This window comes from Meriones unguiculatus, chromosome 5 (genome assembly GCF_030254825.1).
Source record: "Meriones unguiculatus strain TT.TT164.6M chromosome 5, Bangor_MerUng_6.1, whole genome shotgun sequence".
Classification (NCBI taxonomy): Eukaryota; Metazoa; Chordata; class Mammalia; order Rodentia; family Muridae; genus Meriones; species Meriones unguiculatus.
This window is the reverse complement of record NC_083353.1, coordinates 115,847,388-115,907,684: the sequence shown is the minus strand read 5'-3', so window position 1 is coordinate 115,907,684 and position 60,297 is coordinate 115,847,388. Positions and strand designations below refer to the sequence as shown.

Below are 60,297 nucleotides of genomic sequence, written 5' to 3'. Positions count from 1 at the left end.
TGCATGATGTGGGTGCTGGGAACCGAACAAGCAGGCACTCTTCACCACTGAGCCATCTGTTGCCTCATGTCTGTCTTTTCCATGGTCCTGAGTCATGAGCTCAGGTCCTCATGCTTATGTGGCAGACATTTTAGCAGCTGAGCTATGTCCTTGGCCTGGGGTTCTTGTTTGAAAATGATGGTTGATGTCATTCCAGTTATTGGTAGAGCTGGAAAGCCATGCCTCTTGCTGCCCCCCCTCCACTTCTCCCCTTCTGCAGCTAGGGGAGAAGTTCTGATGGCCGGCTCAGGCTGGAAGTGAAGGGATTACGCATATCATTTTAAAAGTGCGCTCTTGGGGTTGGGGAGAGAGCGCAGTTGGTAAAGTGCTTGCTGCATAAGCAGGAGCGTGGTCCCTAGCACCCAAGTGAAAAGATGGGTGCAACAATGTTTGCATTGGCTAGAACTCAGCCAGCTCTGGCCTGAGGTAGGCTACTTTTTACTCCAGTTCACAAGATGCAGCTGATAAACACATGTAAAAAAAAAAAAAATCTGGGCTAGCAAGATGGCTGGGTTGGGTAAAAACAATTGCTGGCAAACCTAATGAGTGGTCTGAGAAACGGCCACACCTGGGCTGTGGTAGACATTTCTTACTCACAGATAGATTGAAACTGGATGTGAGGTGGAGGATCACCTTGAACTACTGATCCTGTCTTCCCTGCCCAAGTGTGAGCTCTGCAGGCCTGAACTGCCACACAGCGATTTTTTTCTTTTTCATTCTTCCTTCCTTTCCTTCTCTCTTTTTCTTTCTTTCCTTCCCTCCCTCCCCCTTCCTTCCTTGCCACTGGGATGAAACTCGAATCTCACTGTCTACACCTGCCACACCCACAGCCCCTGAGACTGCTTCAACTCTCCCTTGAACTATGGGTATACTTGGAGGTGGGCAGTGGTTCCTAGGCTCCACCACAATGTGAGTGACTTTGGACTGGCTGTCAGAAACTGTTTTCTGGTTGTCGTAGTTCTAAAGGATGAAAACGAAATAAAGTAAGCCCAGCTGTGGCTTATTTTAAGGGACATTTAATCAGCTCACAGCTGGGGACAGCAGGAAATCAAGTGGGTGATTGGCCTCCCTTCTCTGCCATTCTGTCCCTGCCCCCTTCCATCTGACGGCTTTCTCAGAGAGGCTGTGGTGTTACCTTTAGAACAAAGTAAGCCAAACTCATGTAGCCCTTTAACTGTAATCTTTTAATTTTCGTCCTTGCTCGCATGGACAAGAAAATCTGCAAAATCCAGTGACTAGCGTTAGATGGTGCTTCTGGTGTGGGTGGTGTGAAGGGAATTTTAGGGCTCTGTGAGGCGGGGAGGGGAGCTGAGGGAATAGGGACACGGCCCACCGCTGGAACAGTGGTTGGGCCCCCATTCACAGGTTTGCCATCAGCCAGTCCAGCAGCTGCAGCCGCGTGACGTTTCCCACCGCCTCATCCAGCTGTCGCTCCTTCTCATACCTCAGCACCGACTGCAGAACCTCCCCGACGCTGCGGCCTTTCTCCACAGCGGCGGCTGAGAGCTGAAGCAGCTGTGGAGAGCAGAGAGAAAAGTGATGGAGGAGCAGAGCAGAGCATCCCAAAACAGAGCAGAAGGAACTTGCGTGGTTGGAACCAAGGAACCACCCAGACTTGGGGAAACTGAAATAGGGGAGACTCCAGTTGAGGACAGATTTTCATGCAGCTAAGGCTGGCCTCAAACTGTTGGTTCTCCCTCCCTGCTTTCACTTCCCAAGTGCTAAGATTATAGGCAAGGGCCACTTTGCTCCAAATTTGTATGGTACATGGACTCTAGCTAGGACCTTGTGCATCATTAGCACTTGGCCTCACACCAAGAAACTTTAACTACAATTGCTGCTGATAAAAGGAAGCCCACGGTACAAGCAAGTGTTACTATTCCCCTGTTCATGATACTGAACGTGAACTCTCATAGTCAAATCTTCCCATTGTTCCCTTGAAGATAACAAAATGAGCATTTGTCAACACTGCTCTTGCTCCCCCGGTAGTTCTAAGGTTCTGTGCTCACCCTATTATAAAAGCCTCCATGTGTGATGCTCTCTGTTGACTGCCAACTAGACAGGATGTAGAACCATGTTGAAATCAAAGCTCTGGGTGTGGTGAGGGTGTTTCAGGACGACGGGTGAGTGAGGTGTGAAGATCCTGGATGTGGGATGCTAGCCCACAGGCTGTCATCTCACAAAGAGGAAAGCTAGCTGCCCCTGAGCACACATCCCTCTGCTTCGTCACTGCGGAGGCAATGTGACTGCCCTCACCACACCGCTGCCACGCCTCCCTCACCATAGAGGACTGCACTCCAGAACTGGAGGCCAAAACAAGCCCCCTCCCCTTCCTAAGTTGCTTTGCCAGGTGTTTTGTCACAGCAAGAGGACAACTAAGTAGCACGCTCTGTTGCCCTAAGAGCAACATGGGCAACAGCAGATGGGTCTGTGCCCCATGCACTTCAGAACCCTAGAACGTTAGAGCTGGAGGTGCACCAGAGATCCATCCTGCCTCAGGAGATGTTGCCCCGAAATTCAACAGAGCAAGACTCACACCCGGGTCTCAGAATCACAAGGTTCGTCTTCCCAAGCACACAGTGTGGAAAATGGGTCGAAGCAGCCATTCAACCGTGCGCACAGCACTTTCATTTATCTCACATCCAAGGGCACCGAACTGTCTCCCGGTATTATACGTAAGCCTTTTATTTGTACATCCTGCTCTTACTCTAGGAAAGTGTAGAAAGCACAGTTCATGGACCCAACCCATGAACTTTTTCAGAAGAAAAATTCTCACAACAGAAATTGAAGCAAGTATTTTTGAAATGCGTAAGACAAAGTTTTGATGGATTGACAGTGCTTGCATGGAATTCCAGGACTCGGGAGGATGAGGTCAGGGAATTTAAAGTTTGAGTCAGCATGTTCTATAAAACGTGTTCCAGGTTAGTCAGGGCAACACACTTTCAAACAAAGAAGAAAACAGTCCAGCCTGGTGGCACTGGCCTGTCATCTAAGTTATTAGGAAGACAAAGGCAGAACGTTTGCAAATTCAAAGCCAGCTTGGGCTATGGAGGGAGTACAAAGCCAGCATGAACTCAGTGAGCTTTTTTCTCAAGTAAAGTATTGTTGGGGTGGAACAGGTCTGTGTCCCTGTGTTCTATTCCCAGCTCAGTCCCAGGGCAAAGTTCGCAAAGAAATAAGAGGTAGAAAGGAAAGACAAGGGGAAAGTTTAGGGCTAAAAATTACAGTAAGAGGGGATCAGATGGAGGAAACTGCACAAGGAAGATAAGTAAAGAGTTTGTCCAAGACTAAAGACATGATAAGCAGAAGTCAGGGCCAGTGAACACGACTCAGAGGTTTAACATTCCCATCCTTAGGACCCCAGAGGAGAGAGGAGAGGAGGAGAGGAGAGGAGAAGAGAGGAGAGGAGAAAAGAGAAAAATGAAGGGGAGAGAGGTGGAGAGGAGAGGAAGGGAGGGGAGAGGAGAGGAGAGGAAGGCAGGGAAAAGGAGAGAAGAGGAGAGGAAGAGAGGAGAAGGAAGTGGAGAAGAGAGGAGAGGAGTGGAGAGGAAGGGAGGTGTGGAAGATCATCTGAAGATATATGGCCGAAGGCTTCCTTAACTTATCCCAACCCCAAATCCAGATGCTCAGTGTACCTAAAACAAAACAAAAGAATGTCTACCCCCCCCCCCCCCACCTATTACAGAGTTCTCAAAATTCGCTTTGATTTTATAAGACAAGGTTTTATCTGTAGCCCAGGCTGGCTTCAAACTCATGGCAGTCCTCTCAAGAGCTGGGATTATGAGCAGCACCACACTCAGCCTTTAAAAAGCAAGTTTGAGGCCTGTAAACATTCTGTTCTTCTAGAGGAAGAACTGTGCTCAGTTCCCGGCCTCTAGGTCAGGCAGTTCACAACTGCCTGTAACTCTAGTTCCAGGGCATCTGATGACCTATTCTAGGCTCCACAGGCATGTGCACACATACATACACATGCATTTACGATAGATTTTTTTTAAAATCACCTTTAAAAGGACATTTGAAAATATACTTTTGAACTGGTGACTGGATGGGGTCCTGGCACTAGGCAAACACCACTATCTATGAGTGATATTCCTCGGTATTCCTCAGTCAGAAAACAGCCTGAAAGCAGCCAGAGGGAACTAGAGCATCACTTAAAGGGACCCACTGCTCAAATGGCATTGCATTGTTTTTAATCAGAGACTATAGCGGTTCAAGGGAGGGAGGGACATAGATAGGAAAGGCTGAAGGGGGTGGCGCTAATGAGACCGCTCAGAGATTAAAGCATTAAATTAAAGCATTAAAGCAGAGTTTGGGTCCCTAGAAACCACATAAATGCTCAATGTGTGTGATGGGCTGCCTGCAGGTCCAGACTCAGGAGGCAGGAGTAAGCTGCTTTACCACAGGCTCAGACCAGTTAGCTCCAACAGTGTCTCATGCAAGCTCCGAGCTTGATTCAGAGGCTCTACCTCCAGGAGCAAAGTGGAAGAGCAACCAAGAAAGAATCCCAAAATGCACACACACGCTCCACACATGCACACACATGTATATACCCATACACATGTGCACCTCCACATAGTAACTCACATACATACATGTGGGGGGAAAAAAAGAAGAAAGACCATGCTCACAGAATCAAAAAGGCCAAACCAGAATTCGTCATCCAGCAGAAATACACCCCAGGGACGAAGGTCAAATAAGAACACTTTCATACAGTGCTTGCCTAGTGTGTGCCACATCCTGGGTCTGATCCCTAGCACAAACACAACATGACATTCTTAGAATAAAGAGACTAAGAGAACTCATCACACCAATTGCGTTCTCGGAGAATCATTGGAGAACCACATTAGCCAAAGGCAACTGGAAGCCAAGTAAGAGAAGCCGTGGCTCTCAGCACAAATGGGTGGCTGTCTTTGCTGAGAGGGGTTAACACAGATGCCGGGCCACCCAGTAACACAGCTTAAAGACAACGAGCCAGTCGAGACAGCCTCTAAGATTCCACCGTAGAGAAACTAGGTTGGAACATTAGAAAATGTCCAAATAAACCCAAAGGAGGCAGAAAAAGAAAACTAATGAGGACAACCATGATTAGAACAAGCTTGACTCTGGCACCACGATCAGCTGGCCTTAGTGAAGGGGCAGGAAAATTCACAGAGGGTGGATACCCAGGGGCCTTTCAAAAGTAACTTAGAAATACCCACATGTCCTTGCGTGAAAGAACAAATTTAGGTCCCTTCCTGACAGGTATGCAAAAGCTAACTATAGACTATTCATAGGTGGAGCTGTGGCTCTGTGATAGGGTACCTGCCTAGTATTCAGAGGCCTGTGGGTTTAGTCCCCAGCACTGAGAAAATAACACAAAGAGCAAAGAGCCAACATCAACACACAAAGTGCACACAGACACAAGAACATGGGAGCCAACATGAGCACACATAAGAACACAGACACAAGAGCGTGAGTGCCAACATTGACACACACAAGAAGTCCATGTGACCTTGGTATTGGTCAGGTCTGTCACTGTGCTCCCTTCACAGGCTCAGTTCTCTGCTGTGCAGCTGCCTGTGCGGGGTGTTACTATGTAATATTCATACTCAGGGTGTTAAGTATGTCCTTCGTCTTCTGCCCTGCCAGCAACTGTCTCCTCTATTGTGACAGTCAAATGTCTCCGGGCTTTGGCAGTTGTCCTCTGGGGACAAAGCTGCATGCGGTCAAGAACCACTGGAAAAGGATGGGGTCGAATACCTTGCCTAGCAGGTGAGGACCTAGGCCCAATTCAAGCACGGCAAAGACAAAGAAAAGAAACACTAGCTGGGCGTAAACTATTCGTGTTATTAGATATGACACAAAAAGCACACAGCTCTAGGACTGTGAGGTGGAGGCAGGAGGATCAGAAATCCAAAGTCATCCTTAGCTACGTATGTAATGAAGCTAACATGAAGACAAGGAGTACACAGGAAAGGGGAAAAAAAATCAGATAATCCACCAGAAAAAAATGTTTGCTCTTCAAAAGATGCTTCACGCAGAGCCAACACTTGAGAGTCATGCCCGACAAAGGACTTGTTTCTCGGATGTAGAACCTTTAGGTTGAGGATGTGCCCCTTTGGTTGGTATAGTGTTTGCCCACCCTGCACAAAGCCCTGGGCTCGGTCCCTAGTACCATAAAAACTGGGCATGGTGCCACATCTGTAATCTAAATGCTGGAACCTAACACATGCTAAGCAGGAGGATTAGAGGTTTAAGGTCATCCTCAGCTACAGAGAGAAGGGGAAGCCTGAGCTACATGAGACTGTCTTTATAACCAGGCAAACAACTCCAAACAAGAAGGGAAAGAAAATCCGAATGTGAACAGGGGATCTGCAGACATGCACACAACTGATTGCACCAAGGAATCTACGCAAATGGATGGAGGAGGACATAGAATTATGTTCAGCATCTTTAGTCATTTAAATTTATGTTTATCAAATCAATCCATAAAGATCTATGACTATGACTCCTACAGTAAATGAAAGACATGTTGAGGAAAATGGGATGAGTGGAAACCCACCTAAATGGCTAGTGAGAATATAATATGAGACAATGCTACTTCAGGAAGCCATTTCCCTTGTTGTTGTTGTTGGTAGTGGGAGTATTTAACTTCAGGGTCTCACAATATAGATCAGGACAGTATCCAGCCTACTATGTAGACATCCTCTGTCAGGTGAGACTAGTGCTGTGGTTTGGACGTGAAATGTATCCCTAGATAGGATCCTGCGTTGAGATACTTGGTCATTAGATAGTAGCACTGTTCTGGAGGGCTACTGCTGCTGAAGGATGTTCTGGAGGATGAGCACTGCTGAAGGAAGTGAGTCACAGGGCAAGGCACTTGAGTTTCTTAGCCTGGCTCCACTTCCTTTCTGTAGACACATGTGACCAACTGCCTCAGCTCCTGCCTCCCTGCCTTCTCCTGAAGGACTGTATCCTCTTAAACCATAAGCCACAATAAGCCCTTCCTCCTTCCAAATGCTTCTTGTTATGTATTTTGTCACAGCTGTGAGAAAAGTAACTAATATAACTATCTAAAGCATTGTTGCAGACAATTAAGGAGTCTTCAGTCTTAAGGGATATTTTAAATTCATAAGACTACAATAATCAGAGTCAGCTATTGGCCTGAGAATAGACAGATGGGCAATTCAATGGCACGGAAGAGACAGTTCCGAAAGAATCAGGCAGAAGCCAGTACTGGGGGAGGGGAAAATGACAACAAAAACCTGCCTCCCTACCTTCCACATTGCATACAAATGTATATGAAAAGATCAAAGTCTTAAATACTTTAAAATATCTTAAAGTACCAAAAGAAAACCCAGAAATAATACTAGGAAAAACAATCTTAGATTTAAATTCTATACAGTGAAATAAAATGAAAACCCCCAACACTTAAACTAATGGCACTGGGCATGGTGGGGCAAAAGCCTGAAGTCCTAGCATTCTCAGGGCTAGGCCTGCGCAGCAAGCAGGGTCTCCAGTTTGGGACCAGTCTGGGGTAAAGAGTGAGTCTAAGGCCAGCCTGGGATACATAGCAAGACCCTACATAGCAAACAGATTAGAAAGCAAAACAGAAATAAAATTATGAAAATGATGTTGCAGAACATGCATCTATATAAGTTATACATGTGTGCATGAATTTTCTACAGCATGTTTGAGTGCATGTATGTCACATGTGTGTATCTATATACCACATGTATGTGTTCCTCTCATATGTATGTGCGTATGTAAGTTATATAAGATGTATGCATGAAAATTGTACCACACCCATGTGTGCATGTAAATTATATCACGTGTTGCATGTATATTCTGTCACTTATATTTGCATGTAACCACTTGTGCTGAAAAAGACATAAGCATACATTAGCTCTGCATGTGCACACATACGTATTTCTGGAAGAACAGACCAGGAATAGATGAATGAGGCATTTCTGCAGGGAGGGCAAGAGAGAAGTGATTTGATGAGGAGACACCCTTTATTTTCAGGGTCTACAAGTCTATTTTCCTTTTTAGACGAATGCTTTACAGAATTCCAGCTCAAAATCCATGAGCAGAATGCACTGTGCCTGTTATATATGGTAGGTTTGAAAGATGCCTACAAAACAGAAGCTTCTTCACACAGTGCACCTGGAGGCCAGGCTTGCTTTTAGCTTTTTCACTTGTCCAAAATGTTTGCCAGAATATATATATAGTCTCCCTTCCTCCTGCTGACCACTCTGGACCAAAACAATTGTGCTGTATAGACTGAAAACACTGAAGGACTCAATTTGCCAGGGTCCCCAAGGGCACAGATCCAGTGCCAGAGCTAGAAGATGCTAGATGACCGACTGTCTCTGCATCTTCCTGGCTGTTAGACAAACCTTGTAACTCAGTCACCAAGGCTACCTGTACACATAGCAGCTGGGCATATTGCTAAAGATGAAGATGGTGTCCTAGCAGGATAGGAGGGAGGCTTATGATCCTGTACTTCTAATGGACTCTGAGAGGCCACCAGTGAGGATGTTCCATTGATGCCGATTGAGTAACAACTGTAGCCTTGCTAAGTCTGAAAGCAAAGTCAAGACTGAAGTCAAGCTCAAATTGTTCCGTGCTTAGGGCTGATGCAATCTAATCTGCACGCTATGTAATTCTGTGTCTTCCTAGTCATTAGATAAATCCTGTTCCAGGGGTTATCAATCTATTAATTTATTAAAAGAGAAAGCTCCATGTCTTCTGGTTTCTAATTGGTTATTTTTTTCTGTTTGGTCCTAAAGATTGAACCTCTCTGGCTTCCCTCTGTCTACCCTAGGCCTCAACAACAACAACAACAAAACTCAAGATGATTACCACATCTCCCTCACCCCCACCCCCGTCTTTTGATTTAACCCCCAACTGTCCTTGAAGACACCTCTGACAGTTGCCACCAAAGGCTTAGAAACTGGTTTGTGAGCCACATGCTCTTTGATATAAAAATGCCATCTGTCCCTTCCTGTGTCACCGATTCTCCACTTGAGAGCTCTAGTACTTGTCATTCTCCTAGGATCATCAATGGGAAGTTTGCCTTCTGTTTTCTTGGACTCCTTACAACATTGTTTCCTCAAGAGTTAGGATAAGTTTGATCACGAGAACTAAAGAAAAAGAGACTACTGTTTTACTGTACTATTATCTGGCCTCAATATAAGCTGAAACCCAGGGGCCAGAGGCTGTATACCTCCTCCTACTTCATGGAGTTCTATGCCATGCCTGCATTTTCCATCAGTCACCAGGAAGAAGGAAGGCAGCCCTATACAGCATAGTGAGAGTGAAGCCTTCTACCGACACCTTCTTGTATGCCTACACCACTCCCCTTAAAACAAGCGCCTCGCTCCACCAGGAGAATCCACGTTTACATCCTGTTTTCAGTCACAGACCTCCAACAATGCAAGGAACAGCTTGGGAAGGACCCTCACAGATTTAGCAGTAACTTTCAGACCTGAACTTTCATCCTGAATTTTGACTCCCTGTTGTGCCCCCTGTTGTTCTCCCCTGGGGAAAACAGAGGCTCTGGGAGAAATCTAAAAAGCAGGTTGACTTATTTAGTTAATGTCCTAATAATGTCCAAAAGCCCAGTATGCAGGCTGTTCCAGATCAGAACTCACTGATTATAGCAAACTAGCAGAAAGCCACAGGTATAGGATGATGATAAAAGCCCTATTAAATGTATAAAATGCATTTAAAAACTATTAGTTATGACAGTATATCAGAGAGGTCACAAAAAAAAAAAAAAAAAAAAAAACCAAGAACATACTGCCTTATTTCTCAATAGGCTAACTGAAGTTTTCAGGAAGTCCATCAAATAGTCTCTCATCTCCTAAAAGACAAACCATTTTGGTCAACATTGTATTAGCCTGACAGCTACTGGGATTTGTAGAAAGCTTCAGAAACTGCAGACTGGACCTCAAACCCTTTCACAGGGGTCGCAACATCAGACATCCTACATGTCAGATATTTATATTACAAATCATAATAGCAAAATTACAGTTATGAAGTAGCAACAAAATAATTTGATGGTTGGGGGTCACCATAACATGAGGAATGAGGAACTGTATTAAAGGGTCGCAGTATTAGGAAGGTTAAGAAACAATGCTTTCGGGGATGGCTGCATTTTGTCAAATCAGTATTCCCAAATTTGGATTGATGACAAAACATTTCACAAAGCTATTAAGGGCCCAGAATCTGAGTCCCTTAACTGGGACAGCCGAGTGGCACAATCCTTTAATCAGATAAAGCGGGCGCTCACAGAAGCTCCTGGCAATGGACATGCCCTATTCCTCACTGCTTTTCTTATGTTCTACGGTAAAACGGCAAGGCTTTGCTGTTCCAGAGTTGACTCGGTGCTTAAGGACAGCATGGGAGGTCTATGGCATTTCAAAGCAATCAGATGTAGCTTCAGGGTGCTTCCTGTCTTGGAGCTGAGACAGCTACAGTGCTTTTGGTGCAGGAGTCTCTAAGATATTTGAGGGGCAGCCATTAGAAGTCCTTAAACCCCATTAGGTAAAGAACATACTAATTAAAGGTAATGGATAGTTAACTGGAAGTAGACAAATGAAACATTAGGTAATCCCCTAGAGAGCCCAGAGGCAACTGTTAAAATAGGTGTTACTCCTTCCACATCAGTGGAAACCTTTTCTGATCTGGCATACTGTATACCAGGATTGTATTCTCCACCTGTCCAGCCGGACTGACTCCAGTGGCCAGACCTGGATCATCCAAAGGAGGTATGATATGCTGAAGGGAACAGCCAAGTTCTAAATGGAAAGTGTGAGACTTGGCCAGAGAGCAGTAACCAAGCTTTCATAATTTTTCCCTTCTACCCTGGCCCCAAAGGCCAAACTAATAGCCCCAACAAGGGGACTTATTTTAGAAAAAGGAAAACAGTTACTATGATTTGAAAAATGTCTTCATGGTCTATGTGGCCATGCAGTCTCATCTTATATACTACTTATATCCAATGACTTACCCATAATACCTAAGCAAGAGATTCTCGGACTATGAGAAGCTCTCAACTTTAAATGCCTCCCTGTACAACTTTGCTGCACTGTGTGTGTGTGTGTGTGTACATTAATACATACACTGGGAACTGGAAAGTGATAAAGACTCAATCTATAAATCCTATAACCTAACTTTTCCTGTGTCCTGGAGCAAAAGTGTCTATATATCGTCATAGTAACCATTCTGTATCTGCCTCATTAGTCACAGGTACTGAGAACAAGCCTTTTGCATTACTCTGTGAATGTAAAGGCCTTTTTGCTACCATACAGTCATATAATAGGCTTCCATGCCATTTTCTGCAAGTCAGTCTTAGCCTTGTTACCAGCATTGGCCTGCCAAGCTCCCCACAAAAGCAATTCCTCTCCTCCAGGATGCACAGAGGATAATTTCCTTGGAAACCATCGCTCTCCTGTTGGCTCTCAGGAAACTCAGGATCACTCTGTCTTACCATAAAACGTTAACATATCTACATCTTATAAATATATTTAGATCCAAGAGTCAATGACTGCTGTAAGATTACAGGGCACTGAGCACTTCTTATGTGGAACAAGAATATTTCTATCCTGCTCCAAGGTTGATATACTGTTGCATCCACCTTCCCAGACCTAATAAAGCATCTTCTCATATTTCTCAATTTCTGGGTATATTACCAAATTGAAGTATTTTCTCCAGACCTTTCTGTTACACCCTCCTTATAAAAATGGTAGAGAAATGGCTCCAGGGTTACACAAATATTCTTGAGTTTAGTGCCCTGAATGCTGATGATCCAGCATTAGACTGATCAGGAATGAGTAGGGTACACCAAGAGATTTATTCCCAGTTTCAAGAGTTTTAAATTTAGAAGTCAATCCAAAGCCACAAAAAAACATGGGAGGTTATTGAAGTTGCTACTGAGGACAACAAGAGAGCCTTGACTCTAATATATGGTCACACAGAAGAGAATTGAAGGTCTAGAAGTGATCTCTACTTGATCCGATTCAGGTCTCTGTTTCACGACAGAAGGGCAAGAACCTGGAATTTCCAGCTGTTGCCCTCCAGAAATAAATCCACACCCACCATGGTACTTTTCGTTGAATCCACCAACTCTCCAGTAACACTAGACAACAAGCTGAGAGAGACGAGAGACAGGTTCAGCAGCCCATAGGTCAGGCTTGTGGAATGGCTTAGTGGCAGAGGTGTGCTTGCTGCCAATCCCGATGACCTGAGTTTGATCCTCAGAACACACATAATGGATAGGAGACTCCCACAAATTGTCTTTTCTCCTCCACATCCGTCACAGGTCCATACAACTGCACTCACGACCCCTGCCGTACCACCACCCCCCCACACACACATGCACACACATAAAAGAGAACAAAAAGTCAGCCTAAAGTACATACTTTTGTCTGATTCCTATATCAAGTCTTCTGGAGAGTCTTCATTTGTGTTCCTGGCACCAATAATTGCAGAAAACAGAAAACCCCATTTCTCCTTTTCGCCTCTCTTGATGTGTTTCTGACTGTTCATGATCTAATCTCAGTTTATTCTGAACTCTACTGAGAAACATACTCTTCAAATTATTTCTGTCTGTTCTCCCCTTCCCATAGCTGTATCCCATTCAGAAAAACACAGACTGTAAAACCTCAGTTAACCCACAAGCTTCTTGGTCTTTCTTTCTTACCTTCTCCTGGATTCCTTCATCATCACCAGCAAAGTACAAAATAGGGACATTCAGCTCCGAGGCAGCCACCCACTGCAGAACAGCTTGCAGCTGTTTGTTCTGAACGGTGTCAGCCAGATTGTGGTTGCTGACGATCACCTTGGGGATTTCACACCCCTCAGGTGGCTGTCCTGACAAACCTCTCAGCTCATTGTGGATGGCTTGATAGGCATTCTGCAGGAGGGCTTCGGCTGTCCCCGTGCCCTTGACTGGTAAGCATTCATATAAGTTATCTGGGAAGGCAGAATTGGGCCTGCAGGCATCCCCACACTTTTCATCTCCCAGTTCTGACAAGGGAGAGTCACAGGACTTGGCAATAATGAGGCATAACTTCATCACGGAATCCATCAGGTGCTCCACCATCTGCCCATTTACACTGCAATCTAGCTGGTTGGCCACCATCTTGGTTATGCCAGATAAGGAATCACAAGCGGTCTCCTCATCCTCACAGCATTTTGGGACAGGAGGGGACACAGGACTTTCACACAGATTGGTCTCTTCTTCCTTAGTGTTCTGCTCATGCCCCTTGGGCTCACAGTTACGGCTACCCTTGAAGATGGTCTCACTGAGTAAGTTCCGGATAAAGTTGAAGATGACACTCATCAGGTCCTTCTTTTCGGACTGTTCTTGGTCGCATATCTTATGGGGAGTTTTAAGCTTGGACTCATCGTGAACTACAGGAGGCTTGGCGGCGGGAAAGTTGGTGCTGGCAGCAGCTTCCAGGAAGCTCTGAGCATCCATTCTTCCACCCTGGGCCAGGTGGTACTGAATCAGAAGCAGGGCAGATACAATCAGGTCCTTGGCCCAGGAGTCTGATTCACACATAAAGTATTCAAAACTCTCCGGCTGCTGTGGAGTAGGGTTTGATTCACAACGCTCTGAACACTCAAAGGAAATCTCTTGCTGAGTGCTCCCCTGTTTTGAACCTTGATCCAAGCTCGGAGATTTACACTCTTTATGCTGAGACTTGTGCCACATGGTCAGTCCCTCCTTAATGATATGCTCACCCAGCGTCTCGGCACACGTTTTCTCTTTCTCTGGCTTGCATGTAGAAAACAAATTTTCTCTCATTTTTGATTCCGATTTCATCGCAAAGTTCATGTTTGGGTGCCTAGGGTCGCCAGCCCGTGATTTCATGGAGACAAGGGAGTAAGTCTCAGACTTGTCCCTGGCCTTCCTGATGTTCTCGGGGAATTTCTTGGCAAACATCACATTGTATAGCTTGCCCAGCATGGCGTCCATGATATCTGTGGCTTTTTGGCTTCCGTGAGAAAAAAGACTTCGTTTCACGGCTGAGACAAAGTCTGTGTCAGTCATGAGGCTCCCTGTGACATTGTGGAGGTTCTTCATGAAGGAGTCGATGAGGTCAGAGACGACCTCCTTCGCGTGCTTGATCAACACCTTCTTTAGCAGAATGGTGGCGATGGTTGTGTCTTTCACCTGGATCCTCAGGGTCTTCATGATGGAGACCATCATGTCGGACACCACACTGTTGGCATAGGTCATGATCCCTTGACTGACAGAGTTTGTAAAGTCGTCAGGCCTGTCCTGAGGGCTCTTGAACAGCTTTCTGTCTCCAGGTAAGGACCTTCCGCCCTCCTTGGCGTCGCCTGCATTCCGAGATTCAAACACTTCCTTATAGAAGAAAGACTTCTTAGAGCAAGGCTTGTCATCTGGAGACTTGACTTCCTTGGTGCTCTCCTTGATCTTCAGAGTGCTTTTGTATCGTAGGCCAAGGTTCTGTGCTGACCCCAGGGCTCTGTCTCCAGAGCCAGGAGCTTTGTCACTGGTGCTGTTCTTGGAACATGCAGAGACTGTCTCATTCACCAGCTCGGAGGCTACTGAACTCAAGGTTTTGTGGGGTGTGGGCTCATCCCCCATATAGAATGACTGATGGACACATTTGTTTTCGGTGCCATGGATCTTCTCATTGATCTCCTTTCGGGCCATGGCTATCACTAGGTTTGTGAGGCGGTTGGCATAGAAGGAAACTTCATCTATGGAACTCGCATTACCACCTTGGGCGTTAGGGCCCTGGCAAGGGTTCTCCTTGTGAGTCACCTCAAAATGCAATCTCCCTGGACTGCCCTTGTTGGTGGTATTGTAATAGTCGACACAGAAAGCTTTGCGTGGGTCTCCTGGGATAGCCATTTCCTCCCCAAATGATGACTCTCCAGGCTTGAACCTTGAGTCCTGGAACCCTGCTGTACTTTTCTCCAGGTCTCTGCGGAGCCAGCTGAGCACTCGGACAGGATCTGTTGATTCATCCTGAAAAGCAGACATGGTTTCACCCAGTCGTACCACAGCAAAGATACAGGAATTCAGGATAACCACAAAGGCCAGCTTCTCAAACTGTCCACATTTATTGGGCACTTAACTATATACCAGGCACAGGATTTTAAGTCTCTCATCCCGTTTATATTATTTTCTTTTTTTAAATTCTTTATTAATTGCACTTTATTCACTTTGTATTCCCCCCTGTGGTTCCCTCCCTCCTCCCGTCCCAATCCCTCCCTTCCTCCACCGTCTGCATGCATGCCCCTCCCCAAGTCCACCGTTTATATTATTTTCATAGCAAACCTAAGTGTTTCACAAGGGAGTGTTTTTCATTTTATAAGGGAGAGAATAAAAAAACTAAAAGATTAAGTTAGTTAGTCATTTGAAATTATACATTAATTAGTGATGGAGCTGGAATTTCAACATTAATAATGACATTAATGGCCACCTAGTCTGGAGACCGAGTTCTCAGCTACTCTATGTCTTGTGGCTTCCACTGCTTCTGTCAGCAACATACCACTGGACCACTGGACCACTGGGGAGAGTTTGTCTCTGAAATGAGCTGGTACTGATGCTCATCACTGCTTTCTGAGATCTGTCTGTTGGGCTTTCTTTCTTTCTTTTTTTGTGGGTGGTTATTGTTTTTCTTTTTCTTTCTTCCTTTTTTTTTTTGTTTTTTTGTTTTTCAAGGCAGGGTTTCTCTGTGTAGTCCTGGCTGTTCTCAGACTCACAGAGATCTGCTTGTCTCTGCCTCCTGAGTGCTGGGGTTAAAGGCATTGCTAACCTCACCCAAGATAATGGTTTTTTTTTTAAATTTATTTCTCTTGTTATAATAAGCACAGTTTCAAAAAAATCAGAAAATTGTACCTAATCATTTAATACAGCAAAATCTTGACATACCTAAGTGTCTCCCCATGACTAATCGACATTAATGAATTGGTTTATAATTGAGGGTTAATAACTGTGGGCGATTTTTAGTTTTTTGCAGGTAAAGGTGTCTCTGATGGATATGAGGTGTGATAAGCACACACACACACACACACACCTACTTACTGTTATCTCTATGTGGCAAAAACCTTAAACCTGAATACAGTCCAATGTACATATATATGTATGTATGTATATATATGTGTGTATATATATATATATATGCTTTCTTTGCTATCAAATGTAAAGAATTCTGTCAATGTAGGAATGACTACAAATATGAACCATTTTTCAAAGAATAGTTTTTTATTATAAAATTACTAATATGCCCTCAAACTACCAGCTTATTATGAAAGTAAAAGTTACTAGTTACTGGTCAGGAAGGATGACTCAGTTGTGAAAAGGACTTGTTACTCTTCCAGAGGACCGGGTTTGATTCCCAGCACTTATGATGGTCACAACTGCCTGTAACTCTGTTTTCCTGGAGACATCTGCTTTTGGCCTCTGCAGGCATCAGGCATGTGCTAGGTACACAGAAAAAACACCCATATGCATAAAAGTTACTGGCTACTATTGGTTCCATAACAATAATTTAAAAAAGATTTTCGTGTGTGGGTGTGTGTGCACATGTGCATATGGGTATCTACAGAGGCCAGAAGCAGGGTCAGCTCTATCTGTGCTCAGGCCTGTTGCAAACAGTTTCTCAGACCTGACTGCTTCATCTCAGGGTGGCAAATGATACCAGCCTTTTCAAGGTCAATCTAAGCTTCCTCATGAGAACTCCTAGCCAAGCTAAAGTATGTAATGAGGCGGTCAGGCTGCCATGGATATGACCAGCTCATGCTACAATTGGCAGAATTCTTACACTGAGGTTATTATTATTATTATTATTATTATTATTATTATTTTATCTAAGCAGAATGGAATAGACTTGTAGAAAACATTCTTGTACTATACTATAAAACTACAAATTATCTATAATCTATGTCCAAATGCAAAACATTCTCTATAGCCTTTCATGCTACCTGATTCTGATTTTTTGGATTTTCTTTCACAACTCTGTAGGCTATACACATGGAAACACATAACAATTTGCGAGTGTCTCAGGGACTAAGTCCTCCCATTTCTCTTCTGCCAGAGACTGCTGCTCCCCTCTTCTTACACAATAGTACTGAGCTCTGTGACAGGAGTACTCCAAACTGCTCTTTCCCCTTTCAAAACCAAAACAGTTTGATGCCCATGAAGGAGAGCACCAGAAGATTAACCGGTTTAGTTTTCTCTGCTCGGAGATCTCATGCTTTAGCAGCTTAGTTTAGGTAACTGTGAAATTCCTGGTCCTATTTTTCTTCTCCATATCCAGCTCATTAAACATACATAATCCATTTTTTCCATCTCCACCTCCTGAGTGCTAGAGTCAAGAGATATATCAATATGCCCTGCTTGAAATGGCCCATTATTTAAACACATATATCTACTGTTGTTCTGAAAATCCACTTGGCAAATGATTCTGAACTGCTTTTGTATTAATGTCCAATGTTTAGTTACATAACTTCAAATGTCAGACTGATAACAAATTAAACTTACATCTTACATCATATTTAAGGCTTACACTGTAATTATGTTTTATCGTGGGTGGTAAGGTTCACCACAGCAGAATCCATTGTTGTTTCTGGATCTCCTAGGGTACACTTCTTGCTTAGTGAATGCTGGTGGAGTTTTGTTCGGTTGCTTTAACCAAATAGGATTTGTATTTTGTTTCTCTACATGAGAGGGCAGAGGTGGATAAAACGCCCACTGAAGGCAGCTTAAGGGTCTTTACTTCAGCAATTTGAGTTGAGTATCTGTATGTCTTGGAAAGATTTCTCAGGGCTATGGCTCTTATTGGTAAGAAAATCGATTTGGTACAACCACAAGATGGGTCACTTAACATTACATGTTAGTATTCTGAGTAAGGATACAGTATTTAGTATACTGGATTACATAATTTTGAGGTTTGTGTTACAGTGTACATGCGTGGTTGTGAGTGTGCACCTGTGTGCACACATGGAGGAGGACAACCTGTTGGGGTCAGTTCTCACCTTTTTCACTTTTTCACCAAGTGGGTCTGGGACATGGATTCAAGTCATCAGGTTTGGTGGCAAGCACCTGTACCCTCCAGATCTTCAAAAAGAGAGAATTCTATCCAATGTGTGTGAATGTTTCTGGTGCTATAGCCTACTGTCTGTGCAGGCCAGTTTATGGCCACTCACTCCAAACTCATCTTGCTTTGTAATTCTGGGCCTGACTCCTTTAAGTATCATTTCTCTCTTTGGGTGGTGGCCTTCATTAGTTGAGGGCACTGCATGGCTACAAGAGGGAAGAGAGCTGTGTCATGGCCCTTCTGTGTCCAAAACAGCCTTGATTGAGGGCTCTTGTGAGCTTCAGCTTAATAGCTACTTTCTAGGCTTACTTCTGGAATACTGAAAAATTCCCCTTGGATCTTTCAATAGTGTTGCTACCTTTCCCCAGGAAACAATTTAAAACTGTTAAACCACAGGTGTGGCTTCCATCTTCTTGCAACCTGATGGATACACAACCCCCACCCGGTAAGTGTTTAAAAATGCTTACTGGGTGCTCAAGGTGCAGTGGCATCCTTACTGAGAGTTTAGACCTCTTAGAATTTTAAGCCATCCTGAATGTCAGGAATTATTTCTGATGTACCTTGGAGATAGTTATATATATATTTTTTTACACGGATCGATTGGGAGCCAGGTTTACTGTACACCATTTCTGTGGAGATCAGGGGGCAATTTTTCCGAGTTGGTTCTCTCCTTCTACCACATGGGTTTCAGGGATCGAATCAAATCATCAGGCTTGATGGTAAGCGCTGTACCCACTGAGCCATCTCACCAGCCCAGAGACACTTACTTCTAATTTGCAGTTGTTTAAAACTTAAATTTTGTCATTGCAATACATATCTCTTATTAATCATAGCATACTTCTCCCAATAAGTACAAACTCAGGCTCGGCAGTTAGAAGTGTGTACTGCTGTTTCAGAGGACCAGAGTTTGGGTCTTAGCACTCACACGGTATCTCACGACTGCCCAGAGCTCCAGTTTCCAGGGAATCACACACCCTCTTTTGACCTCTCGGGTACCTGCACTCATATGCAAAAGCATTGCCCCAGGAACACACAATTAAAAACTAAAATATCAAACATCATAAACCGCAGAATTAATTTGTTGATGGTAAAATGGGAGATTTTTGTTCTACGGGAGCTCATTTTAGGCGCCTACAAAATGAAGGAAAGCATAATTTGGTGACAGTCCAAATGTCCTTAACTAGTACTGATGAAGGAGGAGACCTTACCAATTTCCAGTCCGGGGGTTGGTTGTCTCCAGGTGAATAGACATCAACTTTGCATACGCCATTTTGGCTTTGTAACCAGTCAACTCTATCTGCCATCTGGTAGTATTAAAAAAAAAAATGAGGAAAGTCATCAAAACGTTTCATGAATAGAAGGAGAAAGAACAAGAAAGGAAGAGACGCAGGAAACAGGAGCCAAGCTTTCCACAGAGACCTGCCCAAAAGGCTATTTAAGCCCACTCAAGCTCTCACTTACATGATTTCTCAAGCATATTTATATCTCTAGAGATGAGGCTGGTGCCCAGTAGGGGCTGTTCACAATGAATGAATGAACCTAGTCAGCCGTGTTCCCTACCAACCTTGTCCCCACCTCTGACCTAAGACTCAAAGTGGTCAAATGATTAGTTTACTTTTCCCTTGCTTGTTCTGTCCATGTGAGCTAACTTTTTAAAATGGAAACTTTGTTTTCCAGGTATTTCTAGAGCACTAACTTACGCAGGTAGATCTTCCTTAAAGATCAATCTCTTTCTAATAAGCCAAGGATGCTGGGGGATCTCGGCCTTCATGGGTCAGGATCCAGGATGCAGTGATGATTTGGCTAACGTGTTCTCTCATGGCCCTCCTAACAGTTTGCTCTGTTCTCTACTTTCAGTAGTGGCACCGCCAGCCACCTGGTCCCCTGGGCTAGAAAGATGAGACTCATTTTGGCTGGCTTCCTCTTCATAAGGCACCTGACCTCAACACCTGCTAATTTTTTCTTAGTAGTCAGCTACTTGCTTATACTTGCGCTTTTATTGTCCCCTCTCGGAATCCTTAATCCAAATCCTCTTTTGGCCTCTGTCTTTAGTATCACCCACTCTTGAGAACCTTGCATTCTACTTGGTAGTAGTCTTTGAAAATGTGGCTAAGTAGCATGGTGACTTACATATCATGCCATGAACCTAAAGTGGCAAGAAGGTACTCCTTGTCCTCAGTTTCTTTCCCTTTGCCAAACTTCCCCTTCTAGGCTCCAAACTCAAAAGTCCCCTGGCTCGTTACAAACTTTACTCCCATCTACACCTCTCAATGGGTAAGAAAGATGAAATAAGATGCACAATTTACCCCCACAATGTTCTGACATTCTCATGAAACAGATTCATTTGGATTCCAAATAAATACTGGTTTAAAGCTCAACATCCTGCTCAAAGCTGAAATCATGATCATAAGCTTCAATTGAAGGGTGTGGAAGTCATTAGGGGTGAGCATTTGATTAACTGGAAATACTCGTTTTATGGCACTTTGGCTGAGGTGGGAGCAGGCACCCTCCCTCAAAATGAAAGCCAACACAAATCAAAGGAGCATCAAATACATGCTTAGTATGAGCTGACAAAGAAAATGATGAAAAGAAAAGACTGTGGAGGGTGGCTCATTTGTGCAAAGGTGTCTCCTGCCAACTCTGATGACCTGAATTCGGTCCCTAGAACTCACATGCTACAAGGAAAACTGACTCCCATAAGTTGTCTTCTGATTGTCACACAAGCACCAGGGCATGTGTACACCTGCCTCATCTCTCTCTCTCTCTCTCTCTCTCTCTCTCACAAACACACACACACTAATTAAACATAATAATTGCTTGTACATACATATGGGCATATTATTTTGTTTTGGAGATTATGGATAACTGTTAAAAGAAAATTCAAAATATATCATTCAAGAGCTGTTTTCTGTTCTCACAAAAAAAGTTATTATTTTTATACTCCACTGTCTGATTACTGAGCCAGGAAAATCATCTCTGAGCTCCTCTCCATGACAGATATTAAGTAAACAATGGACTTTCCACAATGAAAAATTTGTACAATAACCCAAGAGTGGAAAGAAACTGAGTCTGGGGGTGAGGCTGTAGCTTAGCGTGGAGGGGGTTGGATATAGCTGTATGTACTATACATCTGTGATCCCAGCGCTGAGAGAGAGAGAGCACAAGTTCAAAGCAAATCTGAGCTACAAAGCAAGACCCTGTCTCAAACAAAAATGTTGAATAACATTTCTAAAAAAAGAAAAAATATTTCATATGGGTTTTGCACTGAGAAAATTTAGGCATTAAATTTCTCAAAAGGAGCAGCAATGTGTCTCAGCATATGTCACCAAGACAGATGAGTTTGATTTCCAGACCCCATGTAGTGAAAAGAGATAACTGACTTCTACAAATTGTCTTCTGAGCTCCACATGCACAGCATGGCATGTGGTACCCCTGCCTCAATTAAATGTAAATAAAGAAATCTTATGGAAATATTCTCACAAGCTTCTTGGGTGAGTCTAATGGACAAGTATTGAGAATTCCTGGGCCAGGAAAGATAATGTGATGGTTAATCTTGGTTGTTTGACACACCTGGGAAAATGAAACCCCAGCTGAGGAACTCCATTCATCAGATCGGCCTGTAGGCAAATCTGTGGGACATTTTCTACATTGGTAGCTGATACAGGATAGCCCAGCTTGCTGTGTGTGTGTGTGGGGGGGAGGTGTCATGCCCGGATAGATGGGCCTGAGATATAGAAGAAAGGTAGCCAAGCAAGCCTGCAAGCAGCACTTCCCCAGGTGATGGCTTCAAGCTCCCATCTTAGATGGACTCCAACCTGGAAGGTGAAATAAACCCTTTCCTTCCCAAGTTGGTTTTGGTCAGTGTTTTATCACAACAATAGCAAGCAAAGTAGGACAGATAATTTGGAAGTTTTCTAATCTTCTTTGATTTTGTATTTTAATGTTTTGTTCACTTTGCAAAGAAGTTCATACCAGTGAAGTTAAACCCTGTATTGTTCTCAGCAGCTCACGATTATATACATTTTCTTCTTTTTCTTTTTCCTTCCTCCCCATTTTCCTCTTGCTCCTCCTCTTCTCCTCCTCCTTGTTCTTCTTCTTCCTCCTCCTCCTCTTCTTCCATGGTGATGCTTGTGATGGAGTCCAGGGCTTCTTCATGCTAGGCAAGTGCTGTAGTCATGAATCACACCTCTATATAAATATTTTTTATTTTTCTTTTTAGTTTAAAAAAAAAAACATTTGTTTTATGAGTGCTCTATCTGCATGTACACCTGCATGCCAGAAGAGGACATCGGATCCTAGTATAGATGGTTGTGAGCCACCATGTGGCTGCTGAGAATTGAACTCAGGACCTCTGGAAGAACAGACAGTGCTCTTAACCATTGAGCCATCTCTCCAGCCCCCTAAATAAATATTTTTATGCTTGTATCGTGGGTATGAAGAAAACAAGTTAACAGCATTACTATTTGGCCAAGAAAGGCAAGATTTAGTAGCAGCTTGAGCTAGACTGTTGACAGAATAAGATCATCCTTTCATTGCTAGTTTTCATATTTTTTCCAGGTGAGTTGTAGAGAACAACCAAATCAACAGGATCCACTGCCTGATTCAGGATAACTACATACTACAAATAAAACAGATACAAATTAAGCATAAAGAAGTAAGGAAATGATCTGGTCACTTACTTTTATTGACGATGAGTTCTGAGATACAAGGAAGACTCTTCACAATCCCCAAGTCTGCCCACCCCTCCTGCCATGTAATATATAAAGACTCTGCAAAGACAGAACAGAAATGATAAAACTTACATATGGACACTGTTCTTATTACCGAATGGTAATTTTGACTTCTTATTTTCATGTATACATGCAAGTGAGGGGCACAAAGCAACACGGAGATTTCTGGAGACTTCTCAAGTAACAAATCATTCCACCTTTTCTTAAGTGACCACTGTTATTCTCTGCTGTGAATTGAGTGGCTTACTTAATGATGAAAACATTTAGCTAATCTCAAACATACTTCATGAGGAAGCTGGAAGAGAAGCAGGTGGAATGGGGAATAACCACCTTGAATTTTTGGATCTCAAAACTTTTTATAAGCCTTTGGGGGGACTCTTGATAGAAATGTGTATCCTCATAAAGAGAGTTCATAAGCCATGTCTCCAGTTGAACTACCTTCTTCCACCTGTCTCTTCTGCGACACTAACAGAGGACGTTAGTGCTGAAATGCATTAGCTGTGCACATGCCTCCGAGGTGTTCCTCTAAACGCCATCCTTCCTTGAGCCCAAGCCAGTATCCTAACCATGTCAAATTTGTCAAGCTCCCAGGTGAATGTCATTGCTCCTTCTTCAAAGTCTCCAACATAATTCCTTTCACTTTCTCCTCCTACCTAATACGTCAACTGTGCTCATGTATTCTTATTAGATGGCTTCATGAAGACAAAGTGATTTTCTTACTCCTCTTAAAGGTCCTCAGCTGGGACCTTTAAAGTTGGTTCTTAGTAATTTTCTGTTGCAAGAGTAAATAAAAAAGTCCTGCCCATTTGTAATTTGAGGCAGCTCATTTTTTCTTTCTTAAAATTGGAGAACCTGGGAACAAAAAAGAAATGGCTTGCTCAAGTGACTTATGATGGCAAGCCATATATTTTGAGCTTTTAAAACTCAATGTTTTTGCAAGACATTTACCACAGAAAGTTATTTTATGGTAATATCTTCCTTCCTATTCCACTAATGCAAAGAGATGAAACATCCCCAAATGTTCAGTATTCTTTTCACACACACACACACACAAAAAATGTTTTCACCAGTTTAGCACATTCAGCAATCTCTTAGCTTACATACATTCTAGTGTTTGTAGTCTATTTTGTCTGTATTTGTCTGCAAACATAAAGCTTGTTTTAGTCTGCTAAAACTCCCCAAGTTGTCTGGATGATAGCATACATAGATAGACACGTAAAAACTTTCTTGCATTTTGTTGTTGTTTAGAGAGGGACTCTTTATAAAGGTTGATCTTAACTCACAATATAACTCAGGATGGCCCTGAATTCCTGATCTTGCTGCCTCCCTTCCAAGTGCTGCTACAACAGGCATGATCCATGAAGCTTTTCAGGTTATGAAATTAATGTACACACTTCTCACAATAAAGAATGGGAGATCTAAAACGATTAAGGGAGTCAAGTTGTAAATATATTTATAAGTTGAAGATTGGAATGGGGTGTGATGGCCCATGCCTTTAAATCCAAGCACTTAGGAGGCTGAAGCGGGAAGACTGTCCTGATTCCAAGGTCAGCCAGACATACATTAGCTAGTCTAGACCAACCTGGGTGATAGAGTGAGACCCTGTCACAAACAAAATCAAAAAGTAATAATATCCTGGAGTCATAGCTCGGTGTTATCTTAAATTGACAGAGGAAAAAAGTCAATGTAATTGACTTTCAATTAATTCACACTCTCATCTTACAAGATGGAAAAAGGAAGGCCAGAAGAAGATCATTAGAACCAATGGGCTTCTTTAGATATTTTAGCTCTGCAGACTGAGAGATTTGGCATTTTCTGTAGTCACAAAGGACTGGCTTAAAATGTTCCTCAAAAATTCCAATGTGAGGCTGGGGAGACAGCCCAGTGAGTAAGAATACTTGCTGAGCAAGCATCAAGACTCGGGTTTGAATCTCCAGCACACAACTCAAAAAGCTAAATGTGGCGCTCATCACTTGTGCCTGTAATGCCGACACTGGGGATGGGTGGAGACAGGATCCTGGGGCTTGCTAGCTTGTTAGCCACCAGCCTAGGTGCAGGTTCAGTGAATGATTCTATCTCTGGAGAATATGAAAAGGAGTGATTAGGCAGCACACATTCCTCTGGCCTCTGAGCATGCAGGCCTGTGTGGATGTGCCTGCCCATATCTCCCATCCCCCCACACACAAAGAGATGCCATCTGTAACCATGTGTGTGGTGGTTCACATCTGTAACTCTACCATGGGGGAGGGGGTGTACCTAGCCAAAGTGGCAAGCACCACGGTCAGTGAGAGACTCTGACTCAAAAAATGAAGGGAAGAGCAAGTGGTGAAAATACTTGAGGTTGACCTCTGACCTCTCCATGCACATTCTCTCTCTCTCTCTCTCTCACACACACACGCACACACACATATATGTACATAAATATACACACCACAAAATGCCAATGAGACAGCTGAATGTCATGGGTCATGCTTATAATCTCAGTACTTTGGATCCTGTGGCAGAATGACGGCTGAAAATCCCCAAACCTGGACTACACAGTGAGTTCTAAAGAAGCCTGGGATACAGTTATGAAGGAAAATATATATTACATATAAGCAAAAACAAGACCAAAAGCTGCCATTGTGGAAAGATGGGAGAGGGATGTCAAAGCGATTATTACCTCAAACTGAAGGGGGTGCAAACCATGAATGCTGGCAGGGAGCTGAGTGAGGCAGGTCTGGGAGACCTGCTCTACTCCAGGCCACAACTCTATCTGAAGACATCTCTCACCCCATGTCCTAATTTCCCAAGATTCTTTAACTCATGAAAAAGCCACTTTGTTGGCAGCATAAATGAGGCTCTTATAGAGTTCCTTCACATATGATTATGTTTGGAAGCTCATTCAACCAAATTTTAGTATTCATTTTAATATAGATGAACAGGCTAGTTGTCTATATCCCATCCTCCTCCTCTGCTCCTTCTTTCTGAGTCTGGAACGTCACAGAAACCTAACATATCTTGTTGATAGTTGACAATTCAACTACACATGACTACAAATAACTTATTCATTCTTAGTGCTCTGCTGGCTAATCAAAGTTTCAGTTTAAAAAACACGAGGCTTCAAGTAGATATGAATCAGACTTGGCTATACCAACATGACTTTACTCGGGGTACAGAGAGAAAAGAGCACGTGGAATTAGCCAGACAATACAATTGGAAAAGCCAGTAGGAAGGCAACACTCTACTCTTAACAGCACACTGGGAAGGAGTAAGTCTCTCTTGAGCTCCCAATAGGATAGCCTGGAATATCAGGTCAATCCTGGAAGTAACTCAGAATTTAAGGGGGAAGGATGAAGGAGTCCACTTATTTCCACAGAATTCATACTTAAAACTAAAATCAGCTGGGCAGGATGAAGCTGAGTTGGAAATTTAAAACACTGTTCATCATTTCTCCTTTCTAACCACAGGGGATCAGAAAATGGGCTGTTTTACCAACTCAATGGGCTTTCCTACCTCTGTAGCTCCGGAATAGTGAACCACAGAAGACTCCAGAATATACTTTTAAAGTCAATGAAGATGCTGGGATGTTCTTGCTCAGCTGAAGATCTTGTTTCCTCCCCCAGCCTTCCATGCACCTCCTTCTTGTTGGGACTAGGGAGTGACATCAGAATTGCAACTAGTGACATCACTGTCTCTATAGCAACCATGGGAGGCTGCTTAGGACTGAGTACTCAAAAGGATAAGAGGAGGGATGGAAATACACTTTATGGCTCTGACTTTTAGTTAGAAGGACTGGACTTGTTCTTGGTTATTAATTCTGAGTATTTGAGTGAGATGAGAGAGTATGGGAGGCGAAGACTTTCCCAATGGATTTCATTTAAAACAGCAGAATATTACCAACAAATTCAGATTTGTTGGCAGCACAGGCAAGGATCCTGTTTCACACTGGCCCATCCTGAAATTCTTTGTGTGTGTGTGTGTGTGTGTGTGTGTGTGAAAGCTGGTGACATGAACTAACTTTGGGGCTGTGCCTCTATCACTGTTGCTGCTGACTTTATCAGAGGTACAAGCCACCATGCCTGGCAGAAAAACAATCTAATGAAGGAAAGAAGTTCCAACAAAGGTGACAAAACCACACACACACACACACACACACACACACCAACAAAAAACCTTAGCATTTAAAAGCAGTTGGTTATTGGCATCCTTCAATAAAGCTATTTGTCGACTATCATTTTCTTAATTGTTAATCTTTTTCATCTTAAAAAGTAAGCTTGTAGAATTCTGCAGAGCCTTTTCAACTCAAGCACTCTGCACTTGGGTACTTCCCTGGAGTGTGAATAGGCACACATGATGACAGCCCTTTGTAGGTGACAAAGGTCACTTGAGTCAGGGCAAGGAGAAGGTGTCCATCTCCAAGTTTGGTTATTGAACTGTGAAATGGATCAAATACTCTGGGTATCAGAATTAGTTAGCGCTCTTTCAACTATCTGATGACACCTTGAAACCAAAAGTGCTTGACTTAGAGATGCTAAGTGACACAATTACTACACGGGTTAGGAGACAGCTGCAAATTGGAGGTGGAGTCTATCACTTTGTCAGAACTTGGAAAGTATGTTAATATTTTTATCAGTCTCGAGGATTAGCAAGCTATGAGTTCTCAGTCAAGAAATGCAAGGTGATCCAACATTCCCGAGCTTCAGAGTGAGTTTCTTTTCCAAATCAATTTGGTAAACGGCCCTTTTTGGAAGCAGTAGGGTGAGCTGGGTCTGGTGGAGACCTGTCAACACCGTGTCTCAGCTACTCAGGATAATCAAAGTTTACGGTCAGCCTTGGCAATTTAGTGAGACTGCCTCAAAATAAGAAGGGGACTGCCTTGCCTCACACCTGTCACACACCCCTTATACCTTAAGTAAGGAGTAAACAAAGGTAGGGGTGCATTCAGGTCTAACGGTCCTAGTCAGATCTTGCTACTGAACAGCTGCCTGTCTCGGCAACACTTTCTTCCCAGAGATGAAAAATGAATACGTCCACCACTGAGCGCTGAAAGAATTATCAAGTCTAGAACGATTCCCCCAAACCAGGCCTTTTAATAAGCCCAAGGTATGTTTCTCAGGGTGTGGGGGTGGGAGGAAGAGGTAGTTTATTATGGAGTCAGTGTAAAGGAGCAAGTCCAGTTTACCCCGAATTCCATGGCCCAACAATGAAAGTTCTTGTAGCAACGGAACAAGGTAGGTTACAAATAAACACTTTTCAGATACATGTGTGGAAGCCTCAGGTGGTCCGGTAGTAAATCAAGAAACCCCGGATATGGGTGGACCTCAGATGCTGGGTTAGTGGCAGTGAATGGTCCCCTAATCCATCACAAAGATATCAGGTCATACACAAAGGTGGACAATAAATGGCTATTCTGTTGGGCTAAGGATAGTGTAGGATGATCTGGCTTTGGGTCTGCAGAATTCCATCCTCTCTACTATCATTAAAGTCCTAACCAATTAATTGGCCTTTCTAGAGTGTTCAGAACATACTGCTTCTTTCTGGGAACTTTAGTTTAAAAGTGCTTGTCTTTTACTCAGGTATCTCAAGAAGTTGACTGGAATGTTTTTTTAATTTTTTTTTTTTAATTTGAGACAAGGTCACCTAGGCTGGCCTGGAACTCCCTATCCTCCTGTCTCTTCCCCTCAAGGGCTGGGATTACAGGCATCCACTACCACGTCCTGAAAAAGATTTTAAAATGCAAATGCTTTAATTTTTTTTTTTTTTTTTTTCAGAATATCCTCAGGCTCCAGATGTCTCCTTCCAGAACGCTAGAGATTTTCAAAGAGGCCCAGTTTAAAAAATAAATAACTGCCCTGGGTAAAGCCACCAGCATTTTTTTTTTTCCACAGAGAAATGCTGAATGTCAAGCATGACATGCAATTTTATATTACGTTTCAGGAGATTCACGCTTCAAATAATTAGAATTAGCGCTATAACTAATAGCGCTATAAGGGGCCCCATCGCCATATTGGAAAAGGTGGTCATAAGTCCCTGGAGACATCACATAGGAGAAGAGCTGGTGCACACATTTAAGTAAGCATTCTATGAAAAGGGGCAGTGAGCACTAACGCCCCCAAAGAAAGGGTGTTCTTGACGGCGTCCACGTGCATTTTCTTGTGGGTGGGTGGGTGGGTGTTAGGGGAACCTCTGCGTTTCTGTTCTCCCCCCTACCCCCCACACACTTGTACACTGTGCGCAGACTCTTTTACAGTTTTCCCTCAATACAACTTCTGAAGAGTGCAGGGCCACGCCTCCTCCTCACCTCTGCAGAGCTGACACTTTCTGGTAACAGCCCATAGAGAGGGGGGACTTTGAAGGCTGGCCATTTTGCATGCCTTTGAGTGAGTCCCCGGCTGACTCTGAACTGCAAGCTCCTAACAATAGCAGAAGATCTTCACAGCCCACTCCAGGATTCTGTTTTGCCCTTTCTTCTCCTCTTCTCTCCTCCAGCGCGCTTTCACGCTCAGCCTCCGACCCCACCCCCACTTCCGTTCCCAGTTGGCGCCTGCGCAGAGAGGTCCGTGCGATAGCATTTGGCCCCGCGTTGTTGCCGTAGTTGGCGGAAGCACCGGCCGTGAGGCTTTGTGGGAGAAGATGGCGACCGCCGTCCGCTCCCGGGTTGTCAGATCACTGCCAATGTCACGTAAGTGTCAGCGGGCACTGTGGCTCTGGGGCCGATTCCGCAACGGGAATATACCTTTCTTCCTCATACTCGTAGCTCATGTGTAAAACTGTGCACTCGGGAGAGGGAAGGAGAGTTGGAGTAGCTGGGAGGGACGGGGAGAACCCGGACGCTTTGAAAGGTTCGAGATAGCTGGGAAGGTTGAGGTCAAGGAGAATACTTATTCAGAGAGAAGGGGCCCGGATTGCAGGACATGTCGATTTCATGGTAGTAATCGCAGTGGAAGCCATAATCCGCGCCACGGGTAAAGACTGTGTTAGATTGTGACGTTAGGGTCTGCAGCAGAGATGCTTCTGGAGAACGAGTTGGAAGCTGGGTGGAAAGAAAAGCGAAGAAGAATGAAAGATAGCTTGGAACTTGTCAGCATTGCTTACTTACTCTTCTACTGTGATCGGATCTGTTCGCAGTCCTCAAATCTAAAGCATGCATTTGCACTTGCAGAGTGAGGGATGCAAAGCTTTCGGGCGCTCCACCTCACCATCCTTTCACCCTCCACGCCGCAACCGTGCCCACCTCAGTTATATGTTTCTCATAGCGTATTCTACGTATTCCAGAATGTCGTTCACTTTCAATATTGCTTCATGTCAGAATGGCTTAGAATAGCTCTTTTGCTCAGGCTAGTCGGAGCAGCAAGGGAAAGTCTAACAGCTCCTTAGTAAGTTGGGTGTCCTTAGGCCACCGCCTCTGCCATCACCACTTCTTAGCCCACACTACTGAAAGCCTTTTATTAAACCTCCTGCTGCACTACTGAGGAAGACAGCCCGGCAGACTGTCTCCCGGGAGACTCACCAGGTGAGCCATGCCAGACAAGCAGAGGAGGGATGTTTGGAGCAATCACGGCCTGTCTCCTGGCCTCAGTGGGAATGGTTTGCAGGGCCATCTAGCATTAGGCTGTGATAGCATATAAGTCTGCTACAAACTGTTTCAAGTAGTCTGGCTTTCGGGAGTCAAGGCAGTTAGCTTTGTTAGCTTTGGGCACGTGCTTTCCTCAAGGCATCCATGGGATATGCAGAACCACTGGTGCTGCCATTAGGGTAGGCCAGCTGGCTCTTTGGTTGATAGTTGTCTTGCTCAGGAAACCAGAGCAGCAAGAGAAGTCCAACAGCAGCTATCCAGAGAGTCAGATGTCCCTGTTGCTCCAGTCTTGTTATTTACTATAAATGAACATGGAAGAAACACATAGAGTAGGGATATAAAACAAGGGCGTGGTAGCTCACAGCTGTAATTGTAGTACTTGAGAGGCTGAGGCAGGAGGATCATTGTTGGTTCAAAGGCAGCTATGGGAAATTCTAGGATAACTTGGGTTACAGAATGATACACTGTCTCAAAAAACTTAAGTGTTTAGCTCTGGCTAATACCAGCCCAATACCCTAGGGTGAGGTGGTGCCGCTGGTAGAGGCGTGCTTTTGTCTGAGTTGCACTAGTTACATTCTCACTAACCGTTCACCCAAAATTGCATTTCAGTGGTTTTTACATCTAAACTGTACCCCTTTTGTTTATCTTCCTGTTTTCTATATGTGTATTTATTTTGGGTAAGAGAGTGTATATACATATATATACATATTTGTGTGTGAGTACATATGAATATGTGTGTATATGAAGGACAGAGGTCAATATCTGGTGGTGTTCTTAATTGCCCTACCGTATGCATGTATGTATACATGTATGTATGTATGTATGTATGTATCATCGATTTATCTGTTATTTATCTGAGACAGAATTCCTCACTGAACTTGGAAGTCACTGACTTGGCTAGGTTGGTTTGACTGCGAGCTTAAGGGATCCATCTGTCTCTGCTAATTTGTCACCCATCATTGGGATTATAAATGAGTGCCACCATGCTTGGCTGTTCTTTTCTCTTTCTTTCTTTCGTTCTTTCTCCTTTCCTTTCTTCCTTCTTTCCTTTCTGTCTCCTTCCTTCCTTTCTTTCTTTCTTTCCTTCCTTCCTTCCCTTTCTTTCTTTCCCTTCTTTGTGTCAGGAATTCAAACTCAGTCTTTATGCTTTCATAGCAAGCACTTTACCAACTGAGCCACTTCCCCAGCTTTTTTTTTTTCTTTTGAGATGCCAGTAGTCTTCTGCCTCCAACCACATCATTATCTTAACTTTTCACATAACATCAAGTTTCAGTCAAGTCCAGATAGTCTTTTGCTATTTCTCCACTCCAGTCTTACTCATTCCTACCCCTGCTTGGTTGTGTATGTTATGTGTTTCTCATGGGATTCTTTTTTTTTTCCTTTTAATTTTACAATCTGATCACAGAACCCCTCCTTCCTCTCCTCCCAGACCCATCCTCATGCCCCTCCCCCATCTTTATCCCCTTATGCTCAGAGAAGGGGAGGATGCCCATGGGTACCAACCCACAGTGGTACCTCAAAAATCGCAGCAGGATTAGGTGCAATTTCTCTTACTGAGGCCAGCAAGGCAGCCCAGCTATGGGAAAGGGATCCTCTCATGGGATTCTAGTCTTGGTTATTCCTCTTTAAAACACTCTGCCCAGAAATCTGTTCTTGTGATAAATATGACTTAATGTTATATGTCCCATAGGACATGGTATTTGCTTTCTAATTTTAGATATTTCCTGTGGATTTTGTGCTACAGTAATTTGTGTTTACTGTTGTTGGTATTTAAATCCCTAAGGTACTTTCTCAAAATAATGTTGCAAGTTCCTAGGAAAGAAACTGTTATTCAAAGTTGCTTTTATGCTAACATTTGCCACTTTTGCTGGCTCTGGTGTTTCCCTGAAGGTCAGACCATTACTGCAGCAGCAACCTCTGTGTTCAGTGGCCCACGTCATCGCCAGCTTCATCATGCTGTCATACCTCACGGGAAAGGTGGCCGCTCGTCTGTCAGTGGAGTTGTGGCCACTGTTTTTGGAGCAACAGGGTTCCTGGGCCGATACGTTGTCAACCATCTTGGTAAGTCAGTTTTTTAACTTCAGTCTGTTCCATGGCCCTGGACTAGGACTGCTGTACTTGAGACTGTGAGCTTGTTTTAATATTGCTACAAGTTACTTCTAGGGCTGGAGAGATGGCTCAGTGGTTAAGAGTACTGTCTGCTCTTCCAAAGGACCCAGGTTCAATTCCCAGCACCCACATGGCAGCTCACCACTGTCTGCAAACCTAGTTCCAAGGGATCTGATGCACACACTAATGCACATAAAATAAAATTAAATAAATTATAAAAAGTTACTTCTATCTTATATTTATGTACATTTTATCTGCCTTGGCATTGAAAGAACATACATGCTTCTTCTATAGGACATTCTTATGACGATAAAGGACCCTGAGAAGTTATGGCATCCTTAGTATGCCAGTATTAATACTCTTTTTATTAAGCAGTAAATTAATCCATCTATCATATTGGAATGTGATTTTTTCTAAGTCATTGTTGTGTGACATATACATATTATGTTGCTGTTGTTTCTTGTTTTGCTTCATATTTTAGGACGAATGGGATCACAAGTGATCATACCTTATCGATGTGACACATATGACATCATGCACCTTCGCCTTATGGGTGACCTGGGCCAGCTTATCTTTCTGGTAAGACTCTGTGGTGGGCATTGGGTTTGTTAATGTAGTTTCTGAGGTTGTTGTTAGGGATAAGAGGCAGTGGAATAAAGCAGTAGTTTTACCCCAGAGTGGACCGGCTGCATCCTCCATTCTGCTAGGATCCAGCAACTCTTGTTTTATCATGTAAACCCTAGAGAGCATGAATGGTCCTTGGTTGGAGTATCAGTCTCAGAAAAGACCCCTGTGCCCAGATTTTTTGGTTCTGTTGCAAATAAAATCTGTACAGCTAAAGAAGCTAAGCAAGAGGGAGGACCCTGGGTAAGATGCTCAATCCTCATTCAGAAAGGCAAACTAGATAGATGTCGGAAGTGGGAGAAAACAGGGAACAGGACAGGAGCCTACCACAGAGGGACTCTGAAAGACTCTACCCAGCAGGGTATCAAAGCAGATGCTGGGACTCATAGCCAAACTTTGGGCAGAGTGCAGGGAATCTTATGAAAGAAGGGGAAGATAGAAAGAAAGATAGAGGGGACATGTACTTTTATTTCCTTGTCTCCGAAGAATGGGAGGGTGAGGAGGGAGTTTTGAGATGTCAGCTGCATTTGTTAAAATGAGTGCACTTTGTGCGAAATGGCGCTGTGTTTCGACTATCACAGATGACCATCCTGAGAGTTGCTGTAAGTGCTGAGATGTGCCCCATATGTTTTAGTCTGATTGGTTTCTGTTGTCGTAGGAATGGGATGCGCGAGACAAAGATTCTATCCGGAAGGCAGTGCAGCACAGCAATGTGGTCATCAATCTCATTGGGCGGGACTGGGAAACCAAGTAAGCCGCTGTCTCTCCTGTCTTTTTTTGCTGAGTCTTGGGGTTCAGTGACATTTATTAAAAGGTTCAGGTACCTTTTATGTGCTTAAGGTTATAGTGTCATTTTCAACCGGCCCACCAGTAATGGGTGGCCAGGTTCATTGGCAGCATGTGTAGTGGATGTTAGCAGTATGATGTGTCATGTCATTGTGTTTGGTGGCGTGAATTTGATAGTGACCAGTGTTGACTCTGCTGGAACTGTCAGTCTGGGGTGCAATTAGGATTTGCTTGTCCACCAATGTTTTGGATTGCCTCTCTGCGTTGTTAATAGAAGGTGATGTAAGTACTGATTTGAATGTTATTTAGCTTTTTTGGGGATTAGCAAAAAAGAATGATTTGTCATTATTAGTTTTTAAAGATTTTTATTATTATCTTTTGAGAGAGGGTCTTATGTATCCCAGGATGACCCCGTTAGTCTTACAGTTCTCCTGTTTCCATCTTGCAAGTGCTGGAGTTATAGCTGGACTACCACACTGGCCCAAATAAATCATGTTTTATACTTTCACAGCCCTTTGCTTACACATTCTTTACCTCTAGTATTGATTAAATGTCTGACTTAGATTTATTTCAGTACCCCTGTTTTCTTAAATAGTTGAAATTCTTTGTTGACTTACAGGGTCCTTTTCAACTTTAGTTTCCTATAGGGACTAACACAATGACTTGTGCAGAAGAATTCAGCTAATTTAGAGATTGAATTGTGGCTTAGCTCCATCCCTCTCCCCCACCTTCCTTCTTCCCTTCTTTCTTCTTTCCCAATACTAAGGACTGAACTTAGGGCCATGTCAGGCACGTATTCGGCCACTGAGCTATAGCCCTAGGTCCTATTGTTCTTAATTATGAGCTAAGGGCTCACTTAGTTGTCCATTTGCCCAGTTGGTCTTGAGCTCACTCTGTAGCTCAGGATAGCTGTGAATTTGAGAGCCCTCTGCCTAACCTCCTCTAGTAGCCAGCATATAGGTCTGTGCCATCAGGCCCTGCCATGACTGATTTTTATTTTTATTTTTTTCACTTTAGGGAAACAAAGTTCTATGAGTAAGAAGTGAGTCCCTTTCCAGCCCCCAATACTTTCCTGCTTCACTCTAGCCAGAATAGTCAGGTTTTCTTGAAGTGCCTCGCTCTCAAGATTTCTTGAGAACATAAAGTACTTTCTATGTTGGCTTTCTAACTTTGAGTAAGCTTTTATCTAAGTTGATTGGCAATGAGCAGGTCTGGAAGCCTTGGGAAAAATTACTTTTGGCTTAGAGTTAAGGCATTATTGTTTAAAAGGTTAACTGTTATAAAGTCTAGTACTGTCATGAAAACTAGAGTAGTATAGAAATCTCAAACCTTCTTCAATTCTTAACTGCTCTTCCTTACCTTTTTCTTTCAGAAACTTTGATTTTGAGGATGTTTTTGTGAAGATTCCTCATGCAATAGCACGGGCATCCAAGGAAGCTGGAGTTGAGAGATTTATTCATGTTTCACACCTGAATGCTAATATAAAGAGTTCTTCTAGGTACCTGAGAAGCAAGGTGAGTGCTGGTGCTCCACAGGGCTGGGAAACCCTTTGGAACTTGTCGGGGGTGAGAAGTGCTTCTCCGCATGTTTTGAGAAATTGGAGGGTTTTTCATTGCCCTTCCAGAACAGGTACACTGGTATTGTGGTTTTAATTTGTTTTTGAAGTTGGGAACTGAGCCCAGGGCCTTGACAAGCAAGTGCTTTATTCCTGAACCACAGCTCCAGCCTTTGCACACATTTGGGACATTTTGGTTGAGTGGTCTGTTGAAGGCTTCAAATATGGGTAGATAATATTCCCTGCCTCCAGATGCTTAAGGTTGTGGGGAGACATGATAAGAGGTATACAGCACACACTGGGGAATGCAGATTACCAACTGTGATTTCAGGAACCTCTTTCCTTTTCAGACCTGTTGTCCCAGGTTTCTGCCAGCCCCATCTGGGCAGTGTAAGGGCTGGGAATGATGGGAGTAGATAGTGCTAGAGAGAACGCTCTCCATGTAGTTCATCTTTTCCTCCTGCAAACTCTGCTGGCATCCGGTATTGGCCACTGTGGCTCATAATCCATCTGGGACCTAAAATGTTTTTGTCCAGGCTAACTAGTGTCTGGGTCTACGCATCAGCATTTGTCTTTGGCCACAATGAGCTTGCCTTGAGTCATTCTGACAAGGACAGCAGAGTTCTTGATAATGATTTCCGGCTTTTGATCCATTGCATGTATTTATTGAGAAAACTGTTAAGCACCAGTTGTATGCTGTAAATTGTGCTAGGTACTGAGCATACATTTGCTTATCAAACAGACCTGATCCTAGCCCACATTAAATTTCTAGTCCACCAGGACAAATGATCCCAGTACCATGAAGCATTGCAGAGTAGCAAAATGTTCCAGTGGAGCAGGGTATAGTGGGGCATTGGAAGTGAACTGTACCTGTAGTTAGTAGCATTTAATTACTAGCATCAGAAAACTGAACGTGAGGGGCTGGAGAGATTGCCAGGCAGTGAAATGTACTGCACTTGGAGAGGACCTGAGTTTTCATTAGGTAGCTTACTGCTGCCTGTAACTCCAGTTCCAAAGGGGACTGATACTGTCTTCTGATATCCCTGGTTTCTGCATTCGTGTGCATAAACACTGACTCATAAACATATAAGTCTATACATAATTTTAAAAAAAAAAGGAAAAATTGGATGTAAACATAAAGGAAATTTATAGGCTCACATAACTATCCAGCACTAGGGAATCTTAGCCATGATTGGTGCCAATATTTGTCAAGCCTGTAGCTTGTTTCTCAGATTTTCCTCAGCTCTGACTTCCTCTTTATGTAAGCTCTGTCTCCCAAGTCGCAGGACTGGCTTCCCACTTATCGAGATCACATACTCAGACAGTACATTGGAGAAAAAGATAGGAGTGAGAACACACATGGCTGCTTCTGCACTGAATCACCTGAATGTCATAGTTGTTGGAAGCGGGTGGGGATGTCGTGTTGAGAGAGAGAGAGAGAGACATCAAAACTTGCTAGCCCCTCTCTTTAAGCCCGTGCCTGATGGTGCTGTTGGGTAAGATGGGAATACTTGAGTGGGCTAGGACTTAGGCCAGTAATTCTTGTCCTCAGTTATACATTAGAGTCACTGAGATTCTCCAACTCCAATGCCCAGTCTACCTCATCCCACTAAAGTAGACTCTTTGAAGGTGTCAATCTTTTATTAACTCTATTTTGTATTTTCTAGAGAACGATCTGTGAGAGCTGTGCTTTCTGAATGAGTGAGTCTATTAAGCGGATAGCAAACAAAAGTACAAGAGTAAAGAGCAGTTAGCTGGTGGAGGGAAGCAGCAGGTAGAGGACAGAGTGTTAATCAAATCAGGTGCTCACAAAGTCCAGCTGGGATGAGTGGAGCAGCCCAAAGGAGAAAACAAAATAGTAACGTCATCAAACCAGGGCTATAGCCGGCCAGCAGAACACACTGGGGAGCGCTCGTGGGACAGCAGAATTCCTAATCACACGTGAGTCCCAGCGGAGAGCAGAACATTCCCGCAAAGGAAGCCTTTCACTGAAAGGACAAACAGCGCAGAGAACACCGTCAGATTGGGCTCCCGTGGTCTTTGGCAGAAATGGCCGGGGAAGCCTTGCTGGCCCTCTCGAGTTCCAGCCAGCACAGAGTATTTTCCATGGATGAGCTTCCAGCTGCTCTCCCACTGCAGAGCATTTTTACCAGGAGAGAAACAGTAGTAATCACTATGGGAAATAGTTTACTCTCCAGCTGTTCTTAAGGACACAATGTTAACATCATTAGCATCTCCTGTTACAGAATCAGAGGCCCAACCTGGCACAGAGAGAGGTTTTGGAAAGGAACTTGACATCAGTGTACTTGTATCTCAGGTAGGGCGGAGGCTGGCTCTGCTTCAGAGCCAGCTTCTTGGTGGGCTCAAAAGCACATGGCAATTTGCCAGTTGTGCACACTCTTCTCTCTCTAGGCTATTGCAAACTGAACACAGTTTAAGAGGCACTGTTTTACTTGAGAGAATACAAGGTGGCTGAATTTTGAACTTGGGATTCAATAGTGTCCCTGTTACTCAGGGTTTATGACCCTGTTGCTCAGAAGAGAGATCTGGGCTGGAGATAGAAGTTAGAGTCAACAGAATCTATTAATTGGAAGAATCAGAAGGTATGGAGGGCCTAAGGAGTAAGAAGGCTGACTGAGAAGAGAGCTCTGAATGGGGCAGAGGCATGCAAACCCTTCCAGTGTGGCAGAGGAGGGGTACTTGCAGATACCAAAGCTAGCCAGGACTGAGCAGTGGTAGACCTGTGCGGTAGACAGGAAGCCAGCATCACACGAGGGAAGAGGTATTGTGTCATCGATGAGTCAGGAGAACTGCAGTGTCGGATCTGCTGACAGAACTGCAGTGTGATCTGATCAAAAGTAGTTTCAGATCAGGTGTTGAAGCTGCTGAAACAGAATGCAGAGGCAGAGTGAGTAAACTGTGAGCTGGAGAGTGGTAGCGGTGCGGCAGGGTGGGCCTGGTTTTACCTAGCTTGGCAAGAGGGAGAAGGGTGGAGACTCTACCCTGTTTACCTTGAGTGAAGGAGTTGATAAAGAGAAAGAGGTATATATGGACAGGCATTAAACTGGTAGGTTCTGTAGTCAGTGCAGGAGGCCACTGCCACCACACTGACTCCTCTCTGACAGGCTGCTAGCTTACTGACACGAAGCAGAGAATCTGTAAATAGGAGAAAGAAACTGAAGGCTGAAAAACCATATCCCCAATTTTTCCCTTTATTATGAGGTTTCCTAGCATAAGAATAGGAAGAACCTATGTGGGGTGTTTGTTTTGTCACATATGTTGTGTGTGTGTGTGTGTGTGTGTGTGTGTGTGTGTGTGTGTGTAACATTCTGTTAATTGAGTTTTATGCACAACATTATCTTCTGAAGTTATGGTTACCTAATGAATATAGGGCCTTGTCAGTGCAAGCAGTCACTGATTGTGGGGGAGGGGAAGTTCTGTGCACTTGCTGTGGAATTAAAATGCTTTTATTTTTGGTTGTTTAGGCAGTGGGAGAGAAGGACGTGTTAAGTGCATTTCCTGAAGCTACCATCATACGGCCTTCTGACATCTTTGGAAGGGAGGACAGGTTCCTCAATTACTTTGCAAGTATGCATCTTTCTTCCCAGAAGAGAGGGCCGCGGGTGGCTTAGCCCAGTTTGAGCAGAGCACCAGTGGGCAGTGCTCTCTGAGCTCCCAGACAGAGGCTGTTTCCTCTTCCAGTTGTCTTTCCTTTCTCCTTGGGAGTTTTGTTTTCAGCAGCAGCATTGCCCTTTCTGCTGTGAAATGAGGGCCCCGTTAAATGTTGTGGCGTGGAATTAAGGAGGTACAGTTTTACTTCCCTCCAACTGCCAGAGGCAGTGGTCATGCTTACTCCAGAGGAAGGACTTCAGGACCTGAGACTTGAGGCTTAAACCTCAGTAACTCTATGACCTTGTCGAGATATTAGCAAATCCTGTGAGTTCTACAAATTCTCTGGCCCCATCCTGGACACCTGCCAACTACTGATCTTTTTACTGGGTTGGTAATTATATCATTTTCAAAATTCTTTGTCTTTGTAGTCACCCACCATAAAGCCTTTTCAAATTGACTTTGGCTTGTATGCATTTAGGATTGTCTCTAATTTTGAGGAACTTGTTTTCTTGTGTAGCTGAATAGCATACCTTTGTGTGCAGTTGTTGCTTCCTTGTATCTAAAATTTATTGTCCTGTCTAGATTTATGCATTAATTTCCACTTTGTTTTTAAAATCATGGCATACCATATGTAAGATTTGTTTTCTGCTAGTTATTTATATTAATTCTTGATGTAACTCTTTATGGACAAAGGGGTTTGGAGGTCATTGTGGCTGTATGACATTGTAAGGATTAGGAACTAATTGATGGGGTTGGTGACCTTACAAGGAGAGAAAGTCTCTGTGTGCACACACTGAGGTAGGGTACATGAGGATGCAGTAAGACGATGGCCACCTACAAGCCAGAAAGAGAACTTCGCCAGGGACCTGCTGACACTCGGTTTTGGACTTTCCAGCCTCCAGATCTGGGAGAAAATATAATTTGAGTGTTTAAGCCATTGAGTTTGTGGTATTTTGTTGTGACAGCCTGAACAGACTAAGACAGATCCGTGTTTGGAGAGGTAGAATGCTGACACAATTCCTGAGGATATGGAGGCAGCGTTGAAGCTGGCAGTGGGGTAGGCCAGATGAGCATTGAGGAAAGGTGTGGACAGGAAGAGTCTGTGCCTGCCACTGTTCTCATCACTGGGAAGCACCTTAGGGAGGAGGGGTTTACTTGGGCTGACACTTTCTGGGACTACAGTCCATTTTGGGGAAGGCATGGGGGGAGGAAGGGGAGGCTGCTGTCTGGCCTGGAATGCAGTGATTCTGTCTCTGCTTCCTGAGTGCTGGGATTAAAGGTGTGCACCATCACCACCCACCCTGCTCTTTGCTTGTTTGTTTGTTTGCTAGGTTTTTACATTTATTTCTTTATGAGCCTTCACAACCCAGTCCCTTTTTATCTGTCTATCTGTCTATCTATCTATCTATCTATCTATCTATCTATCTATCTATCTATGAGCCATGACAACCCAGTCCCTTAATGTCTGTCTGTCTGTTTATTTTTGAGCCATCACAACCCAGTCTGTTTTTTCCTTATTTATTTATTGAGTCTAGAGCCCTCAGAGTCTGCTGTATTTGTTACATTATTTTCATTACGTAAATGGCTTAAACATTCTCAGGACAGGTTCTCATTTCTCCTTCCAGATATTCGTTGGTTTATCGGTGTGCCTCTCGTTTCCTTGGGCTTTCGGACAGTGAAACAACCTGTATATGTAAGTACCCCGCACGAAGGCTTAGGAAAGGGTATTCACTGCATTCAGGTTTGGTTCAGTTTTCTGCCTTCACTCTCACCTATGGAATTCATTTTTCCCTTTGTCGGCTTGCTTCAACTGGTTGCCTCATTTTACCTAAAAGGTGCATGTTTCCTTGGTGTCCACAGTTGTCCATCCACTTAAGAAAGCTTAATTGAGACAGGTTTACCGAGTTGCCCAAGCTAGCCTTGAACTTTCCAGGTAACTGAGGTTACAGGCCTGCTCTGCAGGTCTGATGTCCTTGCTCATCAATTGCTTAAACACGTCTTCTGATTTGTACACTGTACCAGCACACTATGTTACTAGTAATGTAGGGAGGATAACCAGTGAGACATACATTTTTGTCCCCAAGTTCTTCTCAGGTAAATAACAGTTATTATTCAATGTGATAAGTGCAAGGAAGAGGAGAGAATTTTATGTCATCGTATCAGAAGCCAGGAGATCCAGCTTTGGATGGTTCTGAGTCAGTTGTTAGGCATGGGGTTCTGTTCCACCTAGAGGGAACGGTACATACTAGGGCCAGGGGTGAAGGAGAAGGTTGGGCTCCATAGTAGTGGGCTGGGTTGGACCAGTGTTTCTGTTTTAGTTAGGGTTTCTATTGCTGTGACAAAAACACCACGACCTAAAGAAAGTTGCAGCTTAAAAGTTCATCACCTAGGGGAGCAAGGCAGGAATGCAAGACTACAGGAGTCTGCAGTCAGGAGCTGATGTAGTTCATGAAGGGGTGCTGCTTACAAGCTTGTTCTCCATGGCTTGCCTTAGCCTGCTTTTATGTACACCTCAGGACCACCTGACCAGCGGTGGCAACACCCAGGGTGGGCTGGGCTCCCTCACGTGCCCTACAGATTTACCTGCAGACCAATCTTATGGAGACATTTTTCTCAATTATGATTTCTTCTTTCCAGATGACCTTACCTTGTGTCAGGTTGACATAAAAGCTAACTAGCACTTTCCCAATAGTGGCATTACTGATATTTGGGGCCAGATAATTCCTCACTGTGGGATGTTGAGCAGCCACCCTGTCCTTTAGTCAATAGAAACCAGAAACAGCCATCTCTTGCCCCTTCCATGACAACTAAAATTTTTCCATGCAGTCGTCAGGTGTTTCCTAGAAGTATAAATAATTTCTGATTGTGGATTCAGGTCTCGGGTCTAAACCTGTATATAGTACTTATTTTGAAAATCAGAATGGAAGAACATCAGCTATTCTGTGTGGTTCAGCCTCTAGATTATGGCGGCCTGGGACAGTGGGGAAGAGTGGTAAGAGATCATATGGGGGAGACAGTGGCCTGGCAAAGTCAAGGAGGCCTGGGGCTGACTAGAGACTCTGGCTAGGACAGTGCCCACATGAGCCTTGGGTATGATTATGTGAATGACTGAGTAAGGAGAGCTTCCTTCAGGTTCTGAGAGAGATGCTGCTGTTTCGGTTCTGTTGCTTTTGCTTGTGATAGGCACATGCTTTCCTTCCTCCCTTTCTCTTTCTACCTTTCCATCTCTTTTAAACACTTGTTTGTTTGTGGTTATATCCTGTGATTGAACCCAGGACAGCATGAATGTGAGGTAAACACTACCACTGGGCTACATTCCCAACCCGCTTTAAAGAAATTGAGACAAGTTGTATTGAGTTGTCCAAGCTAGCCTTGAACTCAGTATGCAGCCCCGCCAGGTCTCCGGCTTGATTCTCTTGGCCTCATCTTCCCAGGTATCTGAGGTTATGGGCCTGTTCTCCAGGTCTGATGTCTTAGGTCAACAATTGTCTGAAAATGTCCTATGATTTGTATAGGTTGCGGATGTTTCCAAAGGGATAGTTAATGCGGTTAAAGATCCAGACACCAGAGGAAAAATCTTTGCCTTCACCGGGTAAGTGCCTAGAGTTGGCTTTTATGGAATGATAGTGACAGTTTATGACACCATCTGCTCAGGTCACTCACAGAGTCAGAGCATCTGATGCTCACCTTCAGCCACTGAGGAAACGTAGGACCTGCCCAAATCTGCACAATTCTGTTAGCAGTCTGAGAGCCACTGCCCTAGGCACTGCAAAAGTAGTCAGTGGGCGTTTAGTCTGTGGTTCCTGTCTGCAGATTCAACTTTTTGATAAAATATTCAAGGAACCCAGGCATGTTGACTCTCACCTATAATCCTAGCCCTTGGGAGGCGAAGGCAGGGGGGTCACCACAAGTTTAAGGCTAACCTGAGTTACAAAGAGAGTTTAAGTCTACCCTGAGGATGTACTAAGACCCTGCCTTTAAAACCAAAACAAAATCATGGTAGGAAAATGTGTCTGCATTGAGATGTGCCATTTTTTTAGACTATCTGGGCTTCAGAGATCTGCCTGTCTCTATCTTCCTGGGATCACAGACATGTTCTGCTGTGCCCAGGTTTGTTTTGGTTTTGGTTTTGGTTTCCCTGTGTAACGTTGGCTGTCCTGAACTCACTTTGTAGACCAGGCTGGCCTTGAACTCACAGAAATCCACTGCTTCTGCCTCCCCAAGTGCTGGGATTATAGGCATGCTCCACTGGGCCCAGCTCCAGCTTTTTTTTTTTTTTTTTTTTGTAATGTGGGTTCTGGGGAATCTAATATTGGGTCCTCATGCTTGTGCAGCAAACACTGAGCCATCTCTTCAGCTTCTCCCAGGTTTCTGGTAGCATTAATTGTATTGCTTTACATACTCGGACACACACACACGTACACAAATACACAAAATGAAGATTTAATAAACAAGCTCAGTAAAGACACAGAGTAGATCAATATAAAAAATTGGTTTTTATATACCAGCAAGTAAGCAAATAGAATTATGGAATATTACAGGCTGGGAAATGGCTCAGTCCATTAAGTGCCTGCCAGCAAGTAGCAGGACCTGAGTTTGGACTCCAGGCATACAAGTGAAAAAGTAAATGAGTCACAAGCCTGTGACCCCAGCTCTGGGGAGATGGAGTCAGCAGCATCTCTGGGGCTCGTTAGCCAGCCAGCCTAGTTCAGTCAGTGAGCTCCAGGTGCAATGAGAGACTCTGCCTCAAAAAGCAAGGTCTAGAGTAATAAAGGAGGGTGTGGCCCCCACATGTTTGCTGTGGGTGCACTCACACAAGTGTATCCACCCACACCTGTGTACACACACCAGAGAAAATCATGTTCACAATAGCATAAAAGATAGAATACTTAGGTAAATTTAATAAGACATGTATCCCAAAACCACTGTGAAAGGAAAGTAAGGAGTAAATGATAAGACTTCCCAAATCATGAATTGGAAATGTCAATATTGTTAAAATGGCAGTTGTCCTTAAATTGGTCAATAGATTGAATCTTGTCAAAATTCCAGCAGCCTTTTGGAGAAAGTGTCAAACTCCAAAATTTAAATGGTAATAGAAAGACAATATAAAGTGGGAATAGCCTAAACCCTTGACCTTCTCAATTATAAAACTTATTCTAAAGCTGTAATTATCAAGACAATTTTTGCTGAATTAATAGATCAGTTAACCAGAACCAGTGGTTCAGAACCAAACCTTTGTCTGTGATAGCATCTCACCACCTAGTAGCTCAGGCTGCTCTAGGACTCATTGTGTAATCAAGGATAGTATGATACTCAAAATCTTCTCCTTTGCTGGGATTATAATTCCCCTCCCAATGCCCAGCTTCCAGATCATATTTATGGACAATTGACTGACAATTGACAAATGTGCCATGGCTCTTGAGTGATAGTAGTCTTTTCAACAAATGATACTATGAAAAGTAGGAACTTGGACTTTTACTTCATCCTCTGTGAAGAAAAGAAAACAAATGTAAACTTTAAAGTATAAATATTTGGAATAGAACAACTCTAGATGTTGGGTTTAGCAAGATGCTTTTAGCTATATCATCAGAAGCACAATCCATAAAAGGAAAAGAATTAAGTTTGACTTATCAGAATTGGGAATTTTTGTATTTCAAATGATACCGTTTAAAATTGAAAAGGCTGGGACTGGAGAGATGCTCGGTAATTAAGAGCACTTTCTTCCAGAGAACCTGATTCCCAGCATCTACATGGTGGCTCACAACCTGAAACTCCGGTCCCAGGGGATCCAGTACCTTCTTCTGGCCTCTGTGGGACCAAGCATGCATGTGGTGTGCAGACATACATGCCTGCAAAACACTTGTCCACATTATATTAAAAACAGAAACGTCAGTGGAGAAGGTAGTGTGAATGTTAGAAAAGCAACACTGGAGGTGAGGCCAGTTAGCTCAGATGCCTTCTCTCTTTCTGGTTCTTCTCTAGGGAAGGCAGGTTACCTTAAGCAGTGTAGGGATTTGCTGACAAGCACAGTTGAGGGGGTCTCAGAGACAGGCTTTGCCGAGGATGTCTGTTGATGGTGATGCTTAATGCTGAACCACGAAATGCAGCCTGGGAAGGATGTAGGCTTCCGTGGCCCTTTCTCTGAGCAAGGCTCTTTGCCTGGTCCGTCCACATTTACTGGAATGTGTTGCTGTACAGCCTCTTGAGGAGGCACCTTGCACTTGGGTAGGTTGGCCATGGTCTGGTGTTGCCTGTGTTGGACAAACCAGACATTCTTGAAAAATCCTTTAAGAACTTAGGGGCTATTTGAGGGTTTTGTGTGCTATTTCCTCTAGCTGATACCAGTATTTCCATTTGCATGGTGGGGTTTTTGTTGTTTGTTTGTCTTTAAAATGTTGAAATAACAAGATTTGTAGTGAAAGATCATTATGCTCTCTCAGTTATGGATATTTCTGAGATAAATGGTATTAGGAAAATGTGTAGGTAGATGTTGAAATGTAAGTGATGGTTAATTATTAAAGTCTGGTTCCAGATACATAGAGGCTGCCTAAGTGAAATGGTAAGAATTGAGATGATGGAGTTGTTTTTGTCATTGTAAGGGACAGAAACTATCAGAGGAGTGAAAGATATGTAAATGACCAAAAATACATGAAGAAAAATTAATCTTGTATATTATTAAAGAAATGTTGATTAAGCTAGGAGTGGTGGTGAATGAGGTTGAGGCAAAAAGATTACTGTGATTTTTGAGGCCAGCTAGGGCTACATAGCGAGAGCCCTTCTCAAAGGGAACAAAAAGATAAATGAACAGGGTACATCATAAGACACCTGTGAGAGGATGAGAAGTGTATGTAGAATAGGTTGTCTTTGGCGTAAGGTTAATAGGTAGATTTTCTTTCCTTATCTATTTGTGACAGCGTGTTTCCTTTTTCTTAAGAAAAACATTGTTTTAAAAAAATTGTAGGGGAAAATTATGTAAAGAACTGTGTTTTGGTTTTCAGGCCAAATCGGTACCTCCTCTTTCATCTGGTGCAGTACATTTATGGCATGGCCCATAGGACCTACCTCCCCTACCCCTTGCCAGCATTTGTCTATAGGTAAGTACAGTGCTGTTTGCGTGTACCCAAGAGGCTAACTTAAGATGCTGTTCCTAATCCCATCCTAGGGTAGCAGGACATACTTCTTTTACAGAAGGCCGGTCTCCCCACATCTATCGAGGCTAACTTGTGATGCTGTGATGCCAAGAACGAACTGTAGGTGGCACTAACAAGTAAGGATGACCTTAGTGTTTGTTAGGTGATTCTTCAGATTCTCCAATTTAAAACCCTAGGCTAGGCTTGGGCTGGGATCTATTTTAGAGACAGAACATTTGTGCCATGGGAGGCTCTGAGTTTAGTTCCTAGCATCTTGAACAAATAAGCAGCAGTAAAGACCCTGGGATTTAATTTGGAGAAGTGTCTTGCTTGAGAATGGTATGAGGGAACAGTCAGCTCTTCTTTTGTTTTTTTTCCAGCTCTTTCTAGGGGCCGAGGTTCCCTTCTGTTGTTAAGGCCGTCTTTGGGGGAGTTGGGGGGGAGGAGGCTGACCTAGACCTGGCCCTGAGTCTTTAGTTTCTTTCTTTCTTAGTTCACTTCATTGCTTTGGGGACTAAAACTTTCTATCTACTGGGGCTGGTACCTCAGAGGCAAAACCCTTGCCTGGCAAGTGCAAGTTTCTAGACTCAGTCAGTCCCCAGCATGGCAACACATGCATGCATTCTTCTGCTGATTATGTGTGTCCATCCTGGACACATCAGAACACACTATAATTGTCTAGGCAGGAAGATTTTCACCTCTAGTGTGCCAGAGTCAGACAATCTAAGTAACATGGCAGTCCATTTTTTTTATTTACTCAACAAATATTTTTTGATGCCTTCCATTTCTCAGGTAGTGATCTAGGCACCTAAGGGAACACTTCTTCTATAGCTTGTGGCTGTAGGGGTGTAGCTCAGTGGTTGTGCATGCTTAGCACTCACAAGGCCGCACCTTCGATCCCCAGCACCAAAATCAAAAACAAGAAAGAAGAACCTTAAACAACCAAAACCGCAGCACAGCATGGTGGAAGTTGTTTAATGAGACCGTTCTCCTTCAGAGGCTTTTCTTCACTCATTTAGCACTTGTGACTCTACACAGGAGAAAGGTATAGAATGGACAGAGGTTGCAGAGGAGCAGGCCCCCAAAGGTAGAACACTGTCCAACCTAAGCACTTGCAGAAGATGAGAATCTGTTGAGTCGAGGATTTTCAGGAGAGGTTGAGAGAAAAAGGAGTTTTGTTTGTTTTACTCCCTGAGTAGCCCCGACTGGCCTGCAACTGGCTCCATATGCCACAAACTTGTTGTGTACGCTGGGCTGGCTTTGCATATGGAACAATCTTCCTGCCCTGTCTTTCTGTCTGCCTGCCTCTCTGCCTCTCTGCCTCTCTGCCTCTTCTTTGAGTTCTGAAGTCCTAAGTGTGTGTCGCTGCACCTTGCCTTTTTCCATTTTGTTTGTTTATTTGTTTGTGGTGCTGGATGAGACCCTGAGCCCCTTACATGCTAGGAAGGGGAGATACAAACATGCATGTCTGAAGAGGAGAATGCTACCCTTTTGTTCACGTCCCTCTATCCAGTATCTGGAACTGTTACAGAGTAATCAGGGTCGGTGCTTCCTGGCCTCTTATCTGAAGAGGTGAAAATAAGGACTCACTTTGCAACAGCAAAACTATTCTAAACAAAGCAGTTGTACTGATTAGAGAGGGGTATGCTGTTGATATTGACAGCCAGCCACTCCGGGGAAGATACTTGGGGATACCAATTATTGTTTGGGGATTCCTTTCATAAGGCTCAAGAGAGGAGGAATTTGGTTGCTAAGGGGACTGGCTAAGTAAGTTCTTTATTTTGATTGACAGATTAGGTCATATAATCATTTTTCTCTGTGTCTATGTGTAGTCACATGCAAGCCCAGTTTTACATATATGTAAGATAGCAATACATATACATTCTCCTTAAAAGTTTACTTGAGGACACAATTTTGCCTTACATTGTGTGCACCTAAAACCAGTTCAGGCTGGATCAGCGTTTCCATTCTTTGCACCCAAGTGCTTTGGAAATATATCTAAACAGAAACTGTCCCAAGCTGATGGTCATTAGGGGAGTAGAAACTTACTCCATTCAGAGAGGATGGAGTATATGGGTAGATATAGAATGGAGTATATGCCAGATACAGGTGAGGTACAACGTTGCTACGGCCAGTGTTTGGAAATGCACCTGCCTGCACACCACATGTAGGTAAAGGCTGGCAAGTGCATACGAGACAAGGCACATGTGTGTAACCCAAATCTACTTAAGAGCCTGACGTTTCTGAGCTAATTCTCATGCTCCTCTGCCTCAGTGCTATGCCTGGTGCACAAAAGGCCGCTCCACTAATATCTGTTTATTGGCATGCTAATGAAAAAAGCCGATGTCAAAGCCAAAGGACCGTGGAGATCGGTGGGACAGCAACTTTAGTACAATGGAGATATAAACCAGGTAGCAGGGAGGTGCTTTCATGTTGCACATGAAGGTGATGGTAAATTCAGGGTTGGCTGATACAGGTGGCATGGCCCACTGAGGATGTGGCATAATCCAGACAGGATGTTAGTGTGGACCCAGAGCACAGGGGCTATTCGTAGGAGGGCCTGGCTATCATCAGGATTTTATATGTTGCTAAAGAAATTCTGAGTTCTTAAAGCTTCCTTTGTCAGGGATTTACTTTAGCAATGAGAATGTCCTTTCAAGTCTTGAGAAACCTGTAGATAGAGGGATGGACCATTGCTGCTCAGTGGTAGAGAACTTGCCTAGCACGTGTGAGACCATGACTTTGGTTCTCAGCACTTTCCCCTGCCCCAAAAGCCGTAAGATTTTGACAGGTATGGTGGCACATGCTAGCACTTGGGAGGCAAAGGCAGAAGGACTAGGAGTTCAAGGTCATTGTCAGTCACATAGTGACTTTGAGGCCAACCTGGGGTACATGAGTCCCTGATTTAAAAGTGCACGAAAGGGAGGGAAGAAAGGAAGGAGGGAGAAAGGGAGAGGGGAAAGATTAGATAGATCTTCACAACAGGTAGTAGAGCCAAGAAGTTGGTGATTTTTTCAGAACAACAATGACAAGAACTTAGTGAGTTCTTGTGTGCAGCAGCCCCCCTTTTCCTGGGCTCCATAGGCTGAAACCCAGCACAGATGTTTTTCACATGTGCCTTATATGTCTCCATTCCAGGTGGATTGCCAGATTCTTTGAAATGAGTCCATTTGAGCCTTGGACAACGAGGGACAAAGTAGAGCGGGTAAGTTTGCACGTAGCAAACCTCTCACCAGGCAGAGCACTGCAAAGGTGGACAAGTCAGTTTTGTTTGGCTGGGCTGCTTGGATAGTTACAGGACTCCTGTGTGTGGGATATTGCTCCTGGCCAAGTCTAGCTCTTCTGCTTTTGGCTGACATGTATTCCTTCTAATACTGTTTAATCATCTTCTCTCTGATAGTGTATTTTCCCCTTTCTATAAGATCATTCAAACATGCATAATAGGCAACCCAACCCTTACTGAAGGCCAAACTCTTCTTCCCAGGTCCATCTGGCCATTTTGCTATTTATTGTGTCCCCTTACAACCGTTTTGGGTTTTGTTGTTATTTTAAGACAAGGTCTCTAGGCCAGGCTGGCCACAGAACTCACTATGTAGGTGGAGATGACCTTGGATTCCTGATCTATCTGCCTCTACTTTTAAGTGCTAGGAGTACAGGTGTGTACGAGTATGTGTTGTTTTTAGCAAAATCTCAAGTGTTTGATTTTACCAATAAAAACTAGGGAGCCGATACTTGTGGGAAAGCCTGCTAGCTCAGAGAGGCAGAGAAAGCACCCAGCTGACCTTCCTTCTCAGCCAGCATCCCAGAAGGAAAGCTTCTTCCCCACTCGTCTGAAAAAAAAACCCTCAAACTGAATATTCCTCCTCTGTACGTCCTACTGCCTATCTCCTCTCCCGACGTCCTATGTTTACTCCCTGTCAACTGGTTGCTTGCTCCACTTCTTGACCTATGATTGACTTGATTTAATCCTGTTTACAACATTCAAACAGAGAACTCTTCCATTAAAAGTGGTGCTAGGTTCTGGGCCAGACCACAACTAGAAACAGGTTTTTCCAGTAAACAACACAGTCTCGGGCTTCACAGGGTGATCAAATATCTTGCAACAACCAGGTCTGGCTTTCCCTTCACACCTCCACCTCCAGGGCCCTCCGTACCTGTTCCCACCAGATTCTTGCCTCATTCTTTCTTTATTCCATTTCAGTCAAATTTTATCTTTCTCTGCCCTAAAACTGTTCATTCCAAGGCTACTCATGACCCCAGGCAGCCTCCTCTCAGTCAGTTTCTGACCTCATCTCACTTCTGCTATGAGCAGCATTTGTTGAAGGGCCACATTTCTCTGTTTTGAAAGGATGCCTTTGCACCTGTGCGTTGTTATAAAGAGAGAAAATCCTAGATGTTTGATTTTTAACAATAAAGACTTATGAGCCAGGTGCTGGGTGAAAACCTGTTAAGTCACAGAGGCAGAAAAACACTCAGCTGACCTTCCTACTCAGTAGATGTCCAAAACCAAAAATGCCATTCCTGCTTAGCTCATGCTGCAAAAGGAAAAGGCTCTTCCTATTCAGCTCACGTCCCAGAAGAAAAAAAGCTCTTCTCCTCCATACTGTCTTAAATACCCTTCAACTCAATGTCTTTTGTTTCTACTTTCTTGACTTCCTCACCTTATGGGGTTTTTTCCCCCCATGTTTACTTCCTGCCAATCTTGTTGCTTGCTCTGCCTTTTGACCTAGGGTTAACTTTATTTAATCCTGTTTACAGAAAGTTTTTGGATTAAAGGTGTGCTAGGGCTGAGCCACTCGTTTACAGAAAACAGGAAGCTCTAGGGTCAAAGACTGAGCCACACCACAATTAGAAAGATGTTTTTCTAGTAAAATCTCAGGGTTCACAATGGTATCAAGTATTCTGCAACAACTGTGTCTGGCCCAAGCCACATTCTCTTGCTTTTTCTTCTCCAGTTGGGCTATGCTGGATGCTCTCTTTCTGTTTTCCTCCCCTTCTGATTGCTGTCTGTTCTGATGTCGGGGGGAGGGGGTCACAGCCTCAGACATTTTCATTTCTGTTTGTAGATTATGCTCATCCCAGTTGCCAGCTGCTGCTGATGGAGGCCAGGCTGCATTTTTCTCTCCCATCTTGAATGGGAATTTCATGTTGAGCTATTCAGACATAGTAACATCTTGTAAATAGAACTGCAAGCTGTTATTTTGTTGATTAAATCTTATCAGGTGTTTTGTTGCTTTGAGATGGAGTCTGCTGTGTGTCTCAGCTTGCCTTGTGTTCATTATACAGCCCAAGCTGACTCTGACCTTGTGCTGATCTTCTTTTCTCAGCCTCCTGAGTTCCATACCACAGACCTGTGCCACCACTGTGCTCTGCTGTCGCAAACTTGTGTTCTGTCCTCAGACTCAGTGACAGCCCTTTCTGTGTTGTTAATGTAAAATATATAGTGATCCCCTCTAGTTTTGATACCTAAGCCAGCATTGCCCTATGGGACTTCTTCCTTCAGTGCTCAAAGTGGCTGTACCATCACATTGCCAGTAGCAATGTGTGATATAGAGGGCTTGACATATGGCTCCCATGACTGCAGACATCAGATATGAGTTCTGCTTTAGTTCACTGAAATTGAAATCTGAATTATCCTTGACTAATGGCTAGATGTTAGATGGTAAAGGGCTAGACCTCAGCAACCCTCAGTAGATGCCAAGTTGGGCCACTCCTAATTCCTGCCTGTTTATCATCAGAAACATACTTCTAGCAATATTGGAAGTTTGCTGTGCATTGAGGGCAGAGTGCATAACTATCTCTCCTCTGCCTATTGTAACCCAGGCAACAGCCCTTTATCCTCTCTCAGTGAGCTTCTTGCCGCCATTCTTGTCTGCCTGCAAAATGCTGAGCTTCAAAGCCCCGGCTCTTCTCACGTCTGCTGTGCTTGTCTGAGTCATTGACTACTTGCTTCCTGCATGCCACGTCTTGCTGGGACCAAATAAAATAAACACATGACAGCATCTCAGCCTAAGTTCTGTGAATTTTCTCTCTATTGATGGGATGCAGCCAAACTGTCCTCTACGAGCTGAAGCATAGCAAGGGATTGATAACAGTCCTGGTTATGTTGGATAACAGTCGGCAGTTATCTGCCTTTCTCTGACAGACGGCCTAAAAACAGAGACATTTCCCTGGTGTCCTTCCTGTGCCCGTGAACCCTGTTGTCTGACACTTGCTCTTACCTTGGCGACTGAGAAAGTGTGAATCGAATAGGCAGGAAGCCTTCAGGTTTGGTTTGCAGAGCACCCTAGAGCACTCAGTAAACACCCTGTTTTTTTCTGAGTTGTTCATGGGGGTGCACAGGATGGAACCTGGTGTAGTTCCATGTACAGCAGGATCTGCTTTGGTGCTTTTTCATGAGTGAGGCTGACTTGATCATTCTTTCCTAAACAAAGTAGGTTTGGCTTCTGGCTTTGTAGTGAGCATTCCTTGACCCAGGTTGAGTATAATTGGAGCAAAAAAAGGCTAATGGGTCTAGGCCTAGTGTCATAACCTGCAGTCCCAGCACTTGGGAGGCTGAGACATAAGCAGTTCCGCAAGCTTGAGGTTAGCCTGGGTTACATAATGGGCTCTTAGGGCTTTCAGTGTGAGACACTGTCAAAATAAATCCCCAAGCCAAACCAGGACAAAAAATTAAAATGGAGTAGAGAGCTAGAGCCCAGAGACCCACCATAAGAAAATGGGTTCCAGGGGTGACTCCTCCTGCCTTAGCTCTTGTCTGAATCTCTGGATGGAGGGATAGCTTCTGCCTCCCTGCACTAGGTCCAGCGCTGCATACATGTGCCTGTGGAGCTGCTCTTCCAGGGTCACTGGCCCGTGATCCTGGGTTCTACGCTCCCATAGCCTCAGGTCTTTGATGAGCCGCACTGTTCTGCTTTTATGAGTCCCAGAATCAGAGCGTGCCATGAGTCTTCTGAAGGCATTTGCCTTAGTGAGGAGCCTCGGGCCAGCTTGGGGATGTGGATGTTTTAGGAGTGGCACTCTGTTTTCAGCATTCTCTGTGACCCTCTGTTCACAGATGCATATCTCAGATGTGATGGCGTCTGACCTGCCTGGCCTGGAAGATCTTGGCATTCAGCCCACACCGCTGGAACTCAAGTCCATTGAGGTGTTACGGCGGCACCGCACTTACCGCTGGCTGTCTTCTGAGATCGAGGAAACAAGGCCTGCCAAAACAGTCAACTATTAGTGTCATCCAGGCACCTATGTTCTTTAAAGGATCTTGTATGTAGTAAATGAGGCCACTCTATTAAATACCTATGATTCAGTCTGCTGCACGTTTCTTGATTGATCAGAGAACTCACAGCCATTCAGAACTGAGCCTAGTTTTCTTTAAATGATTGTATATAATATTAACACAACTATTCTCTGAAATGTTGGAGGGCTTGGAATTCTTAGACCAAGGCCCTATCTTTAAAGTCAAAATATTGTTATGATCTCAGGGGATGCGTGGTTATCTAGAAGTATTTGGTATAAGGTGGTGTATGTGTGTGTGTGTGTGTGTGTGAAAGAAAGAGATTTGCATGCCAGTCTCTCATCCATTCTCTGTGAAGAGAACAGTATGCACAGAAGATGCCTGGGGCATGACCGTGAAGGTAATTCTCAGGAGGAGACTGAGCAGGTATGAGGAATTTAGCCTTTGTCTAATAGGTGATCTCTGTGCAGATATGGCTTCGAATATGAATTCTAAGAGAAAATATTGGTACAAGTATTAACCAGTGCAGTCACTATGGAAGTGATGGCCTGCAGGACCCTCAGAAGACTAAAAGTAGAATTACTATGTATCTAGAGTATATAACCAAAGAACCCTGTTAGCATACCATAAAGACACCTGTACATCTATGTGTATAGCAGCACGGTTCACAATAATGCAGATATGCGACCTTCTGGATGCCCATCAACAGATACACCGATAAAGAAAATAGGGTACAAATGCACAATTCAGCTTTTTTTCTTTCTTCGTTTTTTTTTTTTTTTTTTTGCCATAAAGAAAGAAATGTCATTTGAAGGAAGATAAATAGAACTGGAGATCATTATGTTAGGTGAAATAAATCAGCCTCAGGAAGACAGTAGCACATTTTCTCTCATGTGGACTTTAGATTAAAATATAAGTAGATAGACATAGGACATGACAGAAGGATGGGACTACTAGAGAGAAGGGAGGGAAGAGGGAGAGAACAAGATATAGGTCTGGATAGAGACCTAAGACATTTTATGTCAAATCTCGATTTCAGTGTGCGTATGCACACATATTATGGTGTATGTATATGTCACATGCATGTAGAGATCAGATAACAACTTGCAGAAATTAGTTTTCTTCCTGTACCACATGGGTCTCAGGGATCAAACTGAGGTCAGATATCTGACTTACCAGCAAGTGCCTTTACCTGCTACACCATGTCACCAGGCCGTTTTTTGTGTGCAGAGTCTCACTCTAGGTCAGGATGGCCTGGAAATCACTATGTAGACCAGGCTAGCCTTAAACTTACAGCAGTTTTCCTGCCACGGCCTCCGAAGTGCTAAGATTACAAGTATGAGCCACTGCCATTGGGGTTGGGGGTCAGAGTAAATAGAAGAAAATCAATAAGGATGAATGGTGCCCAGTCCCAATCAACGCCTCTGCAACTCCCTCCCACCCCCACCCCCACACATTTGGGAAGAAAAGGCTTCAGAAAGATTAATCAAAAGCCAGAGGGCCAGAATGTTTGCTGTAAGACTTTGTCTTCTACATGATTACAGGGAAGCTGTAAACATGAAATCTCAACAAGTTCTGCCTAAACAAAAGCTACACAATGATACCACTAATTGACTTATCAACGTAAATGGGAGAATTTTCATGGAGAATGAGGAGCATCCAACCTGTATGACAGACATATTGCTGGTCAGCATGCTCCTTATTGTTTCCCAGTATTTTTAAATTCCTATAACTTTTTTTATGGTTGTGAACGTAAGTTGTTTTTTTTTTTGTGAAAAGAATTCAATTCTGTGAAATAAATGTTAGTAACGCTTAAAAAACAAACAAACAAACAAAAAGGATGAATGGGATGACAGACAAAGGGAGAATAAATATGAGTAAGATACAAAGAGGTATATGAAGATTTCGCAGTGAAGTCTATTACTTTATATATACTAAATTTTAATGTAGAAATATATGAATTTTAGTACTTCCTTGATGTAAAAGTTTGGCAAGTCCAACAGTCTTTCTTTCTCAGCCTTGATTTCTTTATCCATAAAATGACTAATTCTGGGGTTGTGATAAGGACCTGAATGAGATAATGCACTTGAAATGCCAAGCTTGCTTGGCTGCCCAACCATAACTTGATGGTAAGATCTTACTGCTAAAGACACCACACACTTTGGTTGCAGGAATAGAGAAGTCAATCTTAAACTGACAGGGAAATTTTCTCCCTACTGGCTAGCATTCATAGTGCTAGAAGGTGTTACCCAGGCTTCTAGGGGATGAAAGACATCAATGATCTTACCCAGTGCTGGACCTTGCATGCTGCAATGCCAGCCTGCTAGAAAAGGTAAACCCACTGGTACAATAGTGGCACGACTGTTAAGCTGGTAACCAACTAGTTTCTGATTGGATTTGAGGCCTGCTCAGCAGGATAGGGTTTGTGCCTAATACAACCTGGTCAAAAGTCCATGGATAGATCAGAGGCCCTAGGTGAGAAACTAATACTGTTTTGCTTAGTGTTCATGTGGTCAAAAATGCATTCTAAACATTTATGTTATACCCCCAAATCAGTGCACTTTAAACCTTGCTCAGAGAAGCACATGGTATGCCCTAACTCAGAGTGAACTTCTGTCCTTTCAGTAGGGACTGTTATATCTACAGTTGTTTCCTCACAGAACAGCCACTATCCCAGGTGTGGTGCTGCAGGCCACAGGAGGCAGGAGGAGGAGGATTTCAACATCAGGGCCAGCTTGGGCAACTGATTGAGACCGTGTTTTTTTTTGTTTTTTTTGTTTTTTTTTCCAATGCAGTTTATTCAGGAACCTTGAACAATCATCTGACCCTGGGGAAAACCAGCCCACAGCTTAAATAGCCTCTGGGTAGCCAACCCCAGCGTGCCACGTGGGCAATGCAGATAGGTCCACATACACGGAAGCAAGCCAGATCCTCAGCCTTAGCCAAATGTGGAATTGTTCGTGACAGAGAGCACTCACCATCGGGAAGGTGGAAGGTGGAAACCAGCTCCATGTTTAAGGCATAGCATTCTGCAGCTCTCTACAGTTCCCCCTTTTTTTGTTTTAGATGCATCAGGCAAGAGTAGAGGTCTGATTTCTGATATTAGAAATAAATTGGGACTTTGTACCGATGTTCATTTAGGTGTCATCCACCCAAAGAGCATCAGACCCAACCGATACCTTTTTCTCAGAGGCGGGACCTGGGGCATCAACCCGCATGCAATCTTTGAGTCACTAGCATATAACATGAGAATTTTTCCTGTGCTGCAAATCTGTCTAAACAATTGTCGAGCTATATTTTAGGTAATTGGACTGGAGAATTCGATACTACGATGGAGCAGCTGAGAGTGGCCATTGTCACAGTAAATTCTACCAGAGTGGACGCAGGACTAGCCACAGGATTATCATCATGGATTGCTGCAGCCATGAATCATCTGAAGGAATGGGCGGGCATGAGAGCGTTAGCAGGCCTTCTGGTGTTGGTTTCCTTGGTTTGCCTGTGGTATATATGCAAGATTAGAGTCTCACAACAGCGTAATGCAGCCATGATCATTCAGGCCTTTACAGCCATTGAAGCAGGACAGTCTCCCCAAGCATGGTTGGCTACCATAAAAAGCTAAAATGTTATGCTCAGGTTGCAAGACTAAGCACTGCACTCAGGGTCAGCCACTTTGGACCCAGAGAAGAGACCGTGTTTTAAGCTAAAATTTAAAAAGAGCTAGGATGGTAGTAAAGAGATGGCTTAGTGGTTACAAGCACTTGCTGTTCTTGAACAGGGCCCTGGTTCAGTCTCCAGCACCCACATACTGACTTACGGCACTTACACATACTAAAATAAAATTAAAGGGCTTAGGGTGGTAGATTTTTTTTTTAATCTAGTTGTGCAAAGCTTTGGGTTCCATCCCCAGAACTGCAAGAACAAACTGACAGCTGCTGTTTCTAAAAGAGAGAGTGAGTTTCTAAAAAGTGAGTGAGCCCTCACTTTTCTGAGTAAAAACAGGCAAATGGCCTTACCTGTAAGTAACTTAGTTGGGATTCTGAATCTCACTGTAAAACTGGTGGCTTGTTCCAGGAAAAGGTGATGGATACACACAGACAAATTCTGTCAGATTTACTATTCTAGCAGCTCGTGGAGTACTCAGGAGATATAGAGGAGCACAAAGTGTTTTTGAAGAAACCTTCCCTGTTAAGGAAAAGGTCCAAGAGAAATGAGAAATTTCCTTTAGAAATTCAGCAATTACACTCTCCCTTTCTTCCCCTATGAGAAGGGGAATTCTTCCAGCCTCCTGCCAGCTTTTTAAGGCTGCAGGACCTGGCAGTCTATGATCTTCCTGCCTTGGGTTATCTACAAACTCCTCAGTCAGGAAGGTCAAGGGCTTTCAAGAAAAACAAATTCAGACATAGTAAGGCAAAGCTTGTACCAGGAAAGCTTGTACCAGGAGGAAAGGGGACTGTTTGATAAAAGAGAGAAGCCAGAGTGAAGCAGAAGCAGGAAGGGCAAGCTGAGAGGAAAGCTTTCAGGAACCTGGGCTGTGTTTGGGAGATCTAGGGTTGTCTGTGTTTCCTTACTCAAAGGACAAATAGATTTGTTCATGTGGAAGGAGAGTGTTTGTTTGCATCTGGGAGTATCTTCACCACCAGAAGCCAGGGGGAGGCTGCTGTCTCCTTTGAGGATGACACTTAAAAGATATCACCCAGGTCCTCCTGTCTTATAAAACTGGCAGGAGGCTGGGAGAATTCTTTTTTCTTATGGAGTTAGAAGGGGAGAGTGTAATTGCTGATTTTCTAAAGGGAATCTGGGAGAAGTTTGTCAGGGTTGGCTTAGGCTAAGAGGAATGTGAAGGCTTATTTTAAGTCCATCAATGTGAGCTCACAACAGTGGCAGCAGAGAAAAGGGACTGCTAGTCTTCTGGTCCTGGAGAGAACAGGAGGACAGAATCCAGTGCCCAGATGCAAGAAAAGCACATTAAGCAAAATCCCTCAAGGACAGAAAGTGTCACTTTATTTATCTACTTGTTTAGTTATTTATTCATTTGTGGACAAGGTCAAATATATCCCGGGCTGGCCTTGGACTTACTACTTAACTGAGAATGACTTTGAGCTTGTGATCCTCAAGGCTTCTACCTCCTGAGTGCTGGGATTACAGGTGTGTGCCACCACCTGCAGTTTCTGTGGTGCTGTTTATCAATCCCAGGGCTTTGTGCATGCCACACGAGCACTCTACCTTGTGTTTTTATTTTATTTTTTTTTATCAGTCTACCTTCCTTAAAAATCTATACAGAATGTAGGACACGTAGGAGCAGGGCCTGCCAGTCTGTTTTGTTGAGAATCAGTGCCTGGCATCTGTTGAACAAATGTGTGAGAGCCTTTGAGATTCTGCCCTTGTATTTAAATGAACCATGGAAGCAAGTGAAAATGGAGTCAAATGGGTTTGGGGCACATGGAGTGGAGCCAAGAGAGCACAGTTGCATTGGATTTCTGGCAGCTTTCTAGAAAAGCTGAGCTTTCTCCTGCACTGTAAACAGCCACACCCCCAAGGGCACTCACCTGTGAATGAGGACAAAGGAAGTTTCCTGAGGTTTTGGTCTATTAAGTTGCATTCTGCCAATTACCCAGGCTGTACCCAAATCCTTGCTTGCATGACAGCTCATTGCCTTTTTGGTTGGTTGGTTGGTTGGTTTGGGATAGTCTCAGTATGTTGCCTAAGCTGGCCTGGCACTCAATGATCTTCCTGCCTTAGGTTATCTACAAATAAATGTTATTTTTTCTTTGCTCTCAACCAAGTTAAATTTTATTCTCCGTTAGCAGATGAAAACTCCATCTGACTGCCGATTCTTTTGATCTTGTTCAAGTAGTAAGAATCTAATTTGTAGTCACTTCTCGGATTTTCAGCTAGGATTGAGTGTGATGATTTAAATCCTAGAGTAAAACCTCAGATTTATAATGGGTTCAGTTTGGTAATTGGGACGCAGAGCTCCTGTAATCATTAAAACCCAGCTTGGTAGCCTTGAATCGCCTCTCTTAGCTCCAGCTGGAGTGTAAGAAGGCAACGTGATTGGCTGACTGCCTGCGTTTTTATTTATCTTCCGTCTAGCTTGCCAACCTAAAGCACCCTCTTCCTGGGACTGGGTGGGAGGTTAGAAGAGTTGAGGGCAAAAGGTCTTTGTGGCAGGTACCTGTCTCCTTAAGCAACAGCCATTTGAAGTTGGTGTTGGGGATACTTTTGGTATAATAATCACTTGAGATGGCAATGGACGCTGTAGAAATGAGAGTGGAGAGTAGAGTACTACACTAACAAAACAGCATCCATTAACACCTTAGACAAACTAGAGTAGTCACACATCACCTATGAGGATCAGAATGGCTCCATAAGGATGACTAGCTTATGCGTGAGGCTGGGTGCGGATCTGGGTGGAGGCAGAGGTAAGAAACACGAAGGACACGTAACTGGAGTTTTAGGGTGAAAGGCTGGGCTCCAACAGGCTGGGCTCCCCACACAGCAGCAGCCGCCAGTTAAAGGCAAGAGGCAGAGATTTTTTCATCCACATGGCTACTACATGAAGAACAAATAGAGGGCTCCAGTCTCCCCGTGTCTTCTTTCAGGTACTGATGTGAAATTTAAGTTTAAATAGAAGAATTAAGGCAAAGGTGTGCAGACTGAAGCGAGCCTGGCCAAAGAGTCATTTAATGGATGCAGGCAGGCAGGTATGAGGAAAACTTAGCAACCTAGAATTTTGCTTGGCTTGGGCTTTGCACACATCCATCTGACAGTGTACCTAGCAGCCTACGACCCTGCATTGAGCTACATGCCCTGTTTCAAATACACTCTCCCCTAATATTCCCTTGTAAC

The 60,297-nt window shown here is 43.8% G+C and overlaps 2 protein-coding genes across 2 annotated transcripts; one reads left to right on the top strand and one right to left on the bottom strand.

The window, feature by feature from the left end:
• Positions 1-1,257: 1,257 nt before the first annotated feature.
• On the bottom strand, positions 1,258-29,330 carry Akap3 (A-kinase anchoring protein 3). Its single transcript, XM_021631734.2, has 6 exons — positions 29,124-29,330; positions 22,790-22,879; positions 22,083-22,277; positions 19,319-19,414; positions 12,728-15,034; positions 1,258-1,554 (listed from the first exon to the last, which is right to left on the bottom strand). The coding sequence occupies exons 3-6, from the start codon at positions 22,263-22,265 to the stop codon at positions 1,399-1,401; spliced, it is 2,742 nt and encodes a 913-aa protein (XP_021487409.2). The 5' UTR covers positions 22,266-22,277; positions 22,790-22,879; positions 29,124-29,330; the 3' UTR covers positions 1,258-1,398.
• A 23-nt stretch (positions 29,331-29,353) lies between these two features.
• On the top strand, positions 29,354-53,520 carry Ndufa9 (NADH:ubiquinone oxidoreductase subunit A9). Its single transcript, XM_021631740.2, has 11 exons — positions 29,354-29,504; positions 32,289-32,459; positions 32,989-33,086; positions 33,790-33,881; positions 35,290-35,431; positions 38,958-39,060; positions 40,710-40,777; positions 42,600-42,676; positions 46,083-46,178; positions 49,353-49,419; positions 53,272-53,520. The coding sequence occupies exons 1-11, from the start codon at positions 29,456-29,458 to the stop codon at positions 53,440-53,442; spliced, it is 1,134 nt and encodes a 377-aa protein (XP_021487415.1). The 5' UTR covers positions 29,354-29,455; the 3' UTR covers positions 53,443-53,520.
• Positions 53,521-60,297: the final 6,777 nt, after the last annotated feature.

Excerpts from the sequence above, each read along its gene's own strand:
- Akap3 (XM_021631734.2), bottom strand. The coding sequence starts at position 22,265 with ATGAAGAAGCCCTGGACTCCATCACAAGCATCACCATGGAAGAAGAGG. Across the intron at positions 15,035-19,318 it reads AACCCCCGGACTGGAAATTG|GATGAATCAACAGATCCTGT; the intron begins GTAAGGTCTCCT and ends TCTGCTTTTCAG. Across the intron at positions 1,555-12,727 it reads ATGAAGGAATCCAGGAGAAG|CTGCTTCAGCTCTCAGCCGC; the intron begins GTAAGAAAGAAA and ends TGCTCTCCACAG.
- Ndufa9 (XM_021631740.2), top strand. The coding sequence starts at position 29,456 with ATGGCGACCGCCGTCCGCTCCCGGGTTGTCAGATCACTGCCAATGTCA. Across the intron at positions 33,882-35,289 it reads GGGCGGGACTGGGAAACCAA|AAACTTTGATTTTGAGGATG; the intron begins GTAAGCCGCTGT and ends TTTTTCTTTCAG. Across the intron at positions 39,061-40,709 it reads GTTCCTCAATTACTTTGCAA|ATATTCGTTGGTTTATCGGT; the intron begins GTATGCATCTTT and ends TTCTCCTTCCAG.